The sequence below is a fragment of the Hyla sarda genome, unplaced genomic scaffold (genome assembly GCF_029499605.1).
Source record: "Hyla sarda isolate aHylSar1 unplaced genomic scaffold, aHylSar1.hap1 scaffold_1392, whole genome shotgun sequence".
NCBI lineage: Eukaryota > Metazoa > Chordata > Amphibia > Anura > Hylidae > Hyla > Hyla sarda.
In genome coordinates, this window is record NW_026608021.1 from 13,940 (window position 1) to 86,028 (window position 72,089).

Below are 72,089 nucleotides of genomic sequence, written 5' to 3' on the forward strand. Positions count from 1 at the left end.
ACACTCCCCCCTCCCCCTCACAGAGGAGTGCCCTGCAGCGCCAGGACGTGTACCGCCCACTTCAACCGTGGGACCGCCCCCGAACGGGTAAGTCCATTTTCTGGTGCCTGGACACCCTCCCCCCTCACAGGAGGGTGCCCTTTTTTTTCTATAGCACCCGCGGCCATTTTGGGTGCACTACTGTATCCCCCATGCTGGCCCCGTTCCACTAGAGAAACGGGGTCTGGCAGATTGGGGGACCCAGCACCCTGAACCGACTTTTCAGCGACTCAGACTGCTAGAAGGGAGAGAAGACAAACTTCACTTGTCCCTCCGTTTTCTTTCTTTTCTTGCCCTTTTTTTTATTCCTCCTCTTCTCTTCTCGGCCCAAATCGTCTCCACAAGAAAAATGTTTCTAGACGGGTGGGTGACTCCTGCATTACAATCGCCCGCAGGAGACCCCCGTCTGCCAAGCCGCTGCCTTCACCGCAGTCACTGCCATCATCATCCTCACTGGAGAGAGGTAAGGCCACCTGAGCCGGGTTTATATAGTCTGCACTCAGGGTAAGTGGGGGGTCAGGGGTAGCAATGGTGGCACATACCGAAACAGTGTCCATATCCCCCTCACTCACATTGCCCTCCTCACCTCCATCACCTTCCTCCATCTCCTCCTCCTCACTGCGACAATCCTCATCTTGCTGACTTTCACCACCTCTGGAGGCCCTCATGCTGGAGAACCTCTCCTCATGAATTAGCTTCTCACCAAGAAACCCAGCACCCTCCACAATGTCCGATCTCCTCCTCACAAGCTCCTCCACAATGTCCGATCTCCTCCTCACAAGCTCCTCCACAATGTCCGATCTCCTCCTCACAAGCTCCTCCACAATGTCCGATCTCCTCCTCACAAGCTCCTCCACAACGTCCGATCTCCTCCTCACAAGCTCCTCCACAATGTCCGATCTCCTCCTCACAAGCTCCTCCACAACGTCCGATCTCCTCCTCACAAGCTCCTCCACAATGTCCGATCTCCTCCTCACAAGCTCCTCCACAATGTCCGATCTCCTCCTCACAAGCTCCTCCACAATGTCCCATCTCCTCCACATTACATTACTTATCCTGTACTGATCCTGAGTTATATCCTGTATTATACTCCAGAGCTGTACTCACTATTCTGCTGGTGAGATCACTGTGTACATACATTACATTACTTATCCTGTACTGATCCGGAGTTATATCCTGTATTATACTCCAGAGCTGTACTCACTATTCTGCTGGTGAGATCACTGTGTACATACATTACATTACTTATCCTGTACTGATCCTGAATTATATCCTGTATTATACTCCAGAGCTGTACTCACTATTCTGCTGGTGAGGTCACTGTGTACCTACATTACATTACTTATCCTGTACTGATCCTGAGTTATATCCTGTATTATACTCCAGAGCTGTACTCACTATTCTGCTGGTGAGATCACTGTGTACATACATTACATTACTTATCCTGTACTGATCCTGAATTATATCCTGTATTATACTCCAGAGCTGTACTCACTATTCTGCTGGTGAGGTCACTGTGTACCTACATTACATTACTTATCCTGTACTGATCCTGAGTTATATCCTGTATTATACTCCAGAGCTGTACTCACTATTCTGCTGGTGAGGTCACTGTGTACCTACATTACATTACTTATCCTGTACTGATCCTGAGTTATATCCTGTATTATACCCCAGAGCTGTACTCACTATTCTGCTGGTGAGGTCACTGTGTACCTACATTACATTACTTATCCTGTACTGATCCTGAGTTATATCCTGTATTATACTCCAGAGCTGTACTCACTATTCTGCTGGTGAGGTCACTGTGTATATACATTACATTACTTATCCTGTACTGATCCTGAGTTATATCCTGTATTATACCCCAGAGCTGTACTCACTATTCTGCTGGTGAGATCACTGTGTACATACATTACATTACTTATCCTGTACTGATCCTGAGTTATATCCTGTATTATACTCCAGAGCTGTACTCACTATTCTGCTGGTGAGGTCACTGTGTATATACATTACATTACTTATCCTGTACTGATCCTGAGTTATATCCGCTATTATACTCCAGAGCTGTACTCACTATTCTGCTGGTGAGATCACTGTGTACATACATTACATTACTTATCCTGTACTGATCCTGAGTTATATCCTGTATTATACTCCAGAGCTGCACTCACTATTCTGCTGGTGAGGTCACTGTGTACATACATTACTTATCCTGTACTGATCCGGAGTTATATCCTGTATTATACTCCAGAGCTGTACTCACTATTCTGCTGGTGAGGTCACTGTGTATATACATTACATTACTTATCCTGTACTGATCCTGAGTTATATCCTGTATTATACTCCAGAGCTGTACTCACTATTCTGCTGGTGAGATCACTGTGTATATACATTACATTACTTATCCTGTACTGATCCTGAGTTATATCCTGTATTATACCCCAGAGCTGTACTCACTATTCTGCTGGTGAGATCACTGTGTACATACATTACATTACTTATCCTGTACTGATCCTGAGTTATATCCTGTATTATACTCCAGAGCTGTATTCACTATTCTGCTGGTGAGGTCGCTGTGTACATACATTACATTACTTATCCTGTACAGATCCTGAGTTATATCCTGTATTATACTGCAGAGCTGTACTCACTATTCTGCTGGTGAGGTCACTGTGTACATACATTACATTACTTATCCTGTACTGATCCTGAGTTATATCCTGTATTATACCCCAGAGCTGTACTCACTATTCTGCTGGTGAGGTCACTGTATACATTACATTACATTACTTATCCTGTACTGATCCTGAGTTATATCCTGTATTATACCCCAGAGCTGTACTCACTATTCTGCTGGTGAGATCACTGTGTACATACATTACATTACTTATCCTGTACTGATCCTGAGTTATATCCTGTATTATACCCCAGAGCTGTACTCACTATTCTGCTGGTGAGGTCACTGTGTACATACATTACTTATCCTGTACTGATCCGGAGTTATATCCTGTATTATACTCCAGAGCTGTACTCACTATTCTGCTGGTGAGGTCACTGTGTATATACATTACATTACTTATCCTGTACTGATCCTGAGTTATATCCTGTATTATACCCCAGAGCTGTACTCACTATTCTGCTGGTGAGATCACTGTGTACATACATTACATTACTTATCCTGTACTGATCCTGAGTTATATCCTGTATTATACCCCAGAGCTGTACTCACTATTCTGCTGGTGAGGTCACTGTGTACATACATTACTTATCCTGTACTGATCCGGAGTTATATCCTGTATTATACTCCAGAGCTGTACTCACTATTCTGCTGGTGAGGTCACTGTGTATATACATTACATTACTTATCCTGTACTGATCCTGAGTTATATCCTGTATTATACTCCAGAGCTGTACTCACTATTCTGCTGGTGAGGTCACTGTGTACATACATTACATTACTTATCCTGTACTGATCCTGAGTTATATCCTGTATTATACCCCAGAGCTGTACTCACTATTCTGCTGGTGAGGTCACTGTGTACATACATTACATTACTTATCCTGTACTGATCCTGAGTTATATCCTGTATTATACTCCAGAGCTGCACTCACTATTCTGCTGGTGAGGTCACTGTGTACATACATCACATTACTGATCCTGTACTGATCCTGAGTTATATCCTGTATTATACTCCAGAGCTGTACTCACTATTCTGCTGGTGAGGTCACTGTGTACATACATTACATTACTTATCCTGTACTGATCCCGAGTTATATCCTGTATTATACTCCAGAGCTGTACTCACTATTCTGCTGGTGAGGTCACTGTGTACATACATTACATTACTTATCCTATACTGATCCTGAGTTATATCCTGTATTATACTCCAGAGCTGTACTCACTATTCTGCTGGTGAGATCACTGTGTACATACATTACATTACTTATCCTGTACTGATCCTGAGTTATATCCTGTATTATACTCCAGAGCTGTACTCACTATTCTGCTGGTGAGGTCACTGTGTACATACATTACTTATCCTGTACTGATCCTGAGTTATATCCTGTATTATACCCCAGAGCTGTACTCACTATTCTGCTGGTGAGATCACTGTGTACATACATTACATTACTTATCCTGTACTGATCCTGAGTTATATCCTGTATTATACTCCAGAGCTGTACTCACTATTCTGCTGGTGAGGTCACTGTGTACATACATTACATTACTTATCCTGTACTGATCCTGAGTTATATCCTGTATTATACTCCAGAGCTGTACTCACTATTCTGCTGGTGAGATCACTGTGTACATACATTACATTACTTATCCTGTACTGATCCTGAGTTATATCCTGTATTATACTCCAGAGCTGTACTCACTATTCTGCTGGTGAGGTCACTGTGTACATACATTACTTATCCTGTACTGATCCTGAGTTATATCCTGTATTATACCCCAGAGCTGTACTCACTATTCTGCTGGTGAGATCACTGTGTACATACATTACATTACTTATCCTGTACTGATCCTGAGTTATATCCTGTATTATACTCCAGAGCTGTACTCACTATTCTGCTGGTGAGGTCACTGTGTACATACATTACATTACTTATCCTGTACTGATCCTGAGTTATATCCTGTATTATACTCCAGAGCTGTACTCACTATTCTGCTGGTGAGATCACTGTGTACATACATTACATTACTTATCCTGTACTGATCCTGAGTTATATCCTGTATTATACTCCAGAGCTGTACTCACTATTCTGCTGGTGAGGTCACTGTGTACATACATTACATTACTTATCCTGTACTGATCCTGAGTTATATCCTGTATTATACTCCAGAGCTGTACTCACTATTCTGCTGGTGAGATCACTGTGTACATACATTACATTACTTATCCTGTACTGATCCTGAGTTATATCCTGTATTATACTGCAGAGCTGTACTCACTATTCTGCTGGTGAGGTCACTGTGTACATACATTACATTACTTATCCTGTACTGATCCTGAGTTATATCCTGTATTATACTCCAGAGCTGTACTCACTATTCTGCTGGTGAGATCACTGTGTACATACATTACATTACTTATCCTGTACTGATCCTGAGTTATATCCTGTATTATACCCCAGAGTGGCCCTCACTGCGGGATGTGCAGGTGTTATTGCCTTTAGCTGCGGTTGATGACGATATATAGGACGCAGTGCGTCGTATCGGTCGCGGTCTTGGTTACTCTTCCCAGTATTGTCCTGTAGACTTTTCTGTTGGAGGCGGAAAATGTCTGAATACGTTTGTTTTACCTTCTGAGAAAAAAAAAACAAAAAAACCAGAAGAATGTAAGAAGTGTGAACGCGGCTTTATAGGGGGCGGGGACAGGTGGGCGGGCCGTAGGGCTGTGATGGCGCCCTCCATACCCTCCCTCCGGGCTCTCACACCGCTTTCTTCTCTCCTCCATTTGGTGTTTGTTCCTCATTCACTGACAGGAAGCGGAGATCCTGATAATGTGGTGAAGCACAATGTATGCTGGGAAGCTGCAGAACTTTCCAGACGACCGTGAAGTTTCATCTCCGTACATCGTGAGAGATTGGCGCTTGTTTCTGTCCATGAGGTCACCTCCTCGCCGTTCGCTTATCTTCCTTTCCCATGTTCGCTGTTTTATGTCGTGATGACATCATTCTGAGAACAATGGATTCCTGATAAGTGTCTGCTCACAACCCAAAGAAAATAAATCGAAGCGCCCCCCTCGGGCCGGACCGCGACCTCTGCAGCGCGGCTGACAGCTTCTCTGCATTGGGATGACTACTTCTGTCTTACTGGTGTATGGGAGCAATGTTCACCCCATCGGCGTCCCAGTATTTTCATATAATTTACTAATATGTGTCTTTTTAACCCCTTCCCCTGCGTCATAACTGCTGCTATTAGGATTTTACCGGTAATGAGACGTTGCAGATCGCTCTGATGTCTGTCATTTAACTTGTTAAATACCGTGATCTATACATTAAATAGCGCTATTCGTGGTGTCCAATGGTCCCATAGATTACGGGGTGGTTGTTGGTTGCTATGGCAGCCCCAGGTCTTACCTTGTCCTCGGCGTCCTCCCCGGCTCTGTGATCCTCTGGCAGCCCATAGCAATCGAGCACAGATTTCATGGATCAATGTCATAGCTTATGATAGGCCCCCGGGGGGAGGGCAAAAAGGGCGCGGGGGGGGGGGGGGGGCGAGGGAACAATAATAATAAAATCCCTCCCCTAACAATAATCCAAATCCTCCACTTTTCAAATTATTTTTTTTATAAAACACTGGACAAACTAGAAAAAAGACCTATTTGGTATCGCCGTGGGCGTAATTGTCCGTTATTAATATTTTATGGACCTGCACGGTGAATGACGTAAACGCAAAAAAATTCCAAACACCGAAATTGCTGAATTTTGGTTACATTACATCCCAAAGAGAGTAATAAGTGATTAACCCCTTAAGGACCTGGGCTTTTTCTGTTTTTTCATTTTCAATTTTTCCTCCTTAACTTTAAAAATCATAACTCTTAAAAATTTTCACCTAAAATTATATATAATGGCTTAATTTGTGCGTCACTAATTCTACTTTGTAATGACATTAGTCATTTTACCCAAAAATCTACGGTGAAATGGGAAAAAAAATCAATGTGCGACAAAATTGATGAAAACAACTATTTTGTAAGTTTTGGGGGCTTCTGTTTTTACGCAGTACATTTTTATTTTATCTTTATTCTGTAGGTCCATACGGGTAAAATGATTCCCTACTTGTATAGGTTTGAATTTGTATCACTTCCGAAAAAAATCAGGAATACATGCAGGAAAATGTATACGTTTAAAATAGTCATCTTCTGACCCCTATAACTTATTTTTCTGTGTTCAGGGCGCTACGAGGGCCCATTTTTTGCGCCGTGATCTGAAGTTTTTAGCGGTACCATTTTTGTTCTGATCAGACTTTTTGATCACTTTTTATTCACTTTTTTGTGGTATAAAAAGTGATCAAAAATGCGCTATTTTGGAATTTTTTTGCGCGTACGCCATTGAACGAGCGGTTTAAAAAGCGGTGTATTTTTATAATTCGGACATTTCCGCATGCGGCGATACCACATATGTTTTTATTTACATAATTTTATTTTTGGAAATCCCGGGTGATTCAAACTTTTCTTAGGGGAAGGGATAATTGAAAGGGTTAATGATTTTTTTTACACTTTTCTTATGCAATATTATAGCTCCTATAGGGGGGAGGGGCTATAACATTGCATGTACTGATCTTTTACACTGATTGATCCATTCCTATGGAGATGATCAATCAGTGTTTTCGGCGATTGATTGCTCAAGCCTGGATCTCATTCGGCGATCGGACAGCGCAGGAGAACGTAAGAGACCTCCTCCTGTGCTACAGCTGATCGGGATGATTATACCGCGACGATCCCGAACAGCTCCCTGAGATAACCGGCACATTTTACTTTCGTTTTTAGCCGCTATTAGAGGCGGGTCCCGGCTTCACTATGACGCCGGGCCCGCCGCGATATGATGTGGGGTCACCGTGTGACCCCCGCGTTATATCGCAGGACCGGGACTCATGACGTACCCATACGTCCTGGGTCCTTAAGAGGTTAAAAAGCCAGAAGTGCACACAATGGTATCATTAAAAACTACAGCTCATGGCGCAAAAACCAAACCCGAACACCGCTCCGTAGGTGGGAAAATAAATAAGTTATACGGGTGAGAACATGGAAAACTGCGGTTTTATTCGTTTTCCATTTCCTTTTTACTTATTAGAATAATACAGAATATAGGTCACCAACGCCAGTATATCCTTATATGAAGGACACACCAGAGCCCGCACACCAACGCCAGTATATCCTTATATGAAGGACACACCAGAGCCCGCACACCAACGCCAGTATATCCTTATATGAAGGACGCACCAGAGCTCGCACACCAACGCCAGTATATCCTTATATGAAGGACACACCAGAGCCCGCACACCAACGCCAGTATATCCTTATATGAAGGACACAGCAGAGCCCGCACACCAACGCCAGTATATCCTTATATGAAGGACACACCAGAGCCCGCACACCAACGCCAGTATATCCTTATATGAAGGACACACCAGAGCCCGCACACCAACGCCAGTATATCCTTATATGAAGGACACACCAGAGCCCGCACACCAACGCCAGTATATCCTTATATGAAGGACACACCAGAGCTCGCACACCAACGCCAGTATATCCTTATATGAAGGACACACCAGAGCCCGCACACCAACGCCAGTATATCCTTATATGAAGGACACACCAGAGCCCGCACACCAACGCCAGTATATCCTTATATGAAGGACACACCAGAGCCCGCACACCAACGCCAGTATATCCTTATATGAAGGACACACCAGAGCCCGCACCCCAACGCCAGTATATCCTTATATGAAGGGCACACCAGAGCCCGCACACCAACGCCAGTATATCCTTATATGAAGGACGCACCAGAGCCCACACACCAACGCCAGTATATCCTTATATGAAGGACACACCAGAGCCCGCACACCAACGCCAGTATATCCTTATATGAAGGACACACCAGAGCCCGCACCCCAACGCCAGTATATCCTTATATGAAGGGCACACCAGAGCCCGCACACCAACGCCAGTATATCCTTATATGAAGGACACACCAGAGCCCGCACACCAACGCCAGTATATCCTTATATGAAGGACACACCAGAGCCCGCACACCAACGCCAGTATATCCTTATATGAAGGACGCACCAGAGCCCACACACCAACGCCAGTATATCCTTATATGAAGGACACACCAGAGCCCGCACACCAACGCCAGTATATCCTTATATGAAGGACACACCAGAGGCCGCACACCAACGCCAGTATATCCTTATATGAAGGACACACCAGAGCCCGCACACCAACGCCAGTATATCCTTATATGAAGGACGCACCAGAGCCCGCACACCAACGCCAGTATATCCTTATATGAAGGACACACCAGAGCCCGCACACCAACGCCAGTATATCCTTATATGAAGGACACACCAGAGCCCGCACACCAACGCCAGTATATCCTTATATGAAGGACACACCAGAGCCCGCACACCAACGCCAGTATATCCTTATATGAAGGACACACCAGAGCCCGCACACCAACGCCAGTATATCCTTATATGTAGGACACACCAGAGCCCGCACACCAACGCCAGTATATCCTTATATGAAGGACACACCAGAGCCCGCACACTAACGCCAGTATATCCTTATATGAAGGACACACCAGAGCCCGCACACCAACGCCAGTATATCCTTATATGAAGGACACACCAGAGCCCGCACCCCAACGCCAGTATATCCTTATATGAAGGACACACCAGAGCCCGCACACCAACGCCAGTATATCCTTATATGAAGGACACACCAGAGCCCGCACACCAACACCAGTATATCCTTATATGAAGGACACACCAGAGCCCGCACACCAACGCCAGTATATCCTTATATGAAGGACACACCAGAGCCCGCACACCAACGCCAGTATATCCTTATATGAAGGACACACCAGAGCCCGCACACCAACGCCAGTATATCCTTATATGAAGGACACACCAGAGCCCGCACACCAACGCCAGTATATCCTTATATGAAGGGCACACCAGAGCCCGCACACCAACGCCAGTATATCCTTATATGAAGGACACACCAGAGCCCGCACACCAACGCCAGTATATCCTTATATGAAGGACACACCAGAGCCCGCACACCAACGCCAGTATATCCTTATATGAAGGGCACACCAGAGCCCGCACACCAACGCCAGTATATCCTTATATGAAGGACACACCAGAGCCCGCACACCAACGCCAGTATATCCTTATATGAAGGACACACCAGAGCCCGCACACCAACGCCAGTGTATCCTTATATGAAGGACACACCAGAGCCCGCACACCAACGCCAGTATATCCTTATATGAAGGACACACCAGAGCCCGTACACCAACGCCAGTATATCCTTATATGAAGGACACACCAGAGCCCGCACACCAACGCCAGTATATCCTTATATGAAGGACACACCAGAGCCCGCACACCAACGCCAGTATATCCTTATATGAAGGACACACCAGAGCTCGCACACCAACGCCAGTATATCCTTATATGAAGGACACAGCAGAGCCCGCACACCAACGCCAGTATATCCTTATATGAAGGACACACCAGAGCCCACACACCAATGCCAGTATATCCTTATATGAAGGACACACCAGAGCCCGCACACCAACGCCAGTATATCCTTATATGAAGGACACACCAGAGCCCGCACACCAACGCCAGTATATCCTTATATGAAGGACACACCAGAGCCCGCACACCAACGCCAGTATATCCTTATATGACGGACACACCAGAGCCCGCACACCAACGCCAGTATATCCTTATATGAAGGACACACCAGAGCCCGCACACCAACGCCAGTATATCCTTATATGAAGGACACACCAGAGCCCGCACACCAACGCCAGTATATCCTTATATGAAGGACACACCAGAGCTCGCACACCAACGCCAGTATATCCTTATATGAAGGACACACCAGAGCCCGCACACCAACGCCAGTGTATCCTTATATGAAGGACACACCAGAGCCCGCACACCAACGCCAGTATATCCTTATATGAAGGACACACCAGAGCCCGCACACCAACGCCAGTATATCCTTATATGAAGGACACACCAGAGCCCGCACACCAACGCCAGTATATCCTTATATGAAGGACACACCAGAGCCCGCACACCAACGCCAGTATATCCTTATATGAAGGACACACCAGAGCCCGCACACCAACGCCAGTATATCCTTATATGTAGGACACACCAGAGCCCGCACACCAACGCCAGTATATCCTTATATGAAGGACACACCAGAGCCCGCACCCCAACGCCAGTATATCCTTATATGAAGGACACACCAGAGCCCGCACCCCAACGCCAGTATATCCTTATATGAAGGACACACCAGAGCCCGCACCCCAACGCCAGTATATCCTTATATGAAGGACACACCAGAGCCCGCACACCAACGCCAGTGTATCCTCATATGAAGGACACACCAGAGCCCGCACCCCAACGCCAGTATATCCTTATATGAAGGACACACCAGAGCCCGCACCCCAACGCCAGTATATCCTTATATGAAGGACACACCAGAGCCCGCACACCAACGCCAGTATATCCTTATATGAAGGACACACCAGAGCCCGCACACCAACGCCAGTATATCCTTATATGAAGGACACACCAGAGCCCGCACACCAACGCCAGTATATCCTTATATGAAGGACACACCAGAGCCCGCACCCCAACGCCAGTATATCCTTATATGAAGGACACACCAGAGCCCGCACACCAACGCCAGTATATCCTTATATGAAGGACACACCAGAGCCCGCACACCAACGCCAGTATATCCTTATATGAAGGACACACCAGAGCCCGCACACCAACGCCAGTATATCCTTATATGAAGGACACACCAGAGCCCGCACACCAACGCCAGTATATCCTTATATGAAGGACACACCAGAGCCCGCACACCAACGCCAGTATATCCTTATATGAAGGACACACCAGAGCCCGCACACCAACGCCAGTATATCCTTATATGAAGGACACACCAGAGCCCGCACACCAACGCCAGTATATCCTTATATGAAGGACACACCAGAGCCCGCACACCAACGCCAGTATATCCTTATATGAAGGACACAGCAGAGCCCGCACACCAACGCCAGTATATCCTTATATGAAGGACACACCAGAGCCCGCACACCAACGCCAGTATATCCTTATATGAAGGACACAGCAGAGCCCGCACACCAACGCCAGTATATCCTTATATGAAGGACACACCAGAGCCCGCACACCAACGCCAGTATATCCTTATATGAAGGACACACCAGAGCCCGCACACCAACGCCAGTATATCCTTATATGAAGGACACACCAGACCCCGCACACCAACGCCAGTATATCCTTATATGAAGGACACACCAGAGCCCGCACACCAACGCCAGTATATCCTTATATGAAGGACACACCAGAGCCCGCACACCAACGCCAGTATATCCTTATATGAAGGACACACCAGAGCCCGCACCCCAACGCCAGTATATCCTTATATGAAGGACACACCAGAGCCCGCACACCAACGCCAGTATATCCTTATATGAAGGACACACCAACGCCAGTATTCAGCACCTCCGGCCACCTGAGACAACGTCTTTGTTGTTGTTTGTATATATATACTTGGAGGTGTGTAAACTCCATATGTAATGCTGCTTGAACATCTTCCAGGCAGCATTATGGTGGCACCTGTGAGGCCGGCACCGATATCGGCCAACTAGGTGGGGCTTGTAGTCTCCTCCCTCCTCCCATTGTATGTGCTCAGTCCACACTGGAGGGAACTGGGAGGAGGCTGTGAGTCGGCCTAATGCTGCTGTAATTGCCCACTGGCCCCTGGTTTTTGCTCATCACGCACAGGTAGGTTAGTGTTAGGTCCCGTGCCATCTGAGAAACCTCTGGTGTGTCCTTCATATAAGGATATACTGGCGTTGGTGTGCGGGCTCTGGTGTGTCCTTCATATAAGGATATACTGGCGTTGGTGTGCGGGCTCTGATGTGTCCTTCATATAAGGATATACTGGTGAATGTCTCCATTTTATATCAGTGTTGAGGGATTAGACAATGTCATTGTATATATCCACCACAGTAGTGACCTATATCCCTGTATTATTCTAATTGTTACATCCGCACAGTCTATCTGGTGTAGGATCTTATTGTGGCACTTGTGGTCCGCTGCAGGCATCCTCCATTGTGGCACTTGTGGTCCGCTGCGGGCGTTCTCCATTGTGGCACTTGTGGTCCGCTGCAGGCGTTCTCCATTGTGGCACTTGTGGTCCGCTGCAGGCGTTCTCCATTGTGGCACTTGTGGTCCGCTGCAGGCATTCTCCATTGTGGCACTTGTGGTCCGCTGCAGGCGTTCTCCATTGTGGCACTTGTGGTCCGCTGCAGGCGTTCTCCATTGTGGCACTTGTGGTCCGCTGCAGGCGTTCTCCATTGTGGCACTTGTGGTCCGCTGCAGGCGTTCTCCATTGTGGCACTTGTGGTCCGCTGCGGGCGTTCTCCATTGTGGCACTTGTGGTCCGCTGCAGGCGTTCTCCATTGTGGCACTTGTGGTCCGCTGCAGGCGTTCTCCATTGTGGCACTTGTGGTCCGCTGCAGGCGTTCTCCATTGTGGCACTTGTGGTCCGCTGCAGGCGTTCTCCATTGTGGCACTTGTGGTCCGCTGCAGGCGTTCTCCATTGTGGCACTTGTGGTCCGCTGCAGGCGTTCTCCATTGTATGCATTTTATGCTGGGGATTACGGATCGACCGATATCGTTTTTTTTTTTTTTTTTTAGGGCCGATTCCGATAATCGGTGGAGGTTGGGGGCCGATGGCCGATAACTTATACCGATATTCCGTTATAAGTTATCGGCTATTTATCCCCCCACGACACCGCTGCAGATCATTGATATAAAGTGGGCGCTTTATATCAATGCTCTGCAGTGGCTTTTGCGGTACCATAGGCCGCCACCACCACCCGCTTCTCTCCCTCTGCCTGTCCGGGGGTCCTGAGACCTATCGCCGCCCCCGCCGCACCAGCCCCATTGCCTCCCCCATCTCCGGTTTTAAAATTGTGTTCCCGGGGTCCACCCCACATCTGGCTCCGGTGGCGTCCTCCTGAACTGTCACATCGCACACGTCACCCATCATTGCGCACAATGTGACGCAGCAGGAGCAAGAAGTAGCGTGGGCTCCGGGAACAGGTAATGGGGCGGTGGGGTAGTGCTGGGCGATATGACCAAAAATGATTAGAAAAATACCGCGCTAAAGTATCACGGTATTTCACAGCATTTTTTATTTATTTTTTTTGCATTGAGGTGTCGTAGCGGAACTAAATGATCTGAACACTGGGGCAGCGGAGTACCCTTTTATATAAATGTAACAAACAACCCTACAGCCTCCAGCTGTTGCAAAACTACAACCCCCAGCATGTTGGACTATATAGTACCCAGGGATGCCTCCAGCTGTTGCAAAACTACAACTCCCAGCATGTTGGACTATATAGTAGTGTATAGTATAGGTCAGTGTTTCCCAACTAGGGGTGCCTCCAGCTGTTGCAAAACTACAACTCCCAGCATGTTGGACTATATAGTACCCAGGGATGCCTCCAGCTGTTGCAAAACTACAACTCCCAGCATGTTGGACTATATAGTAGTGTATAGTATAGGTCAGTGTTTCCCAACTAGGGGTGCCTCCAGCTGTTGCAAAACTACTACTCCCAGCATGCCCGGACAGCCGTTGGCTGTCCGGGCATGCTGGGAGTTGTAGTTTTGCAACATCTGGAGGGCCTACTGTAGGTATAGTATATTATACAGACCCCTGTCCATCCCAGAACCCTGACTCACCTTCCCAGTTGCTGCAGGGACCGTCCGGGGAGGGTGGTCCGGGCCATCCTTCCTTTAGTGTCCGGCAGCAGTAACGCTGCATAGACGCCGTTGCACAGTGACGCCCATGCGCAGCGACGCACCTGACGTCACGGCGTAGCCGCGTCTATGCAGCGTACTAGGCCGGAGCCTGCCCGGAGTGGAGAAGATGACCCCCGGAGAAGGACAGCCCGGACCGGTTCACCCTCCACCCGGAATGGCGCCGGACGCTACAGGAAGGATGGATGGCCCGGACCACCCCCATTACGGGTAAGTTTAATTTTTTTATTGACTCGGAGGGTGGGGGAGGGGCCCGACCGGTATAGCGGTATGGGCAAAAATCCATACCGTGGGAGGAAAAAAAAACTGTATCTGGTTCATACCGGTATACCGCCCAGCACTACGGTGGGGGGTGCAGTGGGTCAGGGGTGCGGCGGGTCGGGCGGTTGCAGTCCGGGGGGCGGGGCATTATCTGCTTATCGGCAAGGTAATTGCCGATACCGATAATGGCCAAAATCGTCATTATCGGCTGATAATATCGGCCATATCGATAATCAGTCGATCCCTACTGGGGATGGCCCCTAGCAACGGACTACAAGGGCAGGATCTGCTCCCCCAGTATAAACGCACCACCGCATTTGGGGTTGAGCCCCTCCAGCCATTTGAGAACTCATCTTTATTGTTGTTTAAACTTTTTTCTTTTTAACCAGAAACGTTTTTAAGTTTGGTATCATTGGAATCGTACTGACCCAGAGAATAAAGTTACCGTGTCAGATTAACCGTATTATGAACTCCGGAAAAAATATTGCCCTACCAAATTGTGCAATTCCATATTTTTTTCAATTTTGCCCCTCATATAATTTTATTCTGGCTTCTTTATACATTGTACGATAGAAGAAAGTGTTTCAGTGGAAAGTTCAGCTTGTTACGCAGAGAATAAGCCCTAACACAACTTTGTTAGTTGAAGAAAAAAAAAGTTATGGGTCTTAGAAGATAAGGAGAAAAAAAATGTGAGCCTGAAAAATTGCTGGGTCATGAAGGGGTTAAGCCACGTCCCCTCTTCGTACAGGAGCCTCAAAAACTGCACAGAAGTAATTATACATAGACCACAAACCGCTGCAAATCATTGTATGTACAACCTGATTGTCACCTCATTGGTTGTTGCCCCAACTACTTTTCTTCCATTCCCCGCCCGACCTATAGGAGGCGGTAGAGTGATGTTGTAGTTCCCGGTCCGGTCTATAGGAGGCAGTAGTGATGTTGTAGTTCCCGGTCCGGTCTATAGGAGGCAGTAGTGATGTTGTAGTTCCCGGTCTGGTCTATAGGAGGCAGTAGTGATGTTGTAGTTCCCGTTCCGGTCTATAGGAGGCAGTAGTGATGTTGTAGTTCCCGGTCCGGTCTATAGGAGGCAGTAGAGTGATGCTGTAGTTCCCGGTCCGGTCTATAGGAGGCAGTAGAGTGATGTTGTAGTTCCCGGTCCGGTCTATAGGAGGCAGTAGAGTGATGTTGTAGTTCCCGGTCCGGTCTATAGGAGGCAGTAGAGTGATGTTGTAGTTCCCGGTCCGGTCTATAGGAGGCAGTAGAGTGATGCTGTAGTTCCCGGTCCGGTCTATAGGAGGCAGTAGAGTGATGTTGTAGTTCCCGGTCCGGTCTATAGGAGGCAGTAGTGATGTTGTAGTTCCCGTTCCGGTCTATAGGAGGCAGTAGTGATGTTGTAGTTCCCGGTCCGGTCTATAGGAGGCAGTAGAGTGATGCTGTAGTTCCCGGTCCGGTCTATAGGAGGCAGTAGAGTGATGTTGTAGTTCCCGGTCCGGTCTATAGGAGGCAGTAGTGATGTTGTAGTTCCCGGTCCGGTCTATAGGAGGCAGTAGAGTGATGTTGTGGTTCCCGGTCCGGTCTATAGGAGGCAGTAGAGTGATGTTGTGGTTCCCGGTCCGGTCTATAGGAGGCAGTAGAGTGATGTTGTAGTTCCCGGTCCGGTCTATAGGAGGCAGTAGAGTGATGTTGTAGTTCCCGGTCCGGTCTATAGGAGGCAGTAGAGTGATGTTGTAGTTCCCGGTCCGGTCTATAGGAGGCAGTAGTGATGTTGTAGTTCCCGGTCCGGTCTATAGGAGGCAGTAGTGATGTTGTAGTTCCCGGTCCGGTCTATAGGAGGCAGTAGAGTGATGTTGTGGTTCCCGGTCCGGTCTATAGGAGGCAGTAGAGTGATGTTGTAGTTCCCGGTCCGGTCTATAGGAGGCAGTAGAGTGATGTTGTAGTTCCCGGTCCGGTCTATAGGAGGCAGTAGAGTGGTGTTGTAGTTCCCGGTCCGGTCTATAGGAGGCAGTAGTGATGTTGTAGTTCCCGGTCCGGTCTATAGGAGGCAGTAGTGATGTTGTAGTTCCCGGTCCGGTCTATAGGAGGCAGTAGAGTGATGCTGTAGTTCCCGGTCCGGTCTATAGGAGGCAGTAGAGTGATGTTGTAGTTCCCGGTCCGGTCTATAGGAGGCAGTAGAGTGATGTTGTAGTTCCCGGTCCGGTCTATAGGAGGCAGTAGAGTGATGCTGTAGTTCCCGGTCCGGTCTATAGGAGGCAGTAGAGTGATGTTGTAGTTCCCGGTCCGGTCTATAGGAGGCAGTAGTGATGTTGTAGTTCCCGGTCCGGTCTATAGGAGGCAGTAGAGTGATGCTGTAGTTCCCGGTCCGGTCTATAGGAGGCAGTAGAGTGATGTTGTAGTTCCCGGTCCGGTCTATAGGAGGCAGTAGAGTGATGTTGTAGTTCCCGGTCCGGTCTATAGGAGGCAGTAGTGATGTTGTAGTTCCCGGTCTGGTCTATAGGAGGCGGTAGTGATGTTGTAGTTCCCGGTCTGGTCTATAGGAGGCGGTAGTGATGTTGTAGTTCCCGGTCCGGTCTATAGGAGGCAGTAGAGTGATGCTGTAGTTCCCGGTCCGGTCTATAGGAGGCAGTAGAGTGATGTTGTAGTTCCCGGTCCGGTCTATAGGAGGCAGTAGTGATGTTGTAGTTCCCGGTCCGGTCTATAGGAGGCAGTAGTGATGTTGTAGTTCCCGGTCCGGTCTATAGGAGGCAGTAGAGTGATGTTGTAGTTCCCGGTCCGGTCTATAGGAGGCAGTAGAGTGATGTTGTAGTTCCCGGTCCGGTCTATAGGAGGCAGTAGAGTGATGTTGTAGTTCCCGGTCCGGTCTATAGGAGGCAGTAGAGTGATGCTGTAGTTCCCGGTCCGGTCTATAGGAGGCAGTAGAGTGATGTTGTAGTTCCCGGTCCGGTCTATAGGAGGCAGTAGAGTGATGTTGTAGTTCCCGGTCCGGTCTATAGGAGGCAGTAGAGTGATGTTGTAGTTCCCGGTCCGGTCTATAGGAGGCAGTAGAGTGATGTTGTAGTTCCCGGTCCGGTCTATAGGAGGCAGTAGAGTGATGTTGTAGTTCCCGGTCCGGTCTATAGGAGGCAGTAGTGATGTTGTAGTTCCCGGTCCGGTCTATAGGAGGCAGTAGTGATGTTGTAGTTCCCGGTCCGGTCTATAGGAGGCAGTAGTGATGTTGTAGTTCCCGGTCCGGTCTATAGGAGGCAGTAGTGATGTTGTAGTTCCCGGTCCGGTCTATAGGAGGCAGTAGAGTGATGCTGTAGTTCCCGGTCCGGTCTATAGGAGGCGGTAGTGATGTTGTAGTTCCCGGTCCGGTCTATAGGAGGCGGTAGTGATGTTGTAGTTCCCGGTCCGGTCTATAGGAGGCGGTAGTGATGTTGTAGTTCCCGGTCCGGTCTATAGGAGGCGGTAGTGATGTTGTAGTTCCCGGTCTGGTCTATAGGAGGCGGTAGTGATGTTGTAGTTCCCGGTCTGGTCTATAGGAGGCGGTAGTGATGTTGTAGTTCCCGGTCCGGTCTATAGGAGGCAGTAGAGTGATGTTGTAGTTCCCGGTCCGGTCTATAGGAGGCAGTAGTGATGTTGTAGTTCCCGGTCCGGTCTATAGGAGGCAGTAGTGATGTTGTAGTTCCCGGTCCGGTCTATAGGAGGCAGTAGAGTGATGTTGTAGTTCCCGGTCCGGTCTATAGGAGGCAGTAGAGTGATGTTGTAGTTCCCGGTCCGGTCTATAGGAGGCAGTAGAGTGATGTTGTAGTTCCCGGTCCGGTCTATAGGAGGCAGTAGAGTGATGCTGTAGTTCCCGGTCCGGTCTATAGGAGGCAGTAGAGTGATGTTGTAGTTCCCGGTCCGGTCTATAGGAGGCAGTAGAGTGATGTTGTAGTTCCCGGTCCGGTCTATAGGAGGCAGTAGAGTGATGTTGTAGTTCCCGGTCCGGTCTATAGGAGGCAGTAGAGTGATGTTGTAGTTCCCGGTCCGGTCTATAGGAGGCAGTAGTGATGTTGTAGTTCCCGGTCCGGTCTATAGGAGGCAGTAGTGATGTTGTAGTTCCCGGTCCGGTCTATAGGAGGCAGTAGTGATGTTGTAGTTCCCGGTCCGGTCTATAGGAGGCAGTAGTGATGTTGTAGTTCCCGGTCCGGTCTATAGGAGGCAGTAGTGATGTTGTAGTTCCCGGTCCGGTCTATAGGAGGCAGTAGAGTGATGTTGTAGTTCCCGGTCCGGTCTATAGGAGGCAGTAGAGTGATGTTGTAGTTCCCGGTCCGGTCTATAGGAGGCAGTAGTGATGTTGTAGTTCCCGGTCCGGTCTATAGGAGGCAGTAGTGATGTTGTAGTTCCCGGTCCGGTCTATAGGAGGCAGTAGTGATGTTGTAGTTCCCGGTCCGGTCTATAGGAGGCAGTAGTGATGTTGTAGTTCCCGGTCCGGTCTATAGGAGGCAGTAGTGATGTTGTAGTTCCCGGTCCGGTCTATAGGAGGCAGTAGTGATGTTGTAGTTCCCGCTCCGGTCTATAGGAGGCAGTGTAGTGATGTTGTAGTTCCCGCTCCGGTCTATAGGAGGCAGTAGAGTGATGTTGTAGTTCCCGGTCCGGTCTATAGGAGGCAGTAGTGATGTTGTAGTTCCCGGTCCGGTCTATAGGAGGCAGTAGTGATGTTGTAGTTCCCGGTCCGGTCTATAGGAGGCAGTAGTGATGTTGTAGTTCCCGGTCCGGTCTATAGGAGGCAGTAGTGATGTTGTAGTTCCCGGTCTGGTCTATAGGAGGCAGTAGTGATGTTGTAGTTCCCGGTACGGTCTATAGGAGGCAGTAGTGATGTTGTAGTTCCCGGTCCGGTCTATAGGAGGCAGTAGTGATGTTGTGGTTCCCGTTCCGGTCTATAGGAGGCAGTAGAGTGATGTTGTGGTTCCCGGTCCGGTCTATAGGAGGCAGTAGTGATGTTGTAGTTCCCGGTCCAGTCTATAGGAGGCAGTAGTGATGTTGTAGTTCCCGGTCCGGTCTATAGGAGGCAGTAGAGTGATGTTGTGGTTCCCGTTCCGGTCTATAGGAGGCAGTAGAGTGATGTTGTGGTTCCCGGTCCGGTCTATAGGAGGCAGTAGTGATGTTGTAGTTCCCGGTCCAGTCTATAGGAGGCAGTAGTGATGTTGTAGTTCCCGGTCCGGTCTATAGGAGGCAGTAGAGTGATGTTGTGGTTCCCGTTCCGGTCTATAGGAGGCAGTAGAGTGATGTTGTAGTTCCCGGTCCGGTCTATAGGAGGCAGTAGAGTGGTGTTGTAGTTCCCGGTCCGGTCTATAGGAGGCAGTAGTGATGTTGTAGTTCCCGGTCCGGTCTATAGGAGGCAGTAGTGATGTTGTAGTTCCCGGTCCGGTCTATAGGAGGCAGTAGTGATGTTGTAGTTCCCGGTCCAGTCTATAGGAGGCAGTAGTGATGTTGTAGTTCCCGGTCCGGTCTATAGGAGGCAGTAGAGTGATGTTGTAGTTCCCGGTCCGGTCTATAGGAGGCAGTAGAGTGATGTTGTAGTTCCCGGTCCGGTCTATAGGAGGCAGTAGTGCTGCTCTTGTGGCGTTTTCACCCTCCTTTTTTCCATCCGTTACTGTTGATCTTTTTGCAGATGTTTCGTTATCGTTGCGTCATGTGATCTATAACGATCTGCTGGTGACCATTGGATGGGTGTGAGGTCAGGTGATCAGCCTCTCCACCTGATTTGCAGCCGCCATCCCCTATTACAATACATTGGATCTGTCCCTCTCCTCAGACCTGTAAGGGTTAATGCTTAGTGATGGGCGGCTCGGCGTGCAGGGTGGCCGGGAGGATAACGCTTATCTCCTCTCACGGCGACTTTCCTTCTCTCATGGTAAATGTGGTAGAAACGCTGAGACCTGACGTCCGATCCAGAAGCGCGGCCGCCATTATTGCCGAGATCCCAGGGCACCCCTACCTCCCTGCGCCAATTATGAGGAATGTTTAATACCCCTGATGTCTTTAGGATAATGGCTCTTAACTGCACTGACACATTGTAACAAACAGCAGCTGCGTAAACCATTGAGGAGGCTCTGTGGATATGTATATATATTTGGCGCCGTGGCTCTGAGAATATATATATATATATTTGGCGCCGTGGCTCTGAGAATATATATATATTTGGCGCCGTGGCTCTGAGGATATATATATATATATATATATATATATATATATATATTTGGCGCCGTGGCTCTGAGAATATATATATTTGGCGCCGTGGCTCTGAGGATATATATATATATATATATATATATATATATTTGGCGCCGTGGCTCTGAGGATATAGATATATTTGGCGCCGTGGCTCTGAGAATATATATATATTTGGCGCCGTGGCTCTGAGGATATATATATATATATATATATATATATATTTGGCGCCGTGGCTCTGAGGATATATATATATTTGGCGCCGTGGCTCTGAGGAGATATATATATATATATTTGGCGCCGTGGCTCTGAGGATATATATATTTATTTGGCGCCGTGGCTCTTAGGATATATATATATTTGGCGCCGTGGCTCTGAGGATATATATATATATTTGCCGCCGTGGCTCTGAGGATATATATATATATTTGCCGCTGTGGCTCTGAGGATATATATATATATTTGGCGCCGTGGCTCTGAGGATATATATATTTATTTGGCGCCGTGGCTCTGAGGATATATATATATTTGGCGCCGTGGCTCTGAGGATATATATATATATATATATTTGGCGCCGTGGCTCTGAGGATATATATATATATTTGGCGCCGTGGCTCTGAGGATATATATATATATTTGGCGCCGTGGCTCTGAGGATATATATATATTTGGCGCCGTGGCTCTGAGGATATATATATATTTGGCGCCGTGGCTCTGAGGATATATATATATATATATTTGGCGCCGTGGCTCTGAGGATATATATATATATATATATATTTGGCGCCGTGGCTCTGAGGATATATATATATTTGGCGCCGTGGCTCTGAGGATATATATATATATATTTGGCGCCATGGCTCTGAGGATATATATATATTTGGCGCCGTGGCTCTGAGGATATATATATATATTTGGCGCCGTGGCTCTGAGGATATATATATATATATATATATATATATATATATATATATATTTGGCGCCGTGGCTCTGATATATATATATTTGGCGCCGTGGCTCTGAGGATATATATATATTTGGCGCCGTGGCTCTGAGGATATATATATATTTGGCGCCGTGGCTCTGAGGAGATGTGTATTTGGCGCCGTGGCTCTGAGGAGATGTGTATTTGGCGCCGTGGCTCTGAGGATATATATATATTTGGCGCCGTGGCTCTGAGGATATATATTTGGCGCCGTGGCTCTGAGGAGATGTGTATTTGGCGCCGTGGCTCTGAGGATATATATTTGGCGCCGTGGCTCTGAGGATATATATGTATTTGGCGCCGTGGCTCTGAGGATATATATATATATTTGGCGCCGTGGATCTGAGGATATATATGTATTTGGCGCCGTGGCTCTGAGGATATATATATATTTGGCGCCGTGGCTCTGAGGATATATATGTATTTGGCGCCGTGGCTCTGAGGATATATATGTATTTGGCGCCGTGGCTCTGAGGATATATATGTATTTGGCGCCGTGGCTCTGAGGAGATGTGTATTTGGCGCCGTGGCTCTGAGGATATATATATATATTTGGCGCCGTGGCTCTGAGGATATATATAGATTTGCTGCAGATTATTTCCAGTTGATATTCCTGTGTTTGCCGCAGCGTCTGGCAGTTCCCCCGGAGCAGCGCTCATTCACTTATCCTCCTGCTGGGGATTTGTCTGCAAAATAGTAATTGAAATTTCATGTTAATTAAACCCAGCGGGGGAGGAGCGGCGGCACGGAGTCTGTGAGATGGCGAAACGCCAAGTGCTTCCGAGTCACATCTCTGCCAGCCGCCTTCAGCCTGTGGTGAAACTACAACTCCCAGCATGCCCTGACACTCAGCGCAGTCCAACCTTTGTAAATACAGCTACAATGTGTTATACAGAGGACAGGGCCCGAGGGGCGGAGTATGACACAGGATGGATAGAACGCTCCTCCCTCGTGTTGGGCTCCTCCCTCGTGTCGGGCTCCGCCTCCTCTGCCAGGCCCCTTCCCTAGACATAATTCAGTGTTGTGCTCGCAGTGGTTTTGTCACCTTGTAATATCCTTTGTGTTTTTGTTCCTGTCAGTGAATGGAGTTTGTGTGTCACATGACCTTCTCATCACAGCAGTGAGTCACATTACTAGAGACTGTGGAGTAATGAGGTGCGGGATGGGTGTAATGTGTCCATTCACTGACAACAACCAGAGATCTGCAGAACCTAAAGGCTTGTCCAGGAATAGAGAACAGTGAAAGGAGCAGAGTTGTAATATCAAAACCTGAGGACAACTCGCTGCCCGTCAGGTCTCCACCGCTGTGCAGCCTCTGCTTCATGTCAGTGACAGGAATCCTTCTCACAGATGAGGGTTTGATACTGTTTTATTGGGATCACAATTCTTACAATGTAACAAGAACTAAGTATCAGCCCAGAGTCCTCCATAAGGGTTGTCTATAGAGTAGATACAATTGTAACAAACTCTCAGCTGTCAGAAGTTTTCAGCCTCTGGATATGAACAATGTTCCTATTCACTGACCGGAAACAGATGTGAGGAGAAGCATCAGATAAGTATTGAAGGGTCTCGGGTCCTGTGATGGGTGTCGGGGGCTCCTCCGTATTTCTGGGGTCCTGTGATGGGTGTCGGGGGCTCCTCCATATCTCTGGGGTCCTGTGAGTGGTGTCGGGGCTCCTCCATATCTCTGGGGTCCTGTGAGGGGTGGCGGGGGCTCCTCCATATCTCTGGGGTCCTGTGAGTGGTGTCGGGGCTCCTCCGTATCTCTGGGGTCCTGTGATGGGTGTCGGCGGGGCTCCTCCATATCTCTGGGGTCCTGTGATGGGTGTCGGGGGCTCCTCCGTATCTCTGGGGTCCTGTGAGTGGTGTCGGGGGCTCCTCCATATCTCTGGGGTCCTGTGATGGGTGTCGGGGCTCCTCCATATCTCTGAGGTCCTGTGAGTGGTGTCGGGGCTCCTCCATATCTCTGGGGTCCTGTGAGTGGTGTCGGGGGCTCCTCCGTATCTCTGGGGTCCTGTGATGGGTGTCGGGGGCTCCTCCGTATCTCTGGGGTCCTGTGATGGGTGTCGGGGGCTCCTCCGTATTTCTGGGGTCCTGTGATGGGTGTCGGGGGCTCCTCCATATCTCTGAGGTCCTGTGAGTGGTGTCGGGGGCTCCTCCATATCTCTGGGGTCCTGTGAGTGGTGTCGGGGCTCCTCCGTATCTCTGGGGTCCTGTGATGGGTGTCGGGGGCTCCTCCGTATCTCTGGGGTCCTGTGATGGGTGTCGGGGGCTCCTCCGTATCTCTGGGGTCCTGTGATGGGTGTCGGGGCTCCTTCGTATCTCTGGGGTCCTGTGAGGGGTGGCGGGGGTTCCTCCGTATCTCTGGGGTCCTGTGAGGGGTGGCGAGGGCTCCTCCGTAGCTCTGGGGTCCTGTGAGGGGTGTCGGGGCTCCTCCATATCTCTGGGGTAATTGTAATGAAGTTTATTAGCAGTGATTCTTCCTGTGGTCAGACGGGTCACTCTCGCCCTTGTGTCTTCCGCAGATACGGCCTCTACACCCGCACCCGGCTTGGATTCCTCTTCTACAAGAGACAGCTGAGGAAGGCGCGAGAGCGATACCCGCAGGGGCACTCCGCCACCCAGGCCATAGTTTTCAGTGGTAAGTGATGTCCTCTCCTGGAATGGGGCTGGGGGATTCGGGCTGTAGGTGTACGTCCCATTAGGAGCCCCAGAGCTGTAGGTGTACGTCCCATTAGGAGCCCCAGAGCTGTAGGTGTACGTCCCATTAGGAGCCCCAGAGCTGTAGGTGTACGTCCCATTAGGAGCCCCAGAGCTGTAGGTGTACGTCCCATTAGGAGCCCCAGAGCTGTAGGTGTACGTCCCATTAGGAGCCCCAGAGCTGTAGGTGTACGTCCCATTAGGAGCCCCAGAGCTGTAGGTGTACGTCCCATTAGGAGCCCCAGAGCTGTAGGTGTACGTCCCATTAGGGGCCCCAGAGCTGTAGGTGTACGTCCCATTAGGGGCCCCAGAGCTGTAGGTGTACGTCCCATTAGGGGCCCCAGAGCTGTAGGTGTACGTCCCATTAGGGGCCCCAGAGCTGTAGGTGTACGTCCCATTAGGGGCCCCAGAGCTGTAGGTGTGCGTCCCATTAGGGGCCCGGAAAGGGAAGTTTCTACCCATCTGCAGACGGCTGTTTTGTGGTTTTTGCCCCTCATCGGTACAGAGCAGGGTGATCTGGCTGGGGTAAGAGGCCTGAGAGCAGCTAAAGGGGATGAGTATTTGCCTCAGGTCGAGGCCACCACTCCTGGTATTCCCCTACCCAGAATGCCCGCGGAGTGCTTAATGGCCTTCTGAAGCTCCGTTACACCAGGAGTGGTGGCCTCACCCTGAAGCAAATACTCATCCCCTTTATTTATATACCCCCCAGTCAGGGGCGGATCCAGAGTGGAGTCTCGGGAGGGGCATTATTAGAGTATTTTGTGTTGCCGGACAGAAAATAAGATGTTGCTTACGGAACTTACAATATTATTAAATGTATCATACAGTCCTAACCTTGTTTAAGACTCTTAGGCCGTGTTCACATGTCAGAATAATTATCAAATATACCAACTGCCGCAGAATGAGAAAGTGCTAAAGAAGTTTTTACCATTTAAAACTACAGTGGTGTAGTGGTGAGGGGATGCTGGGAGTTGTTGTTTCACCCATCATTACTGCAGAACTTCTTCAGTGACTACAGCTCTGATGGGACACACACAGGAGAATACAGAATGATATCGGTGATTACAGATGACGTCTTCTCTATAGTGAGAATACACAATGATATCAGTGACTACAGGTGACGTCTTCTCTATAGTGAGGAGAATACACAATGATATCAGTGACTACAGGTGACATCTTCTCTATAGTGAGGAGAATACACAATGATATCAGTGATTACAGGTGACATCTTCTCTATAGTGAGGAGAATGTACAATGATATCGGTGATTACAGGTGACATCTCTATAGTGAGGAGAATATACAATGATATCAGTGATTACAGGTGATGTCTTCTCTATAGTGAGGAGAATACACAATATCAGTGACTACAGGTGACGTCTTCTCTATAGTGAGGAGAATACACAATGATATCAGTGATTACAGGTGACATCTTCTCTATAGTGAGGAGGATACAGAATGATATCAGTGACTACAGGTGACGTCTTCTCTATAGTGAGGAGAATATACAATGATATCAGTGATTACAGATGACCTCTTCTCTATAGTGAGGAGAATACACAATGATATCAGTGACTACAGGTGACATCTTCTCTATAGTGAGGAGAATATACAATGATATCAGTGATTACAGGTGACGTCTTCTCTATAGTGAGGAGAATACACAATGATATCAGTGACTACAGGTGACATCTTCTCTATAGTGAGGAGAATACACAATGATATCGGTGATTACAGGTGACATCTTCTCTATAGTGAGGAGGATACAGAATGATATCAGTGACTACAGGTGACGTCTACTCTATAGTGAGGAGAATACACAATGATATCAGTGATTACAGGTGACATCTTCTCTATAGTGAGGAGAATGTACAATGATATCGGTGATTACAGGTGACATCTTCTCTATAGTGAGAATATACAATGATATCAGTGACTACAGGTGACGTCTTCTCTATAGTGAGAATGTACAATGATATCAGTGACTACAGGTGACGTCTTCTCTATAGTGAGGAGAATATACAATGATATCAGTGATTACAGGTGATGTCTTCTCTATAGTGAGGAGAATACACAATGATATCAGTGACTACAGGTGACGTCTTCTCTATAGTCTTCCCTTATCTAATTCAGATGTGCATACCGCCGGGACTTGTTTCAGCTAAATGTTCTCCCTGCAGAAGTTGATGCCCAGACGTCTCCTCACTATGTCAGCGGATTCTGATCCTCTATATGAAAACAATAATTATTATAATACTGCCAGACACTGTATTCTTCGAATATAATACTGGCACATACCTTCTGAATATAATTCTGACACACTGTACCTCCTGAATATACAACACACTGTACCCTCTGAATATAATACCGCCATACACTGTACCCTCTGAATATAATACCGCCATACACTGTACCCTCTGAATATAATACCGCCACACACCGTACCCTCTGAATATAATACTACCACACACTGCGCCATCTAAATATAATACTACCACACACTGCGCCATCTAAATATAATACTACCACACACTGTACCCTCTAAATTTAATACTACCACACACTGCACTCTCTGAATATAACTTGCTGTGCAGTGCACCCTCTGAATAAAATACCCAAATGTATTGTGGCCCATAAAAAACGTACCACCCCAGAAATTCCTCATAATCTACAATATACTTCTGAAATGCAGAACACTCTGCCTTTACATATAGTAATAATGCCCCATCTTGTGCCCCTACATGTAATAATTATGACCCGTCCTGTTCCCCCCGCATAATAATGCCCTGTGCCCCTAACATATATTGCCCCCTGTGCTGTGCCCTTCACATAATTCCCCGTTCTTTGCCCCTCACATATAATTCCCCCATCATGCGTCCCTCACATATAATGCCCCCTGTCCTGTCCAGTCAGGGGGCATTATATGTGAGGGGCACATGACAGAAGCATTATATGTGAGGGGCGCATGACAGGCGCATTATATATGAGGGGCACAGGATGGGGGCATTATATGTGAGGGGAACAGCACAGGGGACATTATGTGTGGGACACAGCACAGGGGGCATTATGTGTGGGGCACAGCACAGGGGGCATTATATGACAATGCCCCCTGTGCTGTGCCCCACACAATGCCCCCTGTGCTGTGCCCCACACAATGCCCCCTGTGCTGTGCCCCACACAATGCCCCCTGTGCTGTGCCCCACACAATGCCCCCTGTGCTGTGCCCCACACAATGCCCCCTGTGCTGTGCCCCACACAATGCCCCCTGTGCTGTGCCCCACACAATGCCCCCTGTGCTGTGCCCCACACAATGCCCCCTGTGCTGTGCCCCACACAATGGGCATTATGTGTGGGGCACAGCACAGGGGGCATTATGTGTGGGGCACAGCACAGGGGGCATTATATGTGTGAGGGGCACAGCACAGGGGGCCCCCCCTGTCATGTGCTCTTAACATATAGTGCCCCCAGTGCTTTGCCCTGCAGCACCTCACATTATAAATTCCCCTTTCTCTCCCCCCCCCCCCCCCCCCAAGTTTTTAAATCCCCCTCCCCTCCGATACAGTGCCCTTAACAGTGGCACATATTCCAAATCCCCTGAGCCCTGAGCATACTCTTCTTACTTACTGTATGCAGGCCGCGGGGACGGGATTTCCGGGCGCTGGCGCGATGATGTGACGTCATTGCGCCGGCCTGCAGAGGATCTCGTCCCCGCAGCTCACACGCTGTGTACTGACATGTGACTGCCAAGGTTAGTGAATGGGGGAGCGGAAGCTTACAGCCTCGGCTCCACCATTCTAGGGGGCGGGGGACAGCAATCTCGGGGGGGGGGGGGGGGGGGGGGGGGGGCAATTGCCCCGTTGCCCCCCCCCCCCCCCCCCCTGGATCCGCCACTGCCCCCAGTCTATAGATAATATATATATATACACCTCCAGTCTATAGATAATATATATACACCTCCAGTCTATAGATAATATATATACACCTCCAGTCTATAGATAATGTATATATATTATCTATAGACTGGAGGTGTATATATATATATATATATTATCTATAGACTGGAGGTGTATATATATTATCTATAGACTGGAGGTGTATATATATATATTATCTATAGACTGGAGGTGTATATATATTATCTATAGACTGGAGGTGTATATATATATCTATAGACTGGAGGTGTATATATATATCTATAGACTGGAGGTGTATATATATATCTATAGACTGGAGGTGTATATATATTATCTATAGACTGGAGGTGTATATATATATATATATATTATCTATAGACTGGAGGTGTATATATATTATCTATAGACTGGAGGTGTATATATATATTATCTATAGACTGGAGGTGTATATATATTATCTATAGACTGGAGGTGTATATATATATATATATATACCTCCAGTCTATAGATAATATATATATACACCTCCAGTCTATAAGATAATATATATACACCTCCAGTCTATAGATATATATATATATATATATATACACCTCCAGTCTATAGATAATATATATACACCTCCAGTCTATAGATATATATATACACCTCCAGTCTATAGATATATATATACACCTCCAGTCTATAGATATATATATACACCTCCAGTCTATAGATAATATATATACACCTCCAGTCTATAGATAATATATATACACCTCCAGTCTATAGATAATATATATATATACACCTCCAGTCTATAGATAATATATATACACCTCCAGTCTATAGATAATATATATATACACCTCCAGTCTATAGATAATATATATATATACACCTCCAGTCTATAGATAATATATATATATATACACCTCCAGTCTATAGATAATATATATATATATACACCTCCAGTCTATAGATAATATATATATATATACACCTCCAGTCTATAGATAATATATATACACCTCCAGTCTATAGATAATATATATATACACCTCCAGTCTATAGATATATATATACACCTCCAGTCTATAGATATATATATACACCTCCAGTCTATAGATAATATATATATATATATACACCTCCAGTCTATAGATAATATATATATATACACCTCCAGTCTATAGATAATATATATACACCTCCAGTCTATAGATAATATATATACACCTCCAGTCTATAGATAATATATATACACCTCCAGTCTATAGATAATATATATATACACCTCCAGTCTATAGATAATATATATATACACCTCCAGTCTATAGATAATATATATATACACCTCCAGTCTATAGATAATATATATATACACCTCCAGTCTATAGATAATATATATATACACCTCCAGTCTATAGATAATATATATATACACCTCCAGTCTATAGATAATATATATATACACCTCCAGTCTATAGATAATATATATACACCTCCAGTCTATAGATAATATATATACACCTCCAGTCTATAGATAATATATATACACCTCCAGTCTATAGATATTATATATATATATACCTCCAGTCTATAGATATTATATATATATACACCTCCAGTCTATAGATAATATATATATATACACCTCCAGTCTATAGATAATATATATATACACCTCCAGTCTATAGATAATATATATATACACCTCCAGTCTATAGATAATATATACACCTCCAGTCTATAAATATATATATATATATACACCTCCAGTCTATAGATAATATATATATATACCCCCCAGTCTATAGATAATATATAAATACACCTCCAGTCTATAGATAATATATATACACCTCCAGTCTATAAATATATATATATACACCTCCAGTCTATAGATAATATATATACACCTCCAGTCTATAGATAATATATATATATTTACACCTCCAGTCTATAGATAATATATATATATATATACACCTCCAGTCTATAGCTATATATATATACCCCCCCCCCCCAGTCTATATATCTCCAGTCTATAGATAACCTTCAGTCACCGCTCTCTGCTTTGTCTTTCAGGGGTTAAAGTTCTGCCGATCCCAGTCCTATCTGATAACTACAGCTACCTGGTCATAGACACAGCGACTAACCTGGCCGTGGCCGTGGACCCCTCTGATCCCATTGCTGTACAGGTGAGTGCGGGGGGCACTGCAGTCTGAGGTTGTGCTGAGCTGTACAGGTGAGTGCGGGGGGTACTGCAGTCTATGAGGTTGTGCTGAGCTGTACAGGGGAGTGTGGGGGGCACTGCAGTCTGAGGTTGTGCTGAGCTGTACAGGTGAGTGCGGGGGGCACTGCAGTCTGAGGTTATGCTGAGCTGTACAGGTGAGTGCGGGGGGCACTGCAGTCTGAGGTTGTGCTGAGCTGTACAGGTGAGTGCGGGGGGCACTGCAGTCTATGAGGTTGTGCTGAGCTGTACAGGGGAGTGCGGGGGGCACTGCAGTCTATGAGGTTATGCTGAGCTGTACAGGTGAGTGCGGGGGGCACTGCAGTCTATGAGGTTGTGCTGAGCTGTACAGGGGAGTGCGGGGGGCACTGCAGTCTGAGGTTGTGCTGAGCTGTACAGGTGAGTGCGGGGGGCACTGCAGTCTGAGGTTGTGCTGAGCTGTACAGGTGAGTGCGGGGGGCACTGCAGTCTGAGGTTGTGCTGAGCTGTACAGGTGAGTGCGGGGGGCACTGAAGTCTATGAGGTTATGCTGAGCTGTACAGGTGAGTGCGGGGGGCACTGCAGTCTGAGGTTGTGCTGAGCTGTACAGGTGAGTGCGGGGGGGCACTGCAGTCTGAGGTTGTGCTGAGCTGTACAGGTGAGTGCGGGGGGCACTGCAGTCTATGAGGTTGTGCTGAGCTGTACAGGGGAGTGCGGGGGGCACTGCAGTCTGAGGTTGTGCTGAGCTGTACAGGTGAGTGCGGGGGGGGCACTGCAGTCTGAGGTTGTGCTGAGCTGTACAGGTGAGTGCGGGGGGGCACTGCAGTCTGAGGTTGTGCTGAGCTGTACAGGTGAGTGCGGGGGGCACTGCAGTCTATGAGGTTGTGCTGAGCTGTACAGGGGAGTGCGGGGGGCACTGCAGTCTATGAGGTTGTGCTGAGCTGTACAGGTGAGTGCGGGGGGGGCACTGCAGTCTGAGGTTGTGCTGAGCTGTACAGGGGAGTGCGGGGGGGCACTGCAGTCTATGAGGTTGTGCTGAGCTGTACAGGGGAGTGCGTGGGGCACTGCAGTCTATGAGGTTGTGCTGAGCTGTACAGGGGAGTGCGGGGGGGGCACTGCAGTCTGAGGTTGTGCTGAGCTGTACAGGGGAGTGCGGGGGGCACTGCAGTCTGAGGTTGTGCTGAGCTGTACAGGTGAGTGCGGGGGGGCACTGCAGTCTGAGGTTGTGCTGAGCTGTACAGGTGAGTGCGGGGGGGCACTGCAGTCTGAGGTTGTGCTGAGCTGTACAGGGGAGTGCGGGGGGCACTGCAGTCTATGAGGTTGTGCTGAGCTGTACTAGTGAGAAACCGTATGAACAGCAGATCTATGGAGGCACGTTTGGGGAGGGGTCACAGTGTTTGAGGGGGGAGGGGTCAGTGTTTTCTGCGGTCAGACGGAAATAAAGAGGGTTCAGACTCTGGTGTTATGTACAGTATTTACAATGATGTACGATATATACAGTATATACGGGAGGTACAATATATACAGTGTATACGGGAGGTACAATATATACAGTGTATACGGGAGGTACAATATATACAGTGTATACGGGAGGTACAATATATACAGTGTATACGGGGATGCACAATATATACAGTGTATACGGGAGGTACAATATATACAGTGTATACGGGAGGTACAATATATACAGTGTATACGGGGATGCACAATATATACAGTGTATACGGGAGGTACAATATATACAGTATATACGGGAGGTACAATATATACAGTATATACGGGGATGCACAATATATACAGTGTATACGGGAGGTACAATATATATACAGTGTATACGGGGATGCACAATATATACAGTGTATACGGGAGGTACAATATATACAGTATATACGGGGATGCACAATATATACAGTATATACGGGGATGCACAATATATACAGTGTATACGGTAATGCACAATATATACAGTGTATACGGGAGGTACAATATATACAGTGTATACGGGGATGCACAATATATACAGTGTATACGGGAGGTACAATATATATACAGTGTATATGGGAGGTACAATATATACAGTATTTACAATGATGTACGATATATACAGTGTATACGGGAGGTACAATATATACAGTGTATACGGGGATGCACAATATATAGTGTATACGGGGATGCACAATATATACAGTATATACGGGAGGTACAATATATACAGTATATACGGGGATGCACAATATATACAGTGTATACGGTGATGCACAATATATACAGTGTATACGGTGATGCACAATATATACAGTGTATACGGTGATGCACAATATATACAGTGTATACGGTGATGCACAATATATACAGTATATACGGGGATGCACAATATATACAGTGTATACGGTGATGCACAATATATACAGTGTATACGGTGATGCACAATGTATACGGTGATGCACGGTGTTGCACAATGTATACGGTGATGCACGGTGTATACGGGGATGCACAATATATACAGTGTATACGGGGATGCACAATATATACAGTATATACGGGGATGCACAATATATACAGTGTATACGGTGATGCACAATATATACAGTGTATACGGTGATGCACAATGTATACGGTGATGCACAATGTATACGGTGATGCACAATATATACAGTGTATACGGGAGGTACAATATATACAGTGTATACGGGGATGCACAATATATACAGTATATACGGGGATGCACAATATATACAGTGTATACGGTGATGCACAATATATACAGTGTATACGGTGATGCACAATGTATACGGTGATGCACAATGTATACGGTGATGCACAATATATACAGTGTATACGGGAGGTATGATCCTTATCTTCCGGATGCTGGTCAGGGGCGCCATCGTAGATTTGGCGGTTCAGTCTGTCGGCTCCTCTGCGTGGTCAGAACCTCTCGCCATAGACACAATGGCCGCTCTCCGTGATTCTCGCCACCGTGCGTCCAGTTACCGTCTCCACCATAGAGAACAATCTGACCGGTGACTGGCGGATCCCATAGACTCACGAGCACCGGACGCTGCAGAATTCACCGATTACAGGATAATGACAGATACCGCCATGTATCCGATCTGATAATTCACAGTGATACCGCCATGTATCCGATCTGATAATTCACAGTGATACCGCCATGTATCCGATCTGATAATTCACAGTGATACCGCCATGTATCCGATCTGATAATTCAGTGATACCGCCATGTATCCGATCTGATAATTCACAGTGATACCGCCATGTATCCGATCTGATAATTCACAGTGATACCGCCATGTATCCGATCTGATAATTCACAGTGATACCGCCATGTATCCGATCTGATAATTCAGTGATACCGCCGTGTATCCGATCTGATAATTCACATAGTGATACCGCCATGTATCCGATCTGATAATTCACAGTGATACCGCCATGTATCCGATCTGGTAACTCGCATAGTGATACCGCCGCGTATCCGATCTGGTAATTTGCATAGGTGATACCGCCATGTATCCGATCTGATAATTCACATAGTGATACCGCCATGTATCCGATCTGATAATTCACATAGTGATACCGCCATGTATCCGATCTGATAATTCACAGTGATACCGCCATGTATCCGATCTGATAATTCACATAGTGATACCGCCATGTATCCGATCTGGTAACTCGCATAGTGATACCGCTGTGTATCCTATCTGGTTATTCACATGGTGATGCTGCTTCCCAGTGTATCTAAGCCTCTGTACACATCTGGGCGTGATGCATGGCAGTGACCGGTCCATTGTGTTGTCCCTGAATAGCGCAGCGTGCAGACATGACAGGGTCCGGTATTAGTCAGGACGGGCGCGGCTGACACCAGGTGCACAGAATCTGTACGGAGCTTCAGGTGCCATCTCCACCCGCAGCTCAGGAATGCTGGGAAACAGGTGGAGCAGAAGGTGTGACCCCGGTGACCTGTGTCATGTGATCTGGAGACGCTGTACACTCTGCGGATCAGGGAGATATGAGGAATAATTACCTGCGCGCCTGGCGGCCCCTCCGGACCGATGCCAGGAAGAGGCCGCACCATCACCATGTCAACTCTGGCCCCAGCGCCCGCCGAGACCTCACCCTGGCCCCAGCGCCCGCCGAGACCTCACCCTGGCCCCAGCGCCCGCCGAGACCTCACCCTGGCCCCAGCGCCCGCCTCACCCCCACTGGTCTTACGGTGACCATCACTATGACCATACTGCAGCACCCCCGGCTCTCACCAGGATTTGTGAGTGTTTTGGGATTGGCCATGGTGTGGGTATCAAGCTCCATTATCTCTAGTCCGTGTCCGGCGCCTCCATTCCCGGGGAGCGATATCTCTGCGTCCATCTGTGCGGCCCTGCTCCGGTGGAGTGATATCTCTGCGTCCATCTGTGCAGCCGCGCGGCCCCGGCTCTGCCCGCGGAGGTCCAAGTTGGGTCGGATCCAAGTCAGTTCTGCTCTTCAGGGACTCGGAGAACAATGAAGATCAAACCTCAGAGCTTGGAAAATCAGACAAAAAGGGAAAGTGCGCGGCAGCTAGGATGGAAGAATCTGCACTGTTCTGCAAATCGCATTAACCCCTTCAGTGCACATGTCTCTGGCCTCCGGTGAGCCGGCCCCGCCCTCTGGCCTCCGGTGAGCCGGCCCCGCCCTCTGGCCTGCGGTGAGCCGGCCCCGCTCTCTGGCCTGCGGTGAGCCGGCCCCGCCCTCTGGCCTGCGGTGAGCCGGCCCCGCCCTCTGGCCTCCGGTGAGCCGGCCCCGCCCTCTGGCCTCCGGTGAGCCGGCCCCGCCCTCTGGCCTCCGGTGAGCCGGCCCCGCCCTCTGGCCTCCGGTGAGCCGGCCCCGCCCTCTGGCCTCCGGTGAGCCGGCCCCGCCCTCTGGCCTCCGGTGAGCCGGCCCCGCTCTCTGGCCTCCGGTGTAGTTGAGTGACATTTTGGCTTTGCTGTTATTCTTGGCTCAGGGGGAAATGTGCCGCACCGCCTCCAGAATTCTAATCAGGATGAACACAAAGCGTCAACGTTTGGAGCAGGAAATGCGGCACATGAAAGGCTGCGAGATGAATGGAGGCTGGAGCACTGCCCGAGCCCCACCGCTAATGATGTCCGGGGGGTCAGACCGAGGAGGAATACAACACATTATATGTCATACATCATATACAGTATAGAGATTATATACAGTAGAGATCATACATTATATACAGTAGAGATCGCATACATTATATACAGTAGAGATCATACATTATATACAGTAGAGATAATATACAGTAGAGATCGCATACATTATATACAGTAGAGATAATATACAGTAGAGATCATATACATTATATACAGTAGAGATCGCATACATTATATACAGTAGAGATCGCATACATTATATACAGTAGAGATGGCATACATTATATACAGTAGAGATAATATACAGTAGAGATCATATACATTATATACAGTAGAGATCGCATACATTATATACAGTAGAGATCGCATACATTATATACAGTAGAGATGGCATACATTATATACAGTAGAGATCGCATACACTATATACAGTAGAGATCGCATACACTATATACAGTAGAGATCGCATACACTATATACAGTAGAGATCATATACATTATATACAGTAGAGATAATATACAGTAGAGATCGCATACATTATATACAGTAGAGATCATACATTATATACAGTAGAGATCATACATTATATACAGTAGAGATCGCATACATTATATACAGTAGAGATAATATACGTCACAGTATAGAGATCAGTTATATACAGTATAGAGATAATATACATCATACAGTATTTTATTTACTTATATGGCGCCTACAGATTCCGCAGCGCTTACAATTATGGGAACAAAGACAAGTATCAGACATAATATTACACAATAACTATTCAAACAAGAGGTGTGAGGATATGTCGGGGGGATGTGTTGGGGATGTCGGGGGGATATGTCGGGGGGATGTGTTGGGGATATGTCGGGGGGATGTGTTGGGGATATGTCGGGGGGATATGTTGGGGATATGTCGGGGGATATGTTGAGGATGTGTTGGGGATATGTCGGGGGATATGTTGAGGATATGTTGGGGATATGTCGGGGGGATGTGTTGGGGATGTCGGGGGGATATGTTGGGGATATGTTGGGGATATGTCGGGGGGATATGTTGGGGATATGTTGGGGATATGTCGGGGGGATATGTTGGGGATATGTTGGGGATATGTCGGGGGGATGTGTTGGGGATATGTCGGGGGGATGTGTTGGGGATATGTCGGGGGGATATGTTGGGGATATGTTGAGGATATGTTGGGGATATGTCGGGGGGATATGTTGGGGATATGTCGGGGGGATGTGTTTTCAGGCCACGTTTGAATCTATGGATGTTGTTGTTGAGTCTGAGGGATTGAGGGATAATATTCCAGAGAACCGGTGCAGCACGAGTAAAGTCTTGGAGATGGGAGTGAGAAGTTGGGATTATAGAAGATGTTGAGGTCATTAGCAGATCGGAGAGAACGTGTAGGATGGTAGACGGAGATGAGAGAGGAGATGTAGGGAGGTGCAGCATTGTGGAGAGCTTTGTGTGTGAGACTGAGGATTTTGTACTGTATTCTGGACTGAACTGGTAACCAGTGTAGCGACTGGCACAGGGAGGAGGCGTCGGTATAGCGGCTGGCACAGGGAGGAGGCGTCGGTGTAGCGGCTGGCACAGGGAGGAGGCGTCGGTGTAGTGACTGGCACAGGGAGGAGGCGCCGGTGTAGCGACTGGCACAGGGAGGAGGCGTCTGTGTAGTGACTGGCACAGGGAGGAGGCGTCGGTGTAGTGACTGGCACAGGGAGGAGGCGCCGGTATAGCGACTGGCACAGGGAGGAGGCGTTGGTGTAGCGACTGGCACAGGGAGGAGGCGTCGGTATAGCGGCTGGCACAGGGAGGAGGCGTCGGTGTAGCGGCTGGCACAGGGAGGAGGCGTCGGTGTAGTGACTGGCACAGGGAGGAGGCGCCTGTGTAGCGACTGGCACAGGGAGGAGGCGTCTGTGTAGTGACTGGCACAGGGAGGAGGCGTCGGTGTAGTGACTGGCACAGGGAGGAGGCGCCGGTATAGCGACTGGCACAGGGAGGAGGCGTTGGTGTAGCGACTGGCACAGGGAGGAGGCGTCGGTGTAGCGGCTGGCACAGGGAGGAGGCGTCGGTGTAGCGGCTGGAGAAGAAGATGAGTCTGGCTGCGGCATTAAGGATGGACTGGAGAGGAGAGAGTTTGGCCTATTAGTAAAGAGTTACAGTAGTCGAGGTCGGAGGGAATCAAAGCAATAATGAGTTTTAGCAGATTCAGTCGAGAGAAACGGGCGGATTCTGGAAATGTTTTTGAGATGCAGGTGACAAGAACGTGAATGAGACTGAATATGGGGAGTGAGAGACAGATCAGAGTCCAGTATAATCCAAGACAGCGAGACTGCTGCCCGGAGTTATGGTAGAACCACATACCGAGATGGAAATGTCAGGGGTAGGTACAGGATCAGGTGATGGAGAAAAGACAAGAAGTTCTGTTTTAGAAAGATTTAGTTTCAGATATAAAGAGGACAAGATGTCTGAGACGGCAGAGAGACAGTCACTGGTATTCTGTAGGAGTGCAGGGGGGATGTCTGAGACAGCAGAGAGACAGTCACTGGTATTCTGTAGGAGTGCAGGGGGGATGTCTGAGACGGCAGAGAGACAGTCACTGGTATTCTGTAGGAGTGCAGGTGTGATGTCTGAGACAGCAGAGAGACAGTCACTGGTATTCTGTAGGAGTGCAGGGGTGATGTTGGCGGAGGAGGTATAGAGTTGGGTGTCATCAGCGTAGAAGTTGTACTGGAAACCAAATCTACTGATTGTTTTTCCAATGGGGGATGTGTAGAGTGAAAAGAGTAGAGGACCCAGGACCGATCCCTGGGGAACCCCGACAGCAAGGGGAAGAGGAGATGTAGAGCCAGAAAACGAGACGCTAAAGGAGCGGCCAGAGAGATGGGAGGAAAACCAGGCGAGAGCAGAGTCCTTGGGACCAATGGAGCGGAGACTACTGAGGAGGAGTTGGTGATCCACAGTGTCAAAAGCCGCAGAGAGGTCCAAGAGGATCAGTGAAGAGAAATTGCCATTTGATTTGGCCGTCAGAAGATCGTCAGTGACTTTGGTTCGGGCCGTTTCTGTGGAGTGAAGGGAGCGGAAACCAGACTGTAAGGGGTCAAGGAGAGCGTTCTCGGAGAGATAGCGGATAAGGCGGGAGTAGACCAAGCGTTCCAGGAGTTTGGAGATAAAGGGGAGATTTGAGACGGGTCGATAGTTGGCTGCACAGGACGGGTCCAGAGATGGTTTTTTCAATAGTGGGGTTATGATCGAGTGTTTGAAGGAGGAGCTAAAGACCCCAGAAGAGAGGGAGAGGTGAAAGATTTTAGTTAGGTGACAGCTGATAGAGAGACTGGATGAGGTGTGAAGGCATGGGGGTCACTAGAGCAGGTAGTGGGGCGCGGAGGAGCCTGGAAACCTCATCCTCCATTACATGCCCAAAAACTGAGAGTGATGAAGAGGAGACGTGGCCGGGAATTGGATCAGAACTTTTAGGGGACTGGGAGAGGATTTCATCACGAATGTCATGGATTTTAGTCTTGAAGTATTTGGCCAGGTCTTCAGCACAGAGATCAGTGATTGGGGTCTGTACTTTAGGCCAAAGGAGAGAGTTGAACGTGTCGAAAAGGTGTTTTGGGTTCTTAGACAGAGGAGATGAGGGAGGTAAAATATGTTTGTTTGAGATGAAGAGCGGAGTAATAGGATTTAAGCAGGAATTTATAGTGCAGATAGTCTGAAGACGTTCAGCACCTAGAGCATCGCCTGAGAAAGCGCATTGTTAGCGTGTGCCAGGGTGGCTGCCGTCTGTGTCGGGACGTTCGTGTTTTAGTGGGATCATATACAGTGTAGAGATCATATACAGTATATACAGAAGAAAGATCACATACAGTAAAGAGAGCACAGTATATACAGTAGAGATCACACAGTAGAGATCATATACATTATATACAGTAGAGAGATCATATACAGTATATACAGTAGAGAGATCATATTCAGTATATACAGTAGAGAGAACACATACAGTATATACAGAAGAAAGATTATACAGTAGAGAGAGCACAGTAGAGATCACACAGTAGAGATCATATACATTATATACAGTAGAGAGATCATATTCAGTATATACAGTAGAGAGAACACATACAGTATATACAGAAGAAAGATCATACAGTAGAGAGAGCACAGTAGAGATCACACAGTAGAGATCATATACAGTAGAGAGATCATATACAGTATATACAGTAGAGAGATATTCAGTATATACAGTAGAGGGATCATTTACAGTAGAGAGATCATATACATTATATACAGTAGAGAGATCACATACAGTAGAGAGCACAGTATATACAGTAGAGAGATCATACAGTAGAGATCATACAGTAGAGATCATATACAGTAGAGATCATATACATTATATACAGTAGAGAGATCATATACAGGATATACAGTAGAGAGATCATATACAGGATATACAGTAGAGAGATCATACAGTAGAGATCATATACATTATATACAGTAGAGGGATCATATACAGTAGAGATCATATACATTATATACAGTAGAGATCATATACAGTAGAGATCATATACATTATATACAGTAGAGAGATCATATACAGGATATACAGTAGAGAGATCATATTCAGGATATACAGTAGAGAGATCATATACAGGATATACAGTAGAGAGATCATACAGTAGAGATCATATACAGGATATACAGTAGAGGGATCATATACAGTAGGGATTATACAGTATATACAGTAGGGATTATACAGTAGGGATTATATACATTATATACAGTAGAGAGATTATATACAGTAGAGGTATCATATACAGGATATACAGTAGAGATCATATACATTATAAACAGTAGAGATCATATTCAGTATATACAGTAGAGGGATCATATACAGTAGAGAGATTATATACAGTAGAGAGATCATATACAGTAGAGATCATATACAGTATACATTATATACAGTATATACATTATATACAGTATATACATTATATACAGTAGAGGGATTATATACAGTAGAGGGATCATATACAGGATATACAGTAGAGATAATATACATTATATACAGGAGGGATCATATACAGTAGAGGGATCATATACAGGATATACAGTAGAGGGATCATATACATTATATACAGTAGAGGGATCATATACATTATATACAGTGTAGAGAGATTATATACAGTGTAGAGATTATATACATTATATACAGTGTAGAGGGATTATATACAGTGTAGAGAGATTATATACATTATATACAGTGTAGAGAGATTATATACAGTGTAGAGGGATCATATACATTATATACAGTGGAGATCATATACATTATATACAGTGTAGAGAGATTATATACATTATATACAGTGTAGAGAGATTATATACATTATATACAGTGTAGAGAGATTATATACATTATATACAGTGTAGAGAGATTATATACATTATATACAGTGTAGAGAGATTATATACATTATATACAGTGTAGAGAGATTATATACATTATATACAGTGTAGAGAGATTATATACATTATATACAGTGTAGAGAGATTATATACAGTGTAGAGGGATCATATACATTATATACAGTGTAGATCATATACATTATATACAGTGTAGAGAGATTATATACATTATATACAGTGTAGAGAGATTATATACAGTGTAGAGGGATCATATACATTATATACAGTGTAGATCATATACATTATATACAGTGTAGAGAGATTATATACATTATATACAGTGTAGAGAGATTATATACAGTGTAGAGGGATCATATACATTATATACAGTGGAGATCATATACATTATATACAGTGTAGAGAGATCATATACATTATATACAGTGTAGAGAGATTATATACATTATATACAGTGTAGAGAGATTATATACATTATATACAGTGTAGAGAGATTATATACATTATATACAGTGTAGAGAGATTATATACATTATATACAGTGTAGAGAGATTATATACATTATATACAGTGTAGAGAGATTATATACATTATATACAGTGTAGAGAGATTATATACATTATATACAGTGTAGAGAGATTATATACAGTGTAGAGAGATTATATACATTATATACAGTGTAGAGAGATTATATACAGTGTAGAGAGATTATATACAGTGTAGAGGGATCATATACATTATATACAGTGTAGATCATATACATTATATACAGTGTAGAGAGATTATATACATTATATACAGTGTAGAGGGATTATATACAGTGTAGAGAGATCATATACATCATATCATACATCACAGTTGACGAGCTGTAAATATAAATGTAAACTACTTGTTGTTTAATCTCTTCTGGTGGCCCCCGTAGATGCTGTCACTCCTTCTGCCCTAAAAGGGTTAATCTGACTACACAGCGCGGGGAATATTGGGGAATATTCTGATATTTACATCAAATAAGATAAAATCCTCAATAACCTTTTCCTCTTTTTCACAGAGCTGCCTGGAGCGGGAGGGCGCCGTGCTGGAGGCCATCTTGTGTACACATAAACACTGGTACGAATCTCAGCTGTGAACACGCTCCTTGACCGGACCTGGGGCCCTGTCTGCCAGGAGCCATTTATAATCCTGCTGTTGTCTTTAGGGCCCCATATACACCTTGACCCGTGAGCAGCACCACCCTCTGGTGGAGCCCTCGCCAAACACACTGTTACACCCCTGAGGGGCCCTCGCCAGACACACTGTTACGCCCCTGAGGGGCCCTCGCCAGACACACTGTTACACCCCGGAGGAGCCCTCACCAGACACACTGTTACACCCCGGAGGAGCCCTCGCCAAACACACTGTTACACCCCTGAGGGGCCCTCGCCAAACACACTGTTACGCCCCTGAGGAGCCCTCGCCAGACACACTGTTACGCCCCTGAGGGGCCCTCACCAGACACACTGTTACACCCCGGAGGAGCCCTCACCAGACACACTGTTACACCCCGGAGGAGCCCTCGCCAAACACACTGTTACACCCCGGAGGAGCCCTCGCCAAACACACTGTTACACCCCGGAGGAGCCCTCGCCAAACACACTGTTACACCCCGGAGGGGCCCTCGCCAAACACACTGTTACACCCCTGAGGGGCCCTCGCCAAACACACTGTTACGCCCCTGAGGAGCCCTCGCCAAACACACTGTTACGTCCCGGAGGAGCCCTCGCCAAACACACTGTTACGCCCCGGAGGAGCCCTCGCCAAACACACTGTTACGCCCCGGAGGAGCCCTCGCCAAACACACTGTTACGCCCCTGAGGAGCCCTCGCCAAACACACTGTTACGCCCCGGAGGAGCCCTCGCCAAACACACTGTTACGCCCCGGAGGGGCCCTCGCCAAACACACTGTTACGCCCCTGAGGGGCCCTCGCCAAACACACTGTTACGCCCCGGAGGAGCCCTCGCCAAACACACTGTTACGCCCCGGAGGAGCCCTCGCCAAACACACTGTTACGCCCCGGAGGGGCCCTCGCCAAACACACTGTTACGCCCCGGAGGGGCCCTCGCCAAACACACTGTTACGCCCCGGAGGGGCCCTCGCCAAACACACTGTTACGCCCCGGAGGGGCCCTCGCCAAACACACTGTTACGCCCCGGAGGGGCCCTCGCCAAACACACTGTTACGCCCCTGAGGGGCCCTCGCCAAACACACTGTTACGCCCCTGAGGGGCCCTCGCCAAACACACTGTTACGCCCCGGAGGAGCCCTCGCCAGACACACTGTTACGCCCCGGAGGAGCCCTCGCCAGACACACTGTTACACCCCTGAGGGGCCCTCGCCAAACACACTGTTACGCCCCGGAGGAGCCCTCGCCAGACACACTGTTACAGCCAGGAGGGCTCCTCTTTAAACCAGTCTTCACTCAGTGGGTGGCGCAACGCTCTAGAATGCCTCAGGTTTCCTATTAAAGAGGAAGGGTCAGCACCTTATAATAGTGCAAAAGCATCATAAGAGGAGATGGGGGAGGGGCTCCTGTATGGCTGACACCAGGGAGCAGTAGCGCTTTGTTATTTCTCCTCTCTTCTTCCTCAGGGATCACAGTGGAGGGAACAAGGCTCTGAAGAAGCTGCACCGCTCCTGCCGCATCTACGGGAACGCCTGCGACGACATCCCAGAACTGACGCAGTACGTGATTCCTGACACCAGTGAAGGGTTAATTCATGAGGTGATGCTGTGTGTGATTGGTGGGGACCGAGGATAAAGGGCCACAGTGCAGGACTGGACCCCACCTGATAAGACACACCAAGTGCAGACCCTCCAGGGCAGAATAAGGGTCCAGCTGAGGTGCGCCATAACCATGAAGGGGGGGGGGATGGCATTCTGGGATGTGTCATGGCTGCCAGGCAGATGGGGTGGGTGCTGTCCTGTGTTTTGGGTGGGGTTAGTGGCCATATTGGTTCTTTCCCAGCACTGGCGGCCATATTGGTTCTTGCCCAGTCTACCATTGTTTCCAATAACAACCAATCACAACAAAGCTTTTAGATTTCCAGGGAAGGTTCAGACATAAAATCTGCACTCTCATAATAAGTGAACCCCTCCCGTATAGGGGTATATATAAAAATAAATTATAATAAATGCAGCGCTGGAAAACATTTGTGCCCTCCCTGTGATAACTCTTCTGTCTCCGCCCCTATGTGATTCCTCGGTTGTCTGTCTCCGCCCTTCTTTGGTTCATTGATTATTTGGCTCCGCCCACTCTTGTTCCTCTTTTGTCTGGCTTGGCCCACGCTGTGGTTCTTCTATCTCTGCCCCCTCTGGTGTCTGTGCCCGCCCCGTCTGTGGTATCTGGTGTCTGTGCCTGCCCCCTCTGTGGTATCTCTGGTGTCTGTGCCCGCCCTCTCTGTGGTATCTGGTGTCTGTGCCCGCCCTCTCTGTGGTATCTGGTGTCTGTGCCTGCCCCCTCTGTGGTATCTCTGGTGTCTGTGCCCGCCCTCTCTGTGGTATCTCTGGTGTCTGTGCCTGCCCCCTCTGTGGTATCTATCTGGCTCCGCCCCCTCTCATGGAGTCTTTTTTCCTCCGCAGTCCTCTGTGTGATCGGGAGCAGTTGGCGGTCGGGCGGTTGCAGTTTCAGGCATTCTTCACTCCGGGTCACACTGTTGGTCACATGATTTACGTTCTGGATGGGAAATCTGGAGACGGACCGGACTGCCTGTTCTCCGGGGACCTCCTCTTCCTGGCCGGCTGTGGTTAGTCCAGACTCCTCCTCCATGTTAGTTGTCACTACAGATAGAACTAGGCAGATGCCTGACTGCTTGGTATAGTAAAATGGCGGCGCTCCTCATCACTGCGGTGATTCCTGTGCACACAGACGGGACAGCTCCAGCACAGCACCCCCTATGTCTACAGGCTGTGTCTGGTATTTCAGGTCGGCTACAGTAAAATAAATAGGGCTGAGCCGTAATACTACAAATCACCTTCAGGGGCCCCAGTGGGTGCTTCCTTCTCGGGAGGGGGGGGGGATCTCTGCCTCGTATTGAGAATAAATCCTAATCCCATCCTTCTTCTGAGATTAAATGTGTCCTGATGTGTGCGCAGCGATAAACTGCAGAGACACCGGAGCCCCGCACTGATCGGCACTACAGAGCTCTCTCCTCTTAAAGGGGCAGCAGCTTATAATAGAGCCGGATTGTTATAGGAGTAAAACTAAGTCACTACTGACCACCCCCCGACCTCTAGGACAGCAGAGTGACTACTGTACCCCCCCAACCTCTAGGACAGCAGTGACTACTGTACCCCTGACCTTTAGGACAGTGGAGTGACTACTGACCCCCCCAACCTCTAGGACAGCAGAGTGACTTCTGTACCCTGACCTCTAGGACTGCGGAGTGATAGATGTAATGATCCAGGCTTTGTGTTCAGATTCCAGCTCAGCCACTTTTCTATTTTTGTCTTGGCAGGAAGAATGTTTGAGGGCTCGGCGGGAACCATGCTGGCGTCACTGGACACGGTGGCCTCTCTGAGTGACAGCACACTGCTATGGCCCGGTACGTCCCCGTCATGTAGAGATTATTCTAAACTCTGGCCCGGTACGTCCGTGTCAGGTACAGATTATTCTGGGCTCTGGCCCGGTAAGTCCCTGTCATGTAGAGAATATTCTGGGCTCTGGCCCGGTATGTCCCTGTCCTGTAGAGAATATTCGCGGCTCTGGCCCGGTATGTCCCTGTCCTGTAGAGAATATTTGCGGCTCTGGCCCGGTATGTCCCTGTCCTGTAGAGAATATTTGCGGCTCTGGCCCGGTACATCCTAGTCATGTCAGGGGTGTACCTAGAGCATTGGTCACCCGGGGCAGACCCTTTGTTTGCCCCCCCCCCCCCCCCCCCAATCCACACTCCTCAATTACACCCCCCCCCCCCCCTCTGATTATATACAGGACCATATAGAGGTACCAGCTGTACACAGGATATATACCCCAGATAAGTGATTATATACAGGATCATAGAGGTATATAAACGAAATTGTTCTTACCTGTAATTTTGATTTCCTTGAGTCCCAAGGCAGCACACAGATGGGATATTTCATCCCCCAGTCTCCAACCTAGGACCGTTCACCTTGCAAGATAATTAAGAAATTAGCATAGTTAATTGCTGACCTGATAAGACCCTCTCCTACAGATCTCACCGGTGTTAATAAAATATAGACTCATTACAGAAAAAACTAGTATTGGGAGGGTATTGGTGTGCTGCCATGGGACTCAAGGAAATTAAAATTACAGGTAAGAACAATTTTGTTTTTCCTCATCGTCCCAAGGCAGCACACAGATGGGATCTTACATAGAAACCCAAAGGGAGGGTAATTCCTAAAAGGACTACAATCTCAAAGGCTGAATTACTAGCCTATACAGGATAGCAGTATGGACCAGGAGGCTGCATTACAGACTCAAAATTTGGACCCTCTTTGCTTATCAGGAGGATGTTGAACTAGTAGAAGAGACTGAAGAAACTACAAGGAAAAATTCTCTTTTTGCTCAAAATCACGAGATGGAAAAAACCAACTCCACCTCAGATCTATGAACTCCAAGCTCTTGTGGCCTGGAAGGACAAAACATTTGCAGATCTCAGCTAGACAACACTTTGTTTAGGACAAGGCGAGAGCCTCTTACTATCCAATACAGATTATTCCTCTACTGTTCTGCAATACGAGCCTTCAGGTACAGTTCAGGGCCAGCGGCCATGGATATATGAAGGAAAACGACCATTTCTTCTATCCTTCTGGTAGATTCTTTACAGAACGAAAGAAATTCTCTAAATCAAATACAAATTTCTCATCCCTTTATGGAATCCTATGGACCTGGCGACTTCACATACTGTATTCATTATATGATGGTTCTTCAAGAGCGGAATATCATTGTGTGAAAGCCCTTGGGCTATAATTGTGGTAGGGGCGGTCTCCTATAAATACCCCCCTCTCACCTCAATCAGGGCGTATGTGGCCTTGTGCAGAGTTTACACTGCAGTGAGTCCTTACGTTCCCCGCGTGTTCCAAGTGTGTTTGCCGTGTATACAGTTCCAGTCCGCTTCGGCGATTTGTAAGGTAAGCGCCGTCTCGGCCCTGGTACCGTTCTTTGCATGTGCACTGGCCGCTGCGCCAGCTGCTTAAACCCAGGGGTCCCTGCTGTGTTTTCTCATGCACACTTTTTCCCCTGTGGACCGCACCTCGGTGTCTCTTGGTCTCCCCTGCTGCTGAGACCTCCGGTTGCGCGCGGTGGCGGGGAGACACATGTGCGGCACTGTTACGCCGAGCGATCCGGGTCCCCGCTCCTCCCCGGAGCGCTCACAGCGTTCTCCTATTCGCAGCGCCCCGGTCAGACCTGCCGACCGGGTGCGCTGCGATAATGTTCCCAGCCGGGATGCGATTCGCTTCCCGACTCGCTTACCAGACCCGTTCCCCATCTGTGCTGCCCGCGCGCGCCGGGTCTTTGCGATTTAAAGGGCCGTGCGCCACTGATTGGCGCATGAGGTTTTAATCAGTACCTTCACCTGTGCACTTCCCTATTTATACCTCACTTCCCCTTCCCCTTGCCGGATCTTGTTGCCATTGTGCCAGTGAAAGCGTTTCCTTGAGTGTTCCTAGCCTGTGTTCCAGACCTCCTGCCGTTGCCCCTGACTACGATCATTGCTGCCTGCCCTGACCTTCTGCTACGTCAGACCTTGCTCTTGTCTACTCCCTTGTACCGCGCTTATCTCAGCAGTCAGAGAGGTTGAGCCGTTGCCGGTGGATACGACCTGGTTGCTACCGCCGCTGCAAGACCATCCCGCTTTGCGGCGGGCTCTGGTGAATACCAGTAGCAACTTAGAACCGGTCCACCGACACGGTCCACACCCATCCCTCTCTGGCACAGGGGATCCACCTCCAGCCAGCCGAATCGTGACAGGCACACAGGGGCGCACGTACTAAAAGGTGTTTTATGCCCACTTGTCCTTTCCCTGTGTGCTGCACCTCGGTGTGTCTCATGGTCTCACCTGCTGCAGAGACCTCCGGTAGCGCCCAGCAGCGGGGAGACATACATGTGCGCACACAGAGGCGGGCCGCACGCACTTAGTTTCGGGGCCCTGGGGGTCTGCGGTGTCCGGCCTGCGAGCGGTGTACTTCCACTCCTGGCGGGCTGCGTCTGCGGTTCAGTTGCTGCTGGCGTGGCTTGGTGGGGAGCGGAGATGCCGCTCAGCATGGTGCACACCCGGCGGTAGCGCTCCCAGCTGGGGAGGCTGGACGGGCGTCAGGTTTCCTCTGCAGGGGGCGTGGCTCAGGGGAGGAGCTGGGTTCCTCATGTGGCGCCTCATGCTGGGCCGGGCTGAGGATGTCAGCGCTGGGGATCATGGCTTCCTGTGATGCTAAGCAGCTACAGTGGGCGGCGGGGTTCTGACATATCGTGCTGACGTCCTAAAGGCTCTGCTGGGCGTTGATCGGTGGCGTCCAGTGCAGGATCCCATAGCAACGGGCACATGTTGCAGAAAATGTTGAACTATTTAACAGCTTTCACTTCATTAATCCCTGGTAGGCTGGGGGGGGGGGCTCCAGACTGCGGTCACAGGCACTACTGATGTCAGGTCCAAGCAGTACTGCACAATAAACTGAGGGTCACCCATTCAGAGTCCATTAACCCTTCACACTCAGGGGCCCCCGGGAAGGAGGTTCAGACGCAGTTGTCACAGGCAACCGCACTGACACCTTCCGTAACAACCAGAGTTAGGGGTTTAAGGGGCTTGGGGCACGCAGCAGGCTGTCACCAGGTCACCTTATAAATGTTGCAGTCATGTTTTGTTGTGTTATAGTTTCCTGCGTGTCTACACCTGCTGGTCTTTGGATATACGGAAGGTGGGTTATTTGTTTTCCTTAAACATGTATGGTATAGGGCGGGCGAGTTCAGGACAGATAGCACTTGGCTTGGACTCAGCACTGCAATTTGGTAACACAAAAAAAAAAAATAGGACCATGTTGTTACTGACACATCTTCGGAGCAACTCGCTGGTCAGTTCTGAACTGCTCTCCCGAGCAAAGTCATATTGTTACCGACACGCCCTCAGAGCAAACGCACAAACTCACGCTGTTCATCTGACTCCTCTTCAGAGCAGCCGTGTCACGGTTGGTTATGTTATTTCTGACAAGTCTTCAGAATGCAAAAAAAAAAAAAAAACTTATGTTTTTGGTTAGTTGCTTCAAAGGTCAGAAGGCAGTGGTGCAGACAACGTCCGGCTGTCCTCACTGAGAGTGCAGGTGCATTATCTCACTCATGCCATGTTGTGTTGCATATCTCAGAGATTCTTAGATCCTCACTGGTGAGGGCCTGTCTGGTGGCATGCACGGTAGGACGGTGGGTCGGCCACGGGGGTTGTCCCATTAGTACGCACACTACGGCACAGGTTTAGCCCGGGTCACGCCCCGGGTACGGTTTTGGTGACATAGGACGCAGCACGGCGAGTTTAGGTGAGACCTTTTGGGGCACTGGGTTAACCCAGCCTCGGGCTGTTCGGCACTTCCCAGCTTGGTGGTGGTACCTCACGTCCTGGTAGCATTAGCCAGGCACTATGTACTAGGGCCCAGCCAGCAGTTGCATAAATAGGTCATGTTTTATGTATCTAGAGCTCGCCTCGCAGTGCTTTTCAGTTACCAAGTGAAGTGTCGTGGTTTTCAGGTGTGTATAGGAACGTTCAAACGGAGAGCTCCAGGCGCTGGCTAGGCGATGGTTGTTTATCTTCTGTTTTGTCTTCTACCGGCACCCAATTCGTTGGCCCGGACAGGTGGTGTCAGGATGTCTCATGCCTCCGATATTGAGGAAACCAGGTCCCTGCCAGAGACGCCTGTCAGAAGGTCTGACAGGGGTAACTCTCAGGCATAACGCAACTGGTCCATCCCCAAGCTTATGGAGGAGCTCCGTAAGAAAGGGGTGGCCTACCCAGCCTCCGCCAGGAAGGCGCAGCTCTATAAGTTGCTTAGAGCAGAGTCAGAGGCTGGATCCGGTCAAGAGTCCGGAGGGACCACTTTGGTTAAAAACCCCGTCACACAGCTACACGAGATGAGCTCGGTCCTGGATGCAGTCTCAGGTTTTCAGGACAGGCTGGACTCTATGGACAGAGACAGGGTGCAGGCCGCTCAGCCAGTGGCAGCAGCCGCGATACAGGCCCCTGCTCAACAGGTCCCCGAGCCTTGTTTCCAGCTGGTACCAGTCGCGCCCGGTCCACAGGCGGGCTCCTCAGGTAGGATGCTGGAACCGCCCCCGGTCAGCCAAGCTCACTTCATCAGTCCTACCCTCAAGAAGGACATTTTAGAGGGTAGAGACGTTAACTTGGCGTCCTTGCTGATCGCCACCCATGACCTCACTGAGACCAGGGTAGTCTCATGCGGAGAACTTTCCGTAATGTTTAAAAGCAAGGACGCCAGACTCAGTCGGAAGCTAACGATTTCGGAATCTGTCATATGGTTTAGTATGTACCGCGATGTCATATGCTCCATGAGGCCTGATGGGAGAGAGGAGCTGGATGCGTACCTACTATACGTCACCGATCTGGGCTACAGATATGGTGGCACAGCGTATTAAGACTACCATAAGTCGTTTGCAGCCAAGGCAGCGGCCACCTTGCGCAGTTCGCATACATGACGGATTGGTCGAGAATAGACAGAGCTTTTCTGTCAGCACTTTGCAGGCTTAAGGACTCCTGCGTGCGGGACGTGTCAGTCCATCTCCCACACGGCAGCCTGGTGCGACCTCCACCCCAAGGAGGCCCCAGTGGGAAGAGGCGCTGGCACGTTGGCAGGCACGGGCCCGACGAGCATGCCTAGCAACGACAGATTAGGGAGGCCAGTCCGTTAACTAGTCAGAAATCAAATTTGCAATAACCAACACCTCTACGTGTAACTACAATCAGTGTAGGCTCCTCCACGTATGTTTCAGTTGCTACCGAGGCCATCCTAGGACTGTCTGCCCCCAGAAGGCATCCCAGGCATGACTAGGCGTGGTCCGTGTCTCGGCCCTGGGTAGGATTCTGAGGGCGCATCACGACCAAGGATGGGTGAAGTGGCTGTTGGACGGTTTCCGGCAAGGATTCCCCACTGGGTTAATAGCCCTGCCCCAGTCCACCTATGAGTGCGACAACCTCAGGTCCGCCTCCCACAATCCGGACGCAGTGACGGAACTGCTTCAGGCGGAGGTAAACAAGGGCTTCGTCATCGGACCTTTCTCCTCACCTCCATTTGATGCTTGGAGGGTGAGTCCCATCGGTATTGTGGTGGGGAAATTTAATTATAAAAGGCGTCTTGTGTAAGATTTGTCAGCGCCTCATTCCTCCATAGTTCCCAGCCTCAACTCCCTAATTCCATCTGAGGAGTTTGGGATGAAGTACGCCTCCATAGACCAGGCCATCCAAATGATCCTGCAACTGGGCGCAGGGGTGTCCTTGTCCAAAATTGACATAGCGGATGCTTTTAAATTGCTTCCAGTAAAACAAGAACTATGGCAGTGGTACGGCATCAAGTGGATGGAGAAGTACTACTTCGCGGTAAGGCTAACATTCGGGTCGAAGAGCAGCCCATGGCTCTTTGACCAACTGGCCATAGCCCTTCACTGGGCACTAGAAAAAGTGCTGGGTTGCAAACACATCTTGCACTACTGGGATGACTTCCTACTGATCGAGCCACCAGGGGTTTGTCCATACCAGTTAAAGGAAGGACTGCAGCTTTTTGACAGACTGGGAATCCCGGTGTCAACCAACAAGGTAGAAGGGGCGACTAGGTCGCTAACCTTCTTAGGGGTAGTTTTAGATGGAACTAGGATGGAGGCCAGGCTTCCTCAAGCAAAGTTAGAGAGGATCAGAGCGGTGATTGGTAGGTTCACCCGTTCTCAAATCACCACTAGGGTGTAGTTACAGAGCTTCCTAGGCATGCTGGCGTTTGCGATGAGGATAATTCCTCAAGGGCGTTCGTTCGTGTCGCGGCTCCTGGCACTCTTGTCTGCAGCTCCATGCCAAGACAGTATCATCCACATCGGTCACGAGGCAATAGAAGACCTAATCATGTGGCAGGAGTTCCTCGACTCCTGGAATGGGGTCTCCTTTTTTACACCGATGGCATCAGACTCCTCTTCTAAGGTATTCACGGACACTTCCTCAGCGTTGGGGTTCGCGGCCATTTTCGGTAGCCATTGGGTAGCTGATCAATGGCCAGCACAGGTCAGCAGCATCCCCGGGTTTGCAAAATGCTCCGTACTGTTCGAAATTTTTCCGATAGTGGTTGCAGCGCAGGTCTGGGGTTACAGCTGGGCTCGACAGTTGGTGACCTTCATTTGTGACAATTCTGCCACAGTGGAGATTTTAAACCAGGAGAGGTCCAGGTCCCCACAGTTCATGAGGTTCCTTGGGAGGCTGGTACAGTTGTCCTTACAGAACTTCCAGTTCACGGCTCAGTTCTTAGAAGGGTCGCACAATGTAACAGCTGACGCCCTATCAAGGAATAAAATTAGTCTTTTCTTTCAGGTGGCACCAGACACAGATCCCATGGGCACAGCGGTACCCCCGTTCCACTCGCTGGTGCTGGGTTGAACCAGTATAGACGGCTGGCAAACGACCTTTGCATCACATCCCATTAAAGCCATTCTCAGAGGGATTAGCAACATGGCCCCTATTAGGGCGCCCACTCGGGTTCCTGTTCCTAGTGAACTCTTCAGGGGTATGTTGGATATGCTGGACATGTCCCCGTTTGGCTTACCCCTCAGTCTCACCATAAAGGCAGCCATGTATCTTGGGTTTTACGGGTTCTTGCGACCCGGTGAGTTCACGTGCGGTTCTACTTCAGAACAGGGGTTGACCAAAGGGGCAGTTGACACGCAAGGGCAACAACCAGGTACTTTTGCTCCGGTTCACTAAAACCTCAAGACAGGAGGTCCAGGTCACCTACTTCCCGGCTGGACACAAATGGTGTCCAGTGTCGGTATTAGACAGTTTACAGTAAGCCCACCAGCACGCACCTCACAACAGTCCACTACTGCCGCTTGATAGCAGGCCACTTACAACAGCTGCTTTTGTAAAACATATACGCACACTAGTGGCAGCATCAGGTCACGGTCCTAGAACCATATCTGTACATTCTTTCCGCATGGGTGCGGCCTCAGCAGCCTCTCGGCACAACGTACCGGCCCACTTGATTAAGTCAATGGCCAGGTGGAATTCCTTCTGCTTTGCTTGTTACATACCTGACCCTCATGTCGAGGTTGCCCAGGTCTTTACGTACTTAGCTTTGTAAACTGTTGAACAACAAATAAAACACTTTACCTAAATCATGTGTCTTTTTCCCTCTATAGGCGTGCCCACGCTTTAAGGTTTTGGCACACCACAGACCGATAGGTTAGGTTGCTAGAACAATGTTGGTAAGTACGTTTCCATGCAAGCCACGACCACAAATAATAGATGCTTACAGACTCAAGTGTAGCTGAATTTCCTAAGGAAAGGATCAACAATGAAGGAATTAGAGTTTTATCATCTCAGTTCAATCGAAGCCGGTTGTACAGATTTTAGGAACCTTGTCTACAGTAAATTTTGGTGCAGAGGAAGCCTACAGAATTCTCTCCCAAATGGTTGGAAAAACCAGACTCTGAAAGCCAAACAGAATGACATCACAATGGATACAGTGAAGACCTTCTGTAAGATTTCCTTATGAAGAAGATTGATAGAAACTATTTCACTAGCAGAGAACATCTCGTCCTGGTAGATCAGCATCCTATGGAGGTACAACCTCTCTGATGAACTCGGAGGCACCAGAGTATTTCCGGATCTTCTAGATTTAACAAGAAGAGGTTCGAGTCACACTTTGATGGTATAGTCTCTTCTCTCACATTAAAACTATTGTGACTAAGATTCTAGGATAAACTTTGCTGAATCCTAATAGACTTGTAGTATGGACTGGTTGTTGTTTTCTTGTGGATCATGATCAGGACTAGATTTCTTTCATACGGTCAAACTGCTACAAAGTCCGCCACATGTCCAGTGCGGAATGTATTCTCTTTAGAGATCCACTTTGATATGAAGATGGCGTGCTAAATATTACCACCTTTCATTATGCCAGAAGCTAGAAGGAAAACCGACAACCGGACCGGAGGATCTCCTGTTGATGATCTCTGAAGTGGCTCTTTGTCCAAAACACAATCATGTAGCAGAAGTGAGATGGTGAACGTCTCCTCAGTAGAAAAGACACTCAATCCGCAATCCTCAACAAGAGACCTGGAGTCGATGGTTGGAATTATTCTGGTGGTAAAAGTAAAGAATTAAACTATGAACCTTCTGGAAAAGAATAATAATTACTGCTTGTAAACCGCCATGCATAGAGTACAGCACCACATGAGCCATCTGGAGACAGATCTGCTACTACCCCAATTCTCATTACCCCAGTTCTCATTATAGTAGGTAATTATAGTAGGTACTTATGGCTATTATAGTAGGTAGTTCTCATTTTAGTAGGTAGTTCTCATTATAGTAGGTAGTTATGGCTATTATAGGGCGAGGAGTAAAAAACGAGAGCGTAAAAGCGAAAATTGGCCGGACAAGTGGATCGTCATGAGGGACAAGTAGATTTTGCTCCATTTTAGTCCCGTGGACAAGTAGTTTTTTATAAAATTTCCACCCCCCTGATAGCTAGTAGGGTTGCACGACATGGGGAAACTGCAATTGAGATTATGGACCTAAATATTGCGATTTCGATATAATAAATGGTGAAATCCTCCCATTTCATGTCCAATCTCCCCCCATTTTACATCTATTCCCCCATTTCATTTCTATCCTCCCCCCATGTCACATTCTCCTCCCCCTATGTCTCATCTCCTGGTAGTTTGGTTGGAAGGTGTGTAGGCAGGTAGTCCCCACAGACTAGCCCCCTCAGTAGGCAGGTAGTACCCCCAAATTAACCCTGACCCTCCCAGTAGGCATGTTGTACCCCCAGATTAGACCCCCCTCCCCTTGTAGGCAGGTAGTACCCCCAGATTACACTCCTCCCCTCCCCCCAGTAGGCAGGTAATCCCAAGATTAACCCCCTCCCCCCGGTAGGTAGTACCCCCAGATTTGATAAACCCCTCCCTACCCCCGGCTGATACCTTTTTGTAGTTGCCGGGGAGCCAGGGCAGCACCTTCCCCGAGATGAAAGCCAGCACAACTACGCGCGTTGGCCGACCGACACGTAATGACTCGGTCACGTCACACACTCAGAATACCTAGGGCCGGCATCAGGACGTTGTGACGCCAGCCCTTTGAATTCTGGAAGCAGGATGTGAGCGAGCGTCATTACGCGGCGGCCGGCTGATGCACATAGCTGTGCTGGCTATTATTTGGGGAGTGGAGCAATCACAGGTGAGCCAGAGAGCAAATGCTAGGCACAAAAATGGGAGCCGGAGGTCGAGCGCTTTTACCCTCTGCCTCCTGCTCCGGCGCCAGGCTCCCGCTCTGCCGGACCGGCCGGCCGACAGGGCGAGCGGCCGAACAGGGATATTTCCTGGTTGCCCAATAGGCCAGTCCGGCCCGTGTTACTGTACAGGGCAGGAGGATGGCCTACTGGGAAAATGCCCGATGGCTAGAACCCCCCCCCCCCCCCCTTGGTACACTACTGCGTCATGTAGAGAATATTCTGGGCTCTGGCCCGGTGCGTCCGCGTCACGTAGAGAATATTCGCGGCCCTGGCCCGGTACATCCCCGTCACGTAGAGAATATTCGCGACCCGGTACATCCCCGTCACGTAGAGAATATTCGCGGCCCTGGCCCGATACAATCCTCGTCACGTAGAGAATACTCGCGGCCCTGGCCCGGTACGTCCCTGTCATGTAGAGAATATTCGCGGCCCTGGCCCGGTACAATGCTCCTCACGTAGAGAATAGTCGCGGCCCTGGCCCGGTACCTCCTCCTCACGTAGAGAATATTCGCGGCCCTGGCCCGGTACATCCTCCTCACGTAGAGAATATTCGCGGCCCTGGCCCGATACAATCCTCCTCACGTAGAGAATAGTCGCGGCCCTGGCCTGGTACCTCCTCGTCACGTAGAGACTAGTCGCGGCCCTGGCCCGGTTCAATCCTCCTCACGTAGAGAATAGTCGTGGCCCTGGCCCGGTACCTCCTCCTCACGTAGAGAATATTCGCGGCCCTGGCCCGGTACCTCCTCCTCACGTAGAGAATATTCGCGGCCCTGGCCCGGTACATCCTCCTCACGTAGAGAATATTCGCGGCCCTGGCCCGGTACATCCTCCTCACTTAGAGAATAGTCGCATTACAATGTCACGTTACAATAACCTGCGCGGGAGGTGACATAAATAAATGGTTCACCAGAGACATCTAGTGGTGAGGAATGATATGACATCTCACCCTGAATAGTGATATCACTGGAGATGACCATAGCATGGCGGGAGGGATCCTGGGATATGATGGAGAACAATAGACTATGCACCCCCCCCCCCCCCACATCCAGCCCAGCTGAGGGTTTGTTACTATGTATCCAGTCCAGATAAACATTGTATTGAGCTGCAGCTGTGCGCAGGATCTCTATTCTTTCACTGACAGTAAGCAGAGATCCTGACCATGATCATCCCGGCATTTCTCTTCCAGGTCATGAATATGCAGCAGATAACCTCATGTTCGCCGCCGTGGTGGAGCCCGATAACGCTGCGCGCGACAAGAAGTTCCAGTGGGTCGTCCAGCAAAGACTGGAAAAGAGAAGCACGGTGAGTGGGTGTGAGGGGGCAGATGTGAGATATATATAGGTGGGGGGATGTGAGATATATATGGGGGGGAGGGGGGGGATGTGAGATGTATATATGGGGGGGGAGGGGGGGATGTGAGATGTATATATGGGGGGGGAGGGGGGATGTGAGATGTATATATATGGGGGAGGGGGGGGATGTGAGATGTATATATGGGGGGGAGGGGGCGGATGTGATATGTAGGGGGTGGGTGGGGTCTGGGAGATGTAGGGGGCGGGGTTTGTATGGGAGGAGCTAAGAGCAGGAGATTTGTGATTGCTGCTTTGGAGGCTACACGAGGTCATGTGATAGGGTTAGTTCCCCTGACGCTCATTTCCGTTTTTTCTTCCCGCAGTGCCCGTCCACACTGGGAGAGGAGAAGGAGTACAATCCGTTCCTGCGCACTCACTGCCGTGATCTGCACGTGGCCCTAGACATGCAGCGCGCGCCCGACCAGGACTGGAGTCATTTCCGTTCTCGGGTCCTAGAGGAAGTACGGAGGAGGAAAGACTTATTCAAGGGCCGGTAGTCATGTGATCTCTGCAATAAGGACCAGATGAACGCTCTACAGACAACGTGTCCTGCTGGGACTGTCATGGCGGACGTGAGATCAAGACGTTTGCAAATCCAAAACCTTTCTACACATTTTGTACAGACAACCAACACCTGAGCGCTACATGAGAACATGCATGGCTCCGCCCACCGGACTATGGCGCTGTTCTGCCCCGCCCACCTCTGACTATGGCGCCGTCTCGTCATCTGTGATGGTCCGTACATCCAGATCTCAACCAGTCAAATGTTTGTGACGGACGCTCGGAATAAACAACGCCCCCTCTCCTCAGCTTGTGCGCAGTATTAGGCTCCTTCCACACTATAAAATTAATCCGTTTTATGTTCCGTTATGAAAACCCTTAAAATCGTCCGTTAAACGTTAAAATCCCTTTATAGTCTTTTTTTTTTTTATAGACTATAATGAGATTCTGTAACAAACAATTTTAAGGGTTTTTATAACGGAACATAAAACGGATTAATTTTATAGTGAGGAAGGAGCCTTACAGCTCCGTTCTATATAAATGAAGCAGAGTTATATTACTACCCACAGCCTGAGGAGAGGGGGGGGGGGGGGCGCTGTTTGTAGAGTAAGAGGCTGTATTTCTTTTAACTGGGTCACCCCTTTAAGGTTTGTGGAGACTCCGCTCCCTGCGCTACCCCCCACCTCACACCCTAGTGTCAATCTGTGCGTTGTCCCAGCGCGCGTGTGTATCTGTCCCCTCCCCCTACAGTCTGCAGGTTCGGGGTGCACGTGTATCCGTCCCCTCCTCCCTTTCCCCCCCCTGCAGGTTTGGGGTGCACGTGTATCCCCCCCCCCTCCCCCCCCCCCCCCCCAGTCTGCAGGTTTGAGGCACACGTATATCCGTCCCCTCCCAGTCTGCAGGTTTGGGGCGCGCGTGTATCTGTCCCCTCCCCCCAGTTTCAGGGTTTTAGTTTTTTCTTTGTTATTTAATGATCCCACCAATGTGAATGATGACCCTGAATATTGGGCGATGGACCCCGATCCTGTCTCCAGGCACAGCGCCCCCAGTGCCCACAGTCTGTGTCTGGTAATGCTGCTAATAAACATTGAGGAGACTGAGGCCGAACCGTAATGCCAGGCCCAGCCATGGGCAGGAGGGGGCGCCGTTCTGGGCAGATAAGGGGTTAATATCTATTGGTCTACTCTACTGTCTATACATGGGCCCGTCCTGCCGTATACAGAAGAAAGATGGCGGCTGAGGCCCCAGCGGACGCACCGAAAAGGTGAAAGACGGTACGAATGATCATCCAGGAAATGTGTTTATTCCGAACGCAACATCTCATAATCAGGCGCAACCGGGTCATGTGACTGTTTAATCATCGTATAATAAAAGGATTCTAGATCTCTGCTTCCTGTCAGTGAATGACAAACCCAGTACAGGCTGAAGGCTGCACACAGCTGGTGGAACAGACTAGGGTGACTCTCATCCTCCACCCTGACACCCATCCACGTAGAGACCATTGTATACCGCGTACAGGCCCGTTACATACCCCGTACAGACTCTTTATACCGCGTGCAGGCCCGTTACATACCGTGAACAGAATCTTTATATCGCCTACAGGCCCGTTACAAACCCTGTACAGACCAGTTACATACCCCATACAGATTGTTTATACCATGTACAGACCCGTTCCATACCACACAGACTCTTTATACCCCGTTCAGGCCGTTACATACCGCGTACAGACTTTATACCGCATGGCGCATGTTACGCCGTGCGCTCCGGGTCCCCGCTCCTCCCCGGAGCGCTCACAGCATTCTCCTATTCGCAGCGCCCCGGTCAGACCTGCTGACCGGGTGCACTGCGATAATGTTCCCAGCTGTGATGCGATTCTCGATGCGGGACGCGCCCGCTCGCGATGCGCGTCCCGACTCGCTTATCAGACCTGTTCCCCCGTCTGTGCTGTCCCGGCGCGCGTGGCCCCGCTCCTTAGGGCGCGCGCGCCGGGTCTTTGCGATTTAAAGGGCCAGTGCGCCGCTGATTGGCGCATGAGGTTAATCAGTACCTTCACCTGTGCACTCCCTATGTATACCTCACTTCCCCTGCACTCCCTCGCCGGATCTTGTTGCCATTGTGCCAGTGAAAGCGTTTCCTTGTGTGTTCCTAGCCTGTGTTCCAGACCTCCTGCCGTTGCCCCTGACTACGATCCTTGCTGCCTGCCCCGACCTTCTGCTACGTCAGACCTTGCTCTTGTCTACTCCCTTGTACCGCGCTTATCTCAGCAGTCAGCGAGGTTGAGCCGTTGCTGGTGGATATGACCTGGTTGCTACCGCCGCTGCAAGACCATCCCGCTTTGCGGCGGGCTCTGGTGAATACCAGTAGCAACTTAGAACCGGTCCACCAGCACGGTCCACGCCAATCCCTCTCTGACACAGAGGATCCACCTCCAGCCAGCCGAATCATGACAGTGCACCCTTCTTTCATTCGCACTTTCATCAGCCACCAAGCACAAGACTTTTGGTCACCTGACAAATTCCTTGTAGAAGGCTCCATTCATCTCACCTTTCCATCGCCAGGTTCTTCGCTTTGGTCTGTGCAGTGCTCTGGACACTCGGTGCGGACAAGGCAGATGATCCAGGCCATTGTCTTCTGTCACCGGTACGACCATTGCCCGGTTTGCTGGTGGCCAACCAAGCCTGTATCACCCATTTGCATGACTTCTGCGGTTATCTCTGGTTTAGCTTCTGCCTCCGAGAACTTCTCTGCCTCAGCATTTTCACCATCCAATGTCCATATCTCTGCAGCTTCAGAGGACTTCCCATAGGGTTTCACCTCAGTCATCTTCAGAGGACTTCTCATATGGCTTCCTCTCATGGTCTTCAGACTCTATTGTTTCTTGAGTCCATTGCTCAGACTCCGCCACTTTTAGAGAAAGCGTCTCGGTCTCACTCTTGAGCTTAGCAGAGTTCATCTTCTCACTTTCCAGCAGTTCTGTGAAGTTTTTGACAGTATCCTCCAGGGACAGCAGTTCTCTCATCTGCTCATGGTCTTTATTCAGCGGCGCCATCTTGGACACTTTCTGCTCATAGACTTTTAGCTGAGCCTCTTGTTCAGAGAGCTGAGTACCCAGTGAATCCAAGGCAGCTGCGCGAGACTTAATATGCGTTTCATTCTGCACCTCCAGACTCTGCACCTTGTGAGCCATTACCACTTTCTCCTTCTCCAGCTCTTCCATGACTACCAACCTAGCCCTGTGATCACTTTGTAGAGCCAGATATGCCCCACACAGGACATTCACTTCTTCCTTGGATGGGACCTGCTTGGCCAGACTCTCCAACTCTCTCTCCTTGCTGGTCACATGACCCTGGGAGCGGGACAGTTCCTCCCGCAGAGACGCACACTCACTTTTCTGCAGCTTTGCTTTCTGCTCTTTCAAGCCAACTTGTTCCAACTCTTCTCCTCCTTTAGGGGTTGTCATCCCCTTTACAAGTATCTTGGCCCCTTGGTCCTCAGGGTTGTCCCCGGACAGTCTCTCTGAACTGTTTCTCTGCTCTCCCGCAGACTTCTCTTTCCCTTCACCACGATCTCTCCGCTCACTCGCAGAAACATCAAGAGCTCCTGAGTCTGCAACAACAACATCTGGTCCAGTGGTCCGACCTTCCTGGTCCCGATCCATCTCTGGTCCAGACATCACATCTCCATCACTCAGGACTCTGTATATTACAGTAAGCGCAGCACTCGGCCCCACATGTACTCTCTTCACTACTTCTGTATTATCCACAGACATCACATCTCCATCACTCTGTATATGACAGTAAGCGCAGCACTCGGCTCCACATGTACTCTCTTCACTACTTCTGTATTATCCACAGACATCACATCTCCATCACTCTGTATATGACAGTAAGCGCAGCACTCGGCCCCACATGTACTCTCTTCATTACTTCTGTATTATCCACAGACATCACATCTCCATCACTCTGTATATGACAGTAAGAGCAGCACTCGGCCCCACATGTACTCTCTTCATTACTTCTGTATTATCCACAGACATCACATCTCCATCACTCTGTATATGACAGTAAGAGCAGCACTCGGCCCCACATGTACTCTCTTCATTACTTCTGTATTATCCACAGACATCACATCTCCATCACTCTGTATATGACAGTAAGAGCAGCACTCGGCCCCACATGTACTCTCTTCATTACTTCTGTATTATCCACAGACATCACATCTCCATCACTCTGTATATGACAGTAAGCGCAGCACTTGGCCCCACATGTACTCTCTTCACTACTTCTGTATTATCCACAGACATCACATCTCCATCACTCTGTATATGACAGTAAGCGCAGCACTCGGCTCCACATGTACTCTCTTCATTACTTCTGTATTATCCAGAGACATCACATCTCCATCACTCTGTATATGACAGTAAGCGCAGCACTTGGCCCCACATGTACTCTCTTCACTACTTCTGTATTATCCACAGACATCACATCTCCATCACTCTGTATATGACAGTAAGTGCAGCACTCGGCCCCACATGTACTCTCTTCACTACTTCTATTATCCACAGACATCTCTGTAGCTTCTTTTCCGTTCACCTCTTCCAGATGACTGCGCAATTCTAACCCCATCTTTGGCTCATCTTCAGCTGGCGGATGGAATCCATGTTCCTGTACCTGATCTGTTTCTGGTTTTACTGAAGATTCTGTCTCCGTCAGAGGCATCGTTGTCACTTGAGTCTCTGGATCCTCTTGGACTTGACTCCCGGTCTGGTCTTCAGCTCCCCCAGCAGACCCCTATCTGACATATCTGGTGACTACTGACACCCCCTATCAGGTGTTGTGAGCCTATCAGGTGTACCCGCTCTAGTCACCTGACAATCTTCTCAACATAGCTTAGGTTTTAAAGTGAAAACGACTACAACCCCCAGCATGACCAGGTAGCCTAAGGCTTTCCAGGCAGGATGGGAGTTGTAGTATTGCAACAGTAGCAGTGGCGAGCGCATCCTTGTATGTCTATGTAGCAGAGGCCAGCGCGCCCTGTCCTGTGTTAGTTCATTAGGGGTATACAGCCATCTATATAGACTGCTGTATACAGTGATCAGAAGGCCACTTACCCACCCCCGTTCCGGCTCTGTCACTAGACATGAAGCTACACATGACAGAGCTGGATCGGGGGTGGTTAGGCTCCAGAGAAGAACACCCAGAATTGTTCTAAGCCATTTTTGGGGCGTTTCCTTATCATTTTGCTTGTTTGAGATATGTAAATGTGGAGGACTGTGGCAGATTCAGTGGCCTACGTCAATTTGTGTGTTTTTTTTAATTATTATTATTATTATTAAAATGGTTAATGAGGGCTGGCAGGGGGGTGTTTTTTCTAATAAGTGTTTTACATTTGCTTTTTTATTTTTATTATTTACAGGCTTAGTAGTGATCAGTAGTGACGGAATCCATTACTAAGCCTGGGCTTAGTGTGAGCCCCAAAAACAACTAGCTCTAACCCCCAATTATTACCCCGATACCCGCCGGCACCAACAGGCCCAGAGTGTCAAATATGGCGCTCCTGGACCTAGGCAGTAACAGGCTGGCGTTCTCCAGTAACAATGGTCGCCCACCCTGGTAACATCAGGCTGTTGCTGCTTGGTTGGTATCTGGCTGATAATGATAATACGGGCAATACCGTGTGGGTATAAACGCGAGCTTCACCACCTTTTTGTTCTCAGCGAGACACTGCTTCCACTACTAAGCCTGAAAAGTTATAAAAAGAACCCACAAGTTAAAACACTTTTATTAGGGAAAAAAAACCTTGAAGCCTCATTAACCATTTTATATAAAAAAATAAATAAATAAATGAAAACACACAAGTCATTGCCGTAGTCCACCGAATCTGCCGTAGTCCACCGAATCTGCCATAGTCCACCGAATCTGCCATAGTCCACCGAATCTGCCATAGTCCACCGAATCTGCCATAGTCCACCGAATCTGCCATAGTCCACCGAATCTGCCATAGTCCACCGAATCTGCCATAGTCCACCGAATCTGCCATAGTCCACCGAATCTGCCATAGTCCACCGAATCTGCCATAGTCCACCGAATCTGCCATAGTCCACCGAATCTGCCATAGTCCACCGAATCTGCCATAGTCCACCGAATCTGCCATAGTCCACCGAATCTGCCATAGTCCACCGAATCTGCCATAGTCCACCGAATCTGCCGTAGTTCTCCACATTCATGTATCTGAAACGAGAAGAAGACAAAAAAAAATGGCTTAGAACAATTCTGGGTGTTCTTCTCTGGAGCCTAACCACCCCCGATCCAGCTCTGTCATGTGTAGCTTCATGTCTAGTGACAGAACGGGGGTGGGTAAGTGGCCTTCTGATCACTGTATACAGCAGTCTATATAGATGGCTGTATACCCCTAATGAACTAACAGCTCAGGATGCGCTCGCCTCTGCTACATAAACGTACAAGGACGCGCACGCCACGGCTACATAAACGTACAAGGACGCGCTCGCCTCTGCTACATAAACGTACAAGGACGCGCTCGCCTCTGCTACATAAACGTACAAGGACGCGCTCGCCTCTGCTACATAAACGTACAAGGACGCGCACGCCACGGCTACATAAACGTACAAGGACGCGCTCGCCTCTGCTACATAAACGTACAAGGACGCGCTCGCCTCTGCTATAGGTTGACAGGTTGCTGGGTGGGGCTGAAGAGGACCCAGCGGTCATAGTACATATTGGCACCAAGGTAAAGAGGTAGGTGGAGTGACCTAAAAAATTATTTCAGGGACTTAGGCCGCAAGCTTAAAAGGGGTTCTCTGGTGCGTACACATCTTATCCCCTATCCAAAAGGATAGGGGGATAAGATGCCTGATCGCGGGAGTCCCACCGCTGGGGACGCCCGTGATCATGCACGTGGCACTCCGTTTGTAATCAGTCCCCGGAGCGTGTTTGCTCCGGGTCTGATTAAGGTCGACCACAGGGCCGGCAGCGTGTGACATCATGCTCCGCCCCTCAATGCAAGCCTACGGTCATATGCGGTTTCCCGACCGCAGGCAAAAACGTGGTCGACCACGTTTTTGCCTGCGGTCGGGAAACTGCATACGGCCGAAAAAGCAGCCGACCGGAGGCTGCGGTTCACTCCGGTTGGCTCATAGACATAAATTAACTACGGTTCCCTATACGGCTGAGTGTGCACGCCGCGATTAAGCCCCTCCCAGCCGTATACGGGAACCGTAATGACAAACCGTAGTGTGAACCCAGCCTAACCAAGGAAGAAGTACAGTTCCGCCTACAAAAAATCTAAATAGACAAATCACCAGGTCCAGATGGCATTCACTCCCGTGTTCTAAAAGGAATTATGTAATAGACAGACCCCTATTTTTTAATATTCAGGGACTCTATAGTGACAGAGACTGTTCTCCAGGACTGGCGTATTATAAATGTGGTGCCAATATTTAAAAAGGGGTCAAAAGGTGACCCCGGGAATTATTGACCTGTTAGTTTAACCTTCGTTGTATGTAAATTATTTGAGGGTTTTCTAAGAGATGCTATTTGAGGATCTTGATAAAAATAAATGTGTGACCCCCATATCAGCCTGGCTTTATGATAGATCGGTCCTGTCACCTGATCAGCTTTTATGAGGAGGTGAGCTCCAGACTGGACCAGGGGGAATCGCTGGATGTCATATATCTGGATTTTTCCAAAGCTTTGATACGGTTCCACATAAAAGGTTGGTGCATAAAATGAGAAGGATGGGACTTGGGGAGAATGTGTGTAAGTGGGTAAGTAACTGGCTCAGTGATAGGAAACAGAGGGTGATTATTATTGGTACTTATTCTGATTGGGCGACTGTTACTAGTGGGGACCACAGGGGTCAGTTCTGGGTCCTGTTCTATGTAATATATTTATTAATGACCTTGTAGAGGGGTTGAATAGTAAAGTAGCAATCTTTGCAGATGATACTAAACTCTGTAAAGCGGTAAACACAATACAGGGCAGGGCACGGTTACAAATGGATCTGGATAGGTTGGAGGCTTGGGCTGGGAAGTGGCAGATGAGGTATCAATGATAAATGTAAGGTAATGCACATGGAGAAGAATAATACGGGCTGAGATTATGTATTAAATGGGAGAACACTTGGGACGACTGACATGGAAAAGTACTTGGGAGTCTTCGTTAATAGTAAATTTAGCTGTAGTGACCAGTGTCGGGCAGCTGCTGCCAAGGCAAATAAAATCATGGGGGGCATCAATAGGGGCATAGATGCCCAAGACAAGGAAATAATTCTACCGCTGTACAAATCACTAGTCAGACCCCACCTGGAATACTGTGTACAGTACTGGTCAGATCACACATCGAATACTGTGTACAGTACTGGGCAAAAAAGATATAGTGGAGCTGGAGAGGGTTCAAAGACGGGCAACCAGGGTAATACGGGGAATGGGAGGACTACAGTACCCAGAAAGATTATTAGAACAAGGGTTATTTAGTTTAGAAAAAAGAAGGCTTAGGAGCGACCAAATAACTATGTATAAATATATCAGGACAGTACAGAGATCTCTCCATGATCTATTTATACCCAGGACTGTATATATAACAAGGAGGTGACCTAATAATATATATAATTTGTGGTCGGTGCTCATTCGTATAGCGAGCCTACCTAACTAAACTTCTTACTAAGCTCGTAATTCCTACTCAATCCTGTAACCTATCTATGCAGTTAGAGTTATGCCATATACTGCCGCGTAGGAGTACACCTGAAAAATAGAGGGCAAAACTCATAATGAGAACAGAGCGCTATTAACACACATAACCACGTCACCAGTGACTGAAATGTATCGCGCATTACTGACTATGGAATGGGGGTACAGTGCACGTAACACTGAACACCCCAATTACCTTACTACATATGCTGGCACACCATGTTGTGACGTCTGTGCAGCTGCCCCAATGCTTAGTGAATGACTGGATATAACCGACAGTTCGCTATAATAGTATTTGACATATGTTTCACAAACAACGTAGTAATAAATGCTACCCCCTTTACAATGGCAGCGGCTGATCCCGTTGGATCCTTGATGTGCGGAAGCAAAGCTTGTAACACTCAGACTGAGCATCGCTCGTGACTTGAGAAAACGCCGTATTGACGACAACCCAATCGGACAATTACCTTCTTCTGCTACACAATTTCAATGCGTAACTATCTGTATCCCAACAAACTAATGTAACTACGGTCATGCATCTAAATGCGATACCCCTAAACCTTAAGAAACCACGACAACTCAAGAACAGCGTGGCCTCTGACATTTCACTGGGGAATGCCTAAACGTCAACTAACCAACTGACTAAGCCAGCTGCCAGGGCTGATGGCTGGAGGGGTCACGAACCTCCCTCTGTGCGCACTCTTCAGGGCAGATTGATGGCATGGGACACAAACAATGACGCCCCGTCAAGGCTAAACCACGTAAACTATGCTGGATAACTGACAGATACTTTGTTAGTATTATACTAGATGCAATAAGAGTGGCAAAACCCAATAAATGCAAAATTGCACGTGAGACCTCCTCTGGGTATTTGACGTAAAACATTGTGAACGTATACCAGATCTCTGGGAGCTGTAGATGTGAAAAAGTCTCAGCGAACAACCCTATGCCCGTATGCACAACTCCAAGTGCTACCAACGTGTATACACATGTGACTACCTAGTCACCAACCTCAACTTGTGTCAGGTTACCACTGTAACCAACCTGTGGACGTGACCGGCAATGAAACCACTAATGCAGCAAACATGACAATGAAACTCAACCAGCATATGGTTACTATCGTCAACCTAAAGCCGAGACAACAAAACCAAATGCCCAGAGCCAAGCTAAGTCCCTGTATGCACAACCCAAATGCTAACTAAACATATGGACGCATAATGACATTTCCGCCAACCAAAAGTCATGTCAGGTTGCAACTGAATAAACCTGTAGACATGACAGGCCGAACATAAATGAAAGACTCAACCAAATCTGTAACTAATAATATGACCGTCAACCTGAACCAACCAGATTGTAACCATAATAGACCTATGAACGTGGCAATTAACAATGGAAAATAAAGCTATATCCCTGCGCATAACCCAACAGCTGAATAACATAACGTATAATGACATTGCCGCCAACCTGAAATCGTGTCAGGTTGTATCTGGATTGAGCTGTAGACGTAACTGGTTCAGCCGAATTTAAAACCTCAACCAATGTAATACACAGACAACTATATGGGCGTATGTACGAACTGAGTGCATGCACCGAACAACTTATGAACGTATGGCTAAAGTGAACTGCTTGAGTGAACATATTCACTGAAACAACTAAACAAGCAGGTACACCGAGCAACTTATCCGCACATATGCCCCGTATGACTTGAATAACTGCATTAAGCACTGATATACAATACAACACATGAATTTAACTATACCACCGCCTATGTGTCGTAATGTTGTCGCTCTGAAAGGCGTGTCAGTAACAACAATTAGCTAATGTATCCCCCTGCAGACGTGGCAGGTATAATGGGTATACACTGCCTATGTGTCATGTTATTGATGCACTGAAGACGTGTCAGTAACAACAATTATGCAACGTACCCCCCCTGCAGACGTGGCAGGTATAATGGGTATACACCGCCTATGTGTCGTGTTATTGTTGTTCTGAAGACGTGTCAGTAACAACAATTATGCAACGTACCCCCCTGCAGACGTGGCAGGTATAATGGGTATACACCCCCTATGTATGGTGTTATGTTATTCTGAAGACATGTCCCTAACAACAACTACGCCATGCATCTCCCTGCAGACGTGGCAGGCATTAAGGGCATAAACCATCTATGGGTCATGAGGCCGTTACTCTGAAAGCATGTCAGCAATAACTACTGAGTCAAACAACCCACGACCGTATACGTAGACAAACTAGGGGGCGTATGTTCAAAACTTTGAGCGCGTGCACCGAACAACCTATGAACGTATAGCTAGAATGAACTGCATGAACGAACATGTGCACTGAACAAACCATATAAGCAGATGCACAGAGCAACTTATCAACACACATGCCCAGTACGACTATATAATTGCATGAAGCGCTGATGTATGATACAACACATGAATTACATACGATGTATGTCCCACTGTACAGTAACTAGAAAGCACTGACCCGAAGCGATTTTCCCTTTTTATATACAAATATAAATATATATACACACATACATGGGGCAGGTATAATGGGTATACCACCACTGTGTCGTAATGTTGTCGCACTGAAGGCGTGTCAATAACAACAATTGCAATGTATCCCTCTGTAGACGTGGCAGGTATAATGGGTAAACACCACCTATGTGTCGTGAGGCTGTAGCTCTGAACACATGTCAGCAACAACTACTGAGTACCACCCCCTGCTGGCATGGTAGATACGATGCCCCGACCGCAACAGCTGTATAAATACTAAGTGAGGAACGCATGTGCCCTAATGCTATGAAACTATATGCACTGCAGATACTACAATGAATCTACAGAAGTGCACTGTAAACACTATAACGTGTGAAAACTATAGGAACTGACATTAGCATGAAACCCTGAGCGTAGAGACCAAATTAACTATGTGCGTATACACAAGCGAACTATATGAATAAAGCCCACTGTAAATGCTACCATGGCAATAAACACTTATCCACAATATCAAAGTAACAAGCGGATGTAAGATATAACAGCACAAGCGTAAGAACAGTGTAATTAATACAAGCATAAGTAAATTACAAGCTTAAGTACAATGAATCTATGCACGAGAGTGTGCTACAAGTGTATAAACAATAACATACTACCTCACTTATATAATGTAATCTGAAGTTACGAGCCCATATGCCCTATAAGCTACAACTAAATTAACCTGGAAGAAATTAGGACAAACTATGTGTGTAAGTTCGGGACAACTACATGCACCTAGGAAGAGAGCAAACTAAGTGCATATGTACGGAACTATGCCGTATAACAAGCTATGAGCGACTGTACTAATAAACTAGATGAACCTATAATCAAGAAAACTGTATGCGCGTATGCACAACAAGTGCATGCGCGTATGGCCAACAACAACTATATGAACGTCTGCACCGAACAAATCTGATAAACTTATGCAAAGAACAAACAATATGCATGCATGTAGTGACCACGTACTTACGCACAGAACACTCCATGCGCTGTACAAGCATATATGCGGTACCATAAGCGTGTGCCCAGCACTACACTACAAGCGTGAGTACAGCACACACACCACGAGCACATGCACCGCACAACTCCCACGAGCCACCAGCGTATGTACAGTGTAACTCCTATAAGTGTATGTACGATATGAATCCTACAAGCGTGTGTGCAGTATGAATCCTACGAGCGTGTGTACCGTGTAAATACTACCAGCGAGTGTGCAGTATAACCCTCTGAGCGTATGTGCAGTATAAAACCCTGCAAGTGTGTGTACAGTATGAACCCTACAAGCATGTGTTCAGTATGACTCCTACGAGCCTGTGTACAGTACAATCTTACAAACACGTGTACACCTGCGAGCGTAAATGCAGTATGAATCCTACGAGCGTCTGTACAGTATGAATCCTGCAAACGTGTGTACAGTACAATCTTACAAACACGTATACACCTGCGAGCGTAAATTCAGTATAAATCCTACGAGCGTCTGTACAGTATAAATCCTGCAAACGTGTGTACAGTATAAATCCTGCAAACGTGTGTACAGTATAATCCTGCGAGCGTAAATGCAGTATGAATCCTACGAGCGTGTACAATATAATTGCTGTGAGCGTATATACAGCATAAATCCTGCTACAATATAAATGCTACGAGCCTGTGTTACAGTATAAATGCCACGAACATATGTACAGTATAAATGCCACGAACGTTTGTACAGTATAAATGCCAAGAACGTTTGTACAGTATAAATGCCACGAACGTTTGTACAGTATAAATGCCACGAACGTTTGTACAGTATAAATGCCACGAACGTTTGTACAGTATAAATGCCACGAACGTTTGTACAGTATAAATGCCACGAACGTTTGTACAGTATAAATGCCACGAACATTTGTACAGTATAAATGCCACGAACATTTGTACAGTATAAATGCCACGAGCGTGTGCACTATATAAATGCCACGAGCGTGTGTACAGAATAAATGCCACGAGCGTGTGTACAGAATAAATCCCACGAGCGTGTGTACAGAATAAATGCCACGAGCGTGTGTACAGAATAAATGCCACGAGCGTGTGTACAGAATAAATGCCACGAGCGTGTGTACAGAATAAATGCCACGAGCGTCTGTACAGTATAAATGCCACGAACAGTATAAATGCTATCAGCGTGTGTACAGTATAAATGCCACGAACGTGTGTACAGTATAAATGCTACAAGCGTGTGTACAGTATAAATGCCACGAGCGTCTGTACAGTATAAAGGCCACAAGCATGTGTACAGTATAAATGCCACGAGCGTGTGTACAGTATAAATTCCACAAGCGTATGTACAGTATAAATGCCACGAGCACGTGTACAGTATAAATGCCACGAACGTTTGTACAGTATAAATGCCACGAACATTTGTACAGTATAAATGCCATGAGCGTGTGCACTATATAAATGCCACGAGTGTGTGTACAGAATAAATCCCACGAGCGTGTGTACAGAATAAATGCCACGAGCGTGTGTACAGAATAAATGCCACGAGCGTCTGTACAGAATAAATGCCACGAACAGTATAAATGCTATCAGCGTGTGTACAGTATAAATGCCACGAACGTGTGTACAGTATAAATGCTACAAGCGTGTGTACAGTATAAATGCCACGAGCGTGTGTACAGTATAAAGGCCACAAGCATGTGTACAGTATAAATGCCACGAGCGTGTGTACAGTATAAATGCCACAAGCGTATGTACAGTATAAATGCCATGAGCACGTGTACAGTATAAATGCCACGAGCGTGTGTACAGTATAAATGCCACGAGCGTGTGTACAGTATAAATGCCACAAGCGTATGTACAGTATAAATGCCACGAGCGTGTGTACAGTATAAATGCCACGAGCGTGTGTACAGTATAAATGCCACGAGCGTGTGTACAGTATAAATGCCACGAGCGTGTGTACAGTATAAATGCTACAAGCGTGTGTACAGTATAAATGCCACAAGCGTATGTACAGTATAAATGCCACGAGCACGTGTACAGTATAAATGCCACGAGCGTCTGTACAGTATA

At 48.1% G+C, this 72,089-nt stretch overlaps 1 protein-coding gene across 1 annotated transcript; it reads left to right on the top strand.

Annotated features, from left to right (window-relative positions):
• The first annotated feature begins 23,170 nt into the window (after positions 1-23,170).
• Positions 23,171-58,215, top strand: LOC130306729 (probable hydrolase PNKD). Its single transcript, XM_056552122.1, has 9 exons — positions 23,171-23,223; positions 24,629-24,744; positions 30,786-30,898; positions 42,530-42,588; positions 44,107-44,199; positions 45,097-45,260; positions 45,972-46,058; positions 57,137-57,252; positions 57,626-58,215. Exons 1-9 carry the CDS (start codon positions 23,186-23,188, stop codon positions 57,797-57,799), a joined length of 960 nt encoding a protein of 319 aa, XP_056408097.1. The 5' UTR covers positions 23,171-23,185; the 3' UTR covers positions 57,800-58,215.
• Positions 58,216-72,089: the final 13,874 nt, after the last annotated feature.

Bases quoted from the DNA above. Each gene is read 5' to 3' on its own strand.
- LOC130306729 (XM_056552122.1), top strand. From the start codon at position 23,186: ATGGAGTTTGTGTGTCACATGACCTTCTCATCACAGCA. The intron at 30,899-42,529 runs GTGAGTGCGGGG...TCTTTTTCACAG, and splicing joins CTGATCCCATTGCTGTACAG to AGCTGCCTGGAGCGGGAGGG. The intron at 42,589-44,106 runs GTACGAATCTCA...CTTCTTCCTCAG, and splicing joins TTGTGTACACATAAACACTG to GGATCACAGTGGAGGGAACA.